This window comes from Bos indicus x Bos taurus, chromosome 26, assembly GCF_003369695.1.
Source record: "Bos indicus x Bos taurus breed Angus x Brahman F1 hybrid chromosome 26, Bos_hybrid_MaternalHap_v2.0, whole genome shotgun sequence".
Taxonomy (NCBI): domain Eukaryota; kingdom Metazoa; phylum Chordata; class Mammalia; order Artiodactyla; family Bovidae; genus Bos; species Bos indicus x Bos taurus.
Window position 1 is genome coordinate 34,945,983 of NC_040101.1, and position 55,578 is coordinate 35,001,560.

At 38.0% G+C, this 55,578-nt stretch overlaps 1 protein-coding gene across 1 annotated transcript; it reads left to right on the forward strand.

Annotated features, from left to right (window-relative positions):
* The first annotated feature begins 7,345 nt into the window (after positions 1 to 7,345).
* On the forward strand, positions 7,346 to 54,923 carry LOC113884506 (cytochrome P450 2C31). The gene is made up of 9 exons (XM_027529126.1): positions 7,346 to 7,548; positions 14,639 to 14,801; positions 15,481 to 15,630; positions 22,801 to 22,961; positions 27,299 to 27,475; positions 28,471 to 28,612; positions 29,197 to 29,384; positions 51,921 to 52,062; positions 54,293 to 54,923. The coding sequence occupies exons 1-9, from the start codon at positions 7,381 to 7,383 to the stop codon at positions 54,472 to 54,474; spliced, it is 1,473 nt and encodes a 490-aa protein (XP_027384927.1). The 5' UTR covers positions 7,346 to 7,380; the 3' UTR covers positions 54,475 to 54,923.
* The last annotated feature ends 655 nt before the right edge of the window (positions 54,924 to 55,578 follow it).

Below are 55,578 nucleotides of genomic sequence, written 5' to 3' on the forward strand. Positions count from 1 at the left end.
TATTTTTGTAGTTTCATGGCTGCAGTTACCATGTGCACTGATTTTGGAACCCAAGAAAACAAAATCTGTCACTGTTTCCACTTTTTCCTCTTCTCTGCCATGAAGCGACAGGACAATACGCCATGATCTCAAATTTTTGAAAGTTGAGTTTTAAGCCAAAATTTCCCACTCTCTTTTTTCACTTTCATCAAGAGGCTCTTGAATTCCTCTTCACTTTCTGCCGTAAGGGCGGTGTCATTGGCTTATCTGAGGTTGTTGCTATTTCTCCTGGCAATCTTGATTCTAACTTGTGATTCATCCGGCCTGGTATTTTGCATGATGTACCCAGCATAGAAGTTAAATAAACAGGGTGACAATACACAACCTTTTTGTACTCCTTTCCCAAGTTTGAACTAGTAAGTTGTTTAACTGTTGCTTCTTGACTGTATATAGGTTTCTCAGGACATAGGTAATGTGGTCTGGGATTCCCATCTCCTTAAGCATTCCACAGTCTGTTGTGATCCACACAGTCAAAGGCTTTAGGGTAGTCAATGAAGCAGAAGTAGATATTTTTCTGGAATTTCCTTGCTTTCACCATGATCCAAAAATTGTTGACAATTTAACCTCTGGTTCCTCTGCATTTTCTAAACCCAACTTTTACATCTGAAAGTTCTCAGTTCACATACTGCTGAAGCCAGGTTTGAAGGATTTTGGGCATAACCTTACTAGCATGAGAAATGAGTGCAATTGTTCAGTAGTTTGAACATTCTTTGACACTCTTCTTCTTTGAGATTGGAATAAAAACTGACCTTTTCCAGTCCTGTGGCCACTGGTGAGTTTTCCAAATTTTCTGACATATTGGGTGCTACACTATAACAGCTTCATCTTTTAGGATTTGAAATAGTTCAGCAGGAATTTCATCACCTCCACTAACTTTGTTTGTACTAATGTTTCCTAAGGCCAACTTGACTTCACATTCCAGGATGTTTGCCTCTAGATTGGTGACCACATCATCATGGTTATCTAGGTCATTAACCTTTTCTTGTGTAGTTCTTCTGTGTATTCTTGCCACTTCTTAATCTCTTCTTCCTCTGTTAGGTCTTTACAGTTTCTGTTCTTTATTGTGCCTATCCTTGCACTAAATGTTCCTTTGATATCTCCAATTTTCTTGAAGAGATCTCAAGTCTTTCCCATTCTATTGTTTTCATTTACTTCCCTTCATTATTCATTGAAGAAAGCTTTCTTATCTCTCCTTGCTATTCTCTGAAACACTGCATTCATTTGGGTATATATTTCCCTTTCGCCCTTGCTTTTTCACTTCTCTTCTGTCCTCAGCTACTTGTAAGTCTTCCTCAGATAACCACTTTGCCTTCTTGTTTTCCATTTCCTTGGGATGGTTTTGGTCACTGCCCCTTGTACAATGTTACAAACCTCTGTCCATTCCTCAGGCACTCTGTCTACCAGATCTAACCCCTTGAATCTATTTGTCTCCTCCTCTGTATAGTTATTTTGGAGAAGGAAATGGCAACCCACTCCAGTGTTCTTGCCTGGAGAATCCCAGGGACGGGTGAGCCTGGTGGGCTGCTGTCTATGGGGTCGCACAGAGTTGGTCACGACTGAAGCGACTTAGCAGCAGCAGCAGCAGCAGCAGCTGTATAGTTATAAGGGATTTGATTTAGGTCACACCTGAATGTCCTACTGATTTTCCCTACTGTCTCCAATTTAAGCATGAATTTTTGCAATAAGCAGCAATTTTGCAATAAGGATGATCTGAGCCACAATCAGCTCCAGGTCTTTATTGACTGCATAGAGCTTCTCCATCTTGAGCTGCAAAGAATATAATCAATCTTATTTCAGTATTGACCATTTGGTATTGTCCATATGTAGACATCCCTTGTGTTGTTGGAAAGGGGTTTTTGCTATGACCAATCTGTTCTCTTGTCAAAACTCTGTTAGCCTTTGCCCTGTTTCATTTTGTATTTTAAGGCCAAACTTGCCTGATACTCCAGGTATCTCTTGACCTCCTACTTTTCCATTCCAATCCCCTATCATGAAAAGGACATCTTCTTTTGGTGTTTGTTCTATCTTATAAGTCTTCATAGAACTGGTCAACTTCAGCCTCATTGGCATCAGTGGTTTGGGCATAGATTTGGATTACTGTGATGTTGAATGGTTTGCCTTGGAAACGAATGTAGATAATTTTATCATTTAAGATTGCATCCATGTACTACATTTCAGACTCTTTTATTGATTGTGAGGGCTACTACATTTCTTCTAAGGGATTCTTAGAGCAATTGCCCACAATAGTGGATATAATGGTCATCTGAATCCCACAAGAATAACAACAAAAACAACTCTTCTTCCAGTCAAGAATTTCCTCAGGCAGTGCACAGTAGGTATGGGGTTTCACACCTAATAAGTGCTTTTCTTTGAAATCAAATTCTTTGAATCTGTGATTCTGGCTTCCTGAGGTTCTAAAGATTTCAAAGGGACAAACTTTTCTGAACTCTTATTTTTATTTATTCATGATGAAATTACTGACTCAGTAACTTTTTAATCCTAAATGGATTTTCATGCCAAAATGAGGCTGCAAGATACATAACATTTACTCAGCAAATGTAGAATGTATTTGACTTGAAACACTTTCCAATGCAGAGTTCACAAGTTACAAAACCAGAGTTGAAGTCTTGTACTATGCCTTCAGTCAGTTCAGTTCAGTTCAGTCACTCAATCGTGTCTGATCCTTTGTGACCCCGTGAATCACAGCACGCCAGGCCTCCCTGTCCATCACCAGCTCCCGGAGTTCATTCAGACTCATGTCCATCGAGTCATTGATGCCATCCAGCCATCTCATCCTTTGTCGTCCCCTTCTCCTCCTGCTCCTAGTCCCTCCCAGCATCAGAGTCTTTTCCAATGAGTCAACTCTTTGCATGAGGTGGCCAAAGTACTGGAGTTTCAGTTTTAGGCATCATTCCTTCCAAAGAAATCCCAGGGCTGATCTCCTTCACAATGGACTGGTTGGATCTCCTTGCAGTCCAAGGGACTCTCAAGAGCCTTCTCCAACTATGCCTTAAAAATAGTAATTTAAATGCATCCCTTCAGTTCTGGTTCTCATTCTCCTCATCTGTAAAATGGATTGAAAGATATCTATTTTATGAGTTGATTATGAGAGTCAAATAATAAGGCAGCCACAAAAGTGCTTTGTAAACTTTCTGCAAATAAAAATAATTATTTTTTAGTTAAGGGAAGCCACTTATTTTCTTTTAAAAAAAGCACTTTAGAATCCTAGGCACATTTTTTAAAAATCTAATAGTGGCTTTAAAGAAGACTGCTTTTAAATTTGGTTCTTTTGATTTTTTAAAATATAAATTTATTTATTTTAATTGGAGGCTAATTACTTTACAATATTGTATTGGTTTTGCCATACATCAACATGAATCCGCCACTGGTGTACACGTGTTCCCCATTCTGAACACCCCTCCCACCTCCGTCCCTGTACCATCCCTCTGGGTCATCCCAGTGCACCAGCGCCAAGCATTCTGTATCATGCATCGAACCTGGACTGGGGATTCATTTCATATATGACATTATACATGTTTCAATGCCATTCTCCCAAATCATCCCACCCTCTCTCTCTCCCACAGAGTCCAAAAGACTGTTCTATACATCTGTGTCTCTTTTGCTGTCTCGCATACAGGGTTATCATTACCATCTTTCTAAATTCCATATATATGCGTTAGTATACTATATTGATGTTTTTCTTTATTACATTTAGATGCTAATTTAAACGTGTTGTGTTCTTATCCATGGAATATGGATATGGTGGTTTTTACAGACTGGGTGTATGTGGTTAGTTCCCCAGCCTCCACCCTGAGCCGTGCTCCTCTGCTGCTGCAGAAGCTTTGGAGGGAAGCTCTCGTCTCTGAGAACCTTCTTGCTGACTTCCATGTTGAAAACTAAGTAAAACTGGCTGTTTTGATTGAGTTTTATACATGCACAGCTCTTAAGAGGGGGACTTCTCTCCAGCCCACTCTTGTTGTGGAACACTAGTTTCTTTTTTAAAGTTATACTTGGCATATGTGGTGTGGCAGATGTCTTAGGTTCACATTCCATCTCTACCCTTTATTAACTGGGCAGGGAGGTATCAGGTAATTCAGCTGAAACATTTCTGTTCAAAGCATCTTATGAAGATCAAGTGAGCTAACTGGGTGGGAAATATCTGGCACAGAAGAGCCAGTAAAATAATTCCTCAATCAATCTTATCTTGTTGGTTATATGCTAGTTGTATTTTATTATTAAATTTGGCTTCTTAAATATTAGAAAGTATTTATTAACTACATTGAGCTTCCCAGGTAGTGCTAATGGTAAGGAACCCACCTGCCAATGCAGGAGATATAAGAGAGGTGGTTTCAATCCCTGGGTTGGGCAGATTTCCTGGAGGAGGGCATGGCAACCCACTCCAGTATTCTTGCTTGGAGAATCCCATGGACAGAGGAGCCTGGCCGGCTATAGTCCATGGGATCACAAAGAGTCAGACACGACTGAAGTGACTTAGCATGCATGTATTACCTAAACCAATTAATTAAATGTTATTCAAAATAAGTATCCAGATATACCTGAAATAAATGTTACTGATGTACTTGCTAGCAATGAAGGACATTCTAGAACTATTTTCCATACAACTTTTTGGTAATTTTCATCATTGTTATTGTTTGCACTTGATTTTTGTACACAGAATTCACTTTTAGTCTTCATATTAATTCGATCCATACTGGTCTTGGGCAGTATATTCAGGAGGTGCTTCTGATAAAAACCCAACAGTCTTTGCAGGAAATGAGAAGTCACAGTGCCTCACTTGATGATTTTTACCTCATGCTTAACAGACTTCATTCTTTCATATTGTCCTTAGCTGGACTGATCAAGCTTTTTTCATTTCATTTTGCTTTTCTTCTATTAAAAGGAAAGATATTTCATTTTAGGTGTATTTTAAACTTTCAGGCAAAATTTTGGTATTGTAATTGCTTGTATCTGTCTATATAATTAAAAATTAGAATTACTATTGATAGCCTTACTAGAATAATACAGACCAGTGTCTAAATGCTGACAACTTCCTACCCTCTATATCAGCTTGCATATTTTGTTAGAAACATCTAGAATTTTAGCCCTATTTTCCTTATGAAAAATAACTTGATAATTTCTTTAAGCTTTGCTACCACATTCTCAGTCATTATTTAGACTCAAAAGTTTTGCTTGCCTTTTGTACATCATTAATTTTGTGTCCCACTTTCTCCCCTTTTGGGGATACATTTTTATTTTATTTTATTTTTTTGGAGTTTTTCCTCAGGTAATTATTTCAGAAATGATTTCAAGATTATAAAAAAGTCTGAATGTTCGCATGTCCAAAAATGTCTATATGTTTCTTACTGATTTTATTTTGGGCTCTACCACACAGTACAAAGGACCTTAGTGCCCTGACCAGGGATTGAACCTGCGCTCCCTGCAGTGGAAGCATGGAGTCTTAACCAGTAGTCCACCAGGGAAGGCCCCCAAATGTCTATACTTTGACCTTATGGTTGAATTGAGTTTATCAGGTGTAGAATAACAATTTTGAAAGTCATTTCCTATTGAGCTTTTGAAGATTTTACTTGACTGTTTTTAATCATTTATAAGCATTGTGTAAGGAAAGATTTATTCTAAATTGAGTCTCATTCTTTGTAACTTCCTTTTTCTCTTTAAAACTTTTCAGGGTTTTATTTACCCTTGTTATTCCCATGTTTCACAAGATTTTAGGAGTGTGGATTTTTTCTCTGTAATCCTGTTTAGAATTTGGTGGATTCTTTGGATTTTTCATCATTGTAGGAAAAATATATTCAATTTCCTTTGTTTATTATTATTTGCTTATTTTTCTCTCTCCTTAAAACTCCTGTGATAAAGTCACTAGGATTTCTATTAATAGAACTATTTCCCATACTACTTAATTTGTTTAATGTTCTCATCATTACTATTTTGTATTCTATCCTTGTGGAAACCCATGTTACTGCTAAATCTTACTATTGTTTAAAATAAGTGAAAATGGAACTAAATCTATTTTATTACTCAGCATATCCATTTATTGAAAAATATTTTTTGCCACCACATACTTAATTACCAAGAACTTCTCAGTTTTCTAATAACTTTTTCTTTTTCATGGCTAAATTTAGCTGATGATTTTAACTTTTCTGTTTTCACTAAGTTAAGTCCTTCAAGGATTAGTTTTCTGACTTTTAAGTTTGATACTTATTATGCAATTGGAGGTCCTCAAATATCTTTTGAGTCTTGAAATTTTGTTCATGTCTATGAGTTTCTAGACACTTTCAAATATTTATAGTATTGAATGCTGGAGTGTATTTTTTCACCTAGGTGTGAACATACAAGGTTTGCTCTGGCTCTGTGAACCTTATCGGAAATGGGTATGCAGAGAAGCCAGGTGGGTGATATGCAGCCAAGGGACCTTCCACTAACATCTTTGAGTGATTTCTTTCCTTGACTTGTTATTCCTGTTTTCTGTCTAGTGTGTGCTGACCAGCATCTCCTCTGGAAGTAAGTGGTGTCAGAACTCCTGGCACAAAAAAATAAAAAAGAACTCTGTGAGACTAGTGGGATTCTCTTTTCTAAGATAAGACCAGCTCCGTATTCCTTTCTTTATTTGTCCTGCCTCCTTCTGTCTTCACCTGGCGTTATCATGGATTTTATGAGAAAAAGCTCTAAGAGAGTGCTTCTTTTTCTGCTCATATGATGAGCAGAGACGCTTTCATCAATTGCTGTGGTTGTGAATTCCAGTCCTTTGAAACTCTGGATACCTTCAATTTTATTACTAAAATATGGCCATCTCTGAGAAAGTGAATTGTTTTTTAGTTGAGATTTCCATTGAAACTTACATCCTTGAAGGACTTAACTTAGTGAAAACAGAAAAGTTAAAACCATCAGCTAAATTTAGCCATGAAAAAGAAAAAGTTATTAGAAAACTGAGAAGTTCTTGGTAATTCAGTATATGGTGACAAAAAATATTTTTTAACAAATGGATATGCTGAGTAATAAAATAGATTTAGTTCCATTTTCACTTATTTTAAACAGCAGTAAGATTTAGCAATAACATGGGTTTCCACAAGGATAGAGTACAAAATAGTAATGATGAGAACGTTAAACAAATTTAGTAGTTTATCAATACTAATTTAACCTTTCATTTAAATATATGTTGACAAGCCAAAGTGCACTGATGATAAAGTCTTATTTATTTAAAAGTTCAAGACTTATTGCATGTTTGGTGATAAGCTTGCACTTTGTTTGTTTTTTTCTTTGCACTTAGTTTTTATAAAGTGTTTGGATTCTAAGCTTTCAGTTGCCCTCACGCAAAGCACACCAATGGATCTCTTTGTAGTTCTAGTGATCTGTCTTTCTATTTTGATTTTCCTTTTTCTATGGAATCAGAGGCATGCCAAAGGGAAGCTGCCACCTGGGCCCACTCCTCTCCCAATTGTTGGAAATATTCTGCAGATAAATATTAAGAATATCAGCAAATCCATAAGCAAGGCAAGTATGATTACTTTTCTTCCAGTTGTTTGTAATGAGTAAATAAGATAGCCCTATGTCTTGTCCCAGACTCGTGTTTGTTAAAAGTGGTTTTAAAGGGGAGTTCCCATTGGACACCTGGACGTGGTTTTATTTATATATTTATTCATTGTTATTTATTTTTATTCATTTATTTAAAAATATTTATTTTTGGCTGTGCTGGGTCATTGGGCTGTGCTGGGACGTGGTTTTATTTATATATTTATTCATTGTTATTTATTTTTATTCATTTATTTAAAAATATTTATTTTTGGCTGTGCTGGGTCTTCACATGCACAGGCTTTCTTTAGCTGCGGAAAGCAGAAAATGCACTATAGGTGTAGTGTGTGGAATTCTCCTGCCATGACTTCTCTGAGAAGTCTCTGTGGCTCTTGGGTTCAGTAGTTGCCCCTCACAGTCTCCAGAGTGTCGGCTCAGTAGCTGTGGCACTCAGGCTTTTTCCTTGCAGCGTGTGGGGTCTTCCCAGACCAGGGATCAAACCAGTGTCCCTTGCATTGTGAGGCAGATTACTGCTGGATTACCAGCGGAGCCCTATTAATTTATTTTCAATTGATCTAGAGTTGATTTACAATATTATGTTAGTTTCAAGTGAGAATATATAAAATTTTGTAGATTATGTTCCTTTGAAATTTATTATAAAATACAGGCTGTATTCCCTGTGCTGAACAATTTATCCTTGTAGTTTATTTGTTTTATACATCGTAGTCTATAGTTTTTAATCTCTTACCCCTCTTTTCCCCCTCTATTCTTCTTGTTTCCCACTGGTAACCACTAGTTTGTTCTCTATGTATATGAGTCTGTTTGTATTCTGTTCAATTCATCAATTTTATTTTTTTTAATATTCCACATATAAATGATAACATAGAGTATTTTTCTTTCTCAGTCTGACTTACTTCACTAAGTGTAATGCCCTCCAGATTAGTCTACGTTATTGCAATTGCAAAATTTCATTCTTTTTTGTGGTAAAGATGGTAAAGAATCTGCCCAAAATGTGGGAGACCTGGGTTTGATTCCTGGGTTCAGAAAGATTCCCTGGAGAAGAGAATGGCTACCCACTTCAGTATTTTTGCCTGGAGAATTCCATGGACAGAGGAGCCTGGTGGGCTACAGTCTGAAAGTGAAGTTGCTCAGTCATGCCCGACTTTTTGCGACCCCATGGACAGTAGCCTGCACCAAGCTCCTCAGTCCATGGGATTTTCCAGGCAAGAGTACTGGACTGGCTTGCCATTTCCTTCTCCAGGGAATCTTCCTGACCCAGGGATCGGACCCAGGTCTCCCGCATTGTACACAGACACTTTACCATCTGAGCCACCAGGGAAGTCCTGGGCTACAGTCTAGGGGGTCGCAAAGAATTGGATACAGCCTAGTGACTAACACTTTCACTTCACTAGGAGGCAGATCCAAAAATATATGCTATGATACACGTCAAAGAGTATACTGCCTATGTTTTCTTCTAGAGTTTTATGGTTTCTGGTCTTACATTTAAGTCCTCAACACTTTTTGAGTTAAGATTTGTATATAGTATGAGAAAATGTTTTGTTTCTGTGTTGTTTGTCACTGAGTCATGTCTGACTTTTTGCGACCCATGGACTGCAGCATCCCAGGCTACTTTGTCCTGCACTATCTCTTGGAGTTTGCTCAAACTCATGTCCGTTGAGTCAGTGATGTTATCTAACCGTCTCACCCTCTGCCACCCTCTTCTCCTTTGTCTTCAGTCATTCCCAGTATGAAGGTCTTTTCCAATGAGTTGGCTCTTTCTGTCAGGTTGCCAAAGTATTGGAGCTTCAGCTTGATCAACAGTCCTTCCAATGAATATTCAGGACTGATTTCCTTTAGGATGGACCAGTTGGATTTCCTTGCAGTCCCAGGGACTCTCAAGAGCCTTCTCCAACACCACAATTCAAAAGCATCAGTTCTTCAGTGCTCATCCTTCTTTATGGTTCACCTCTCACATCCGTACATGACTACTAGAAAAACCATAGCTTTGACTATATCGACCTTTGTCAGCAAAGTGATGTCTCTGCTTTTTGATATGCTGTCTAGATTTGTCATAGCTTTTCTTCCAAGGAGGAAAGATTTTTTAATTTCATGGCTGTAGTTACTGTCCACAGTAATTTTGGAACCCAAGAAAATAAAATATGTCACTGCTTCTACTTTTTCCCTTCTATTTGCCATGAAATAATGGGACCGGATGCCATGATCTGAGTTTTTTGAATGCTGATTTAAGTCAGCTTTCCCACTCTCCTCTCTCACCCTCCTCAAGAGGTTCTTTAGTTCCTCTTTGCTTTCTGCCATTAGATTGGTATCATCTGCATATCTGAGGTTGTCAATATTTCTGCTGGTAATCTTGATGCCAGCTTTTGATTCATCCAGCCCAGCATTTCATACGATGTACTCTGCATATAAGTTAAGATATACTCTGCATATAAGCAGGGTGACAATATACAGCCTTGTTGTACTCCTTTCACAATTTTGAACCAGTCAATTGTTCTATGTCCAGTTCTAACTGTTGCTTCTTTACCCGCATACAGGTTTCACAGGGACAGGTAAGGTGGTCTGGTACTCCCACCTCTTTAATAATTTTTCACAGATTTTGTGATCCATACTGTAAAAGGATTTAGTGTAGTCAATGAAGCAGAAGTAGATTTTTTCTGGAATTTCCTTGTTTTCTCTTAGAAGAGGATGAGATGATTGGATGGCATCACTGACTCAATGGACAAGAGTTTGAGTATACTTTAGGAGTTGGTGATGGACAGGGAGGCCTGGTGTACTGCAGTCTATGAGGTTGCAAAGAGTCAGACATGACTGAGCAACTGACCTGAACTGATCTTGTTTCTCTATGATCTAATGAATGTTGGCAATTAGATCTCTGGTTCTTCTGCCTTTTCTAAACCCAGCTTTTTCATCTGGAAGGTCTTGATTCATGTACTGCTGAAGCCTATCTTAAGATTTTGAGCATAACCTTACTAGCATGTGAAATATTTTAATTTAATTCTTTATGTGTAGCTGTCTAGTTTTCCTCATACCACTTATTGAAGAACTTGCCTTTTCCCTACTGTATATTTTTGTGTCCCTTTTCACGGATTTGTTGTTCATGTAAGTGTGGATTATTTTCTGGGCTATATGCTCTGCTCCATAGACCTGTGTCCATTTTTGTGCCAGTACAATTCTGTTTTGGTTACTGTAACTTTGTACTGTAGTCTGACATCAGGGAGTATGATACTTTCAGTTCTGTTCTTTCTTTGGATATCTTTGTCTACTTGAGTTACTTTGTGTTTCCATACAAACTTTAGAATTACTTGTTTTAGCATTTTGAATATTACACTGGTATTTTGATAGGATTTGCTTTGAATCTGTTGATTTCCTTGGGTAATATGTAATATGTTCGTTTTAACAATATTAACTTTCCCTGTCCATGAGCATGTTATGTTTTTCCATCTATTTGTATTGTCTTTTTTTTTTTAAAATCAGCATCTTATAGTTTTCTGAGTACATGTCTTTTACTTCCTTGGTTAATTAGATTTATTGCTTGGAATTTTATTCTCTTCTATGTGGTGATAAGTGGGATTGTTTTAATAATTTCTCTTTCTGATAGTTTGTTCTTATTGTTTAGAAATGGAATAGATTTCTGTATGTTAATTTTTTTTATCCTACAACTTTTCCAAATTCACTGATGAGCTCTAGGAGCTTTTTGTTGGGATTTTTAGAATTTTGGACAGCAAGGAGATGCAACCAGTCCATCCTAAAAGAAATCAGTCCTGAGTATTTATTGGAAGGACTGATGCTGAAGCTGAAACTCCAATATTTTGGCCACCTGATGTGAAGAACTGACTCATTGGAAAAGACCCTGATGCTGGGAAAGATTGAAGGTGGGAGGAGAAGGGGACAACAGAGGATGAGATGGTCAGATGGCATCATTGACTCAATGGATATGAGTTTAAGTAAACTCCAGGAGTTGGTGATCGACAGAGAGGCCTGGCCTGCTGCGGTCCATGGGATCACAAAGAGTTGGACACGACTGAGTGACTGAACTAAACTTAGAATTTTATAAGCATAGTATTGTATCTTCTACAAATAAGGACAGTTTTTCTTCATTCTTTTCAATTCCTTTTATTTCTCTTTTTTTGATTGCTATGGCTTTGATTTCCAATATGATATTTTGAGTAAAAGTGGCAAGAGTGGGCATCCTTATCTTTTTCTTGATTTAAGAGAAAATGCTTTCAGTTTTTCACTGTCAAGTATGATAATGTTAGCTGTGGACTTATTATATATGTGATTTTTAAATTATGTTGAAGTATGTTGCCTCTATACCTACTTTGTGGAGAATTTTTAATCTTAAATGGATATTGGATTTTATAAAAAAAAACTTTCCTACATCTATTGAACAATCATATGATTTTATTTTTCCATTTGTTAATGTAGGGTATAACATTGATTAATTTGAGAATATTGAACCATACTTGCATCCCTGGGATTAATCTCACTTGTCCATGATGTATGACACCCAGACATGATTTTAGATGGTATACAGCTAAAGGTTGCCAGAAGGGAGTGAGATCAATGAGATCATTGTTGAAATTGTCAAAAGTAGGAATTCTCTGTCCATGTTGTGACCTATGTGTCCTTTATAGCACTTATTTTTGGTGAATTCTAATGGCAAAGAAATTGCTTTAATTTTTTAAAACTGCATAGTTACAGAGTGATAACCCCAAAATTTTCCTGAAAGAATAATACATTGATTTGAAATCAAGGAAATAACCAAGTTTCAAGAAATTTCATAGTTTCTGTTGTGTTTGCTCAATTAATGAATTACTATTCTATAGGTTGGAGAAGGCATTGGCACCCCACTCCAGTACTCTTGCCTGGAAAATCCCATGGATGGAGGAGCCTGGTAGGCTGCAGTCCATGGGGTCTCTAAGAGTCGCATATGACTGAGTGACTTCACTTTCACTTTTCACTTTCATGCATTGGAAAAGGAAATGGCAACCCACCCCAATGTTCTTGCCTGGAGAATCCCAGGGACAAGGGAGCCTAGTGGGCTGCCGTCTATGGGGTTGCACAGAGTCGGACACGACTGAAATGACTTAGCATTAGCATTCTATAGGTCTTTAAATCTTGAAGGAATTATCGGAAATCTGACTTCTCTGGGAAAGGTAGTCATGAGAGCACTGCCCCTGGAAGCTCCTCCTTCTGTGTATCAGACTCTGGTTTTGAAGTGACTATGTCAGCACCCCAGCTCATACACTTGTTAACTCACAGGCTTGGTCAAATTATAAAATCTCTCTGAGCTTTAATTTCTATTTCTTTAAAAGGTGAATAATAATTATTATGCACAAATATTAATACCTGAGCTTAACAAGTTGTTGAATGCCTACTTTCAGTCCCAGGTGTGTCAGATGCTGGGAATTTTCAAAGTGAAAGAAAGTGAAAAATTTAGTCACTCAGTCATGTCTGACTCTTTGTGACCCCATGGACTGTAGCCCGCCAGCCAGGCTCTTCTGTCCATGGAATTCTCCAAGCAAGAATACTGGAGTGGGTAGCTCTTCCATTCTCCAGGGGATCTTCCCAACCCAGGGACTGAACCGAGGTCTCCCACATTGCAAGCAGGTTCTTTAATTATCTGAGCAGTGAATTAAAAAAAAAAAAAAAAAAAAGGTCAGCAGTATGGAATTTACAGTCTAGATGGTAAGCGTGTATTTATGAAACAGTTATCCAAATAAGTGCATGATTACAAACCATATAATAGGAACACAGTGATGTAGTTTAAAAAGGTGATGTAGTTTAAAGGATTACAGGTAGGAGGCACAGTTAGTAAGGGTTCTCTGTGGAAGTGAAATTGGAGATGAGATCTGAAAAATAATTAAACATTAACTGGATAAAATACAGGTATATGTTTGTTCCATTTTTTTTTCAGCCTGGAGCAGACTTAGTTATTGAAATGTCTGAAAGAGGACCAATTGTTTGTCACCCAGAGAGTAGGTAAAAGCATGGTGTGAGATGAGATTAGGCAGGTAAGCAGAGAGCAGAGTATGTAGATCTTACAGGGATTTTAAGAATATTGGTCTTTACCATAAAAACAATATGATATTCTTTAACATTGGCTTTGTGAAATGGCTTGCTGTATGGAGAATGGATTATAAGGTGGCAAAAGGACTCAAACATTGGACAAGTTGAAAGAGTGAAAGTCTGTACACTAAATAAGCTGTCATGATAGAAAGACCGCAATAATGCAGTGACTTAAGGAAGACAGTTTATTTCTGCCTTCCACATAGCAGGCGTAGAGTTAAGTGCTGCTGAGCTGCCTCTCCTCCATGAGTTCTTTCAGAGAACCAGATCTTCTCAGTCTTGTAGTTTACCATCGCATGCTCTAAGGCTTTTGTTCTCATTTGCAGCCACAGAGGGGTCATCTCCATGCTGTCATTTCAACCTATGGATAGGAGGAGAAATGAAAGATGTGTTGTCATCCATTTATGCCAGTGTAGAATTTGTGCACATCCCTTTTGCTTATCTCAGTTCATGAAAACTTACTTGCATCATCTCACTGGGAAGATGGAAAATGTCTATGGCTAGGTCCTTATGTATTTTGAATGCTTAGAGGTCTCTGGTGCTAAAGATGTGAAGAATGGATGATGAGGGGATGATTATCAGTCTGCATGTGTGAGAGATGGAGCACCTTCCCTTAAACAGAGGAAACATATCATTTATTGCCACTATAGGAAGGAAGGAGCAATTACAGGTTTGGCAGAAAAAAGTTTAATAGAATAATACTAATAAAATTCATACTATGGCCTTTGTCACATTGTAGGAGCTGAATAAAGAATAACTATTGATGTTGATGATAATAATAACAGTATTCCTAATACTATAATGATAATTATCATTGTAGTAAAGTGATATCATATTAAATTACTGGTTCTAGAAATTGAAACCTTTTATAATGGGTGAATCTTAAGATTAAAAATATTTCCCACATTATCTACATTTTCCTATATTATCTACATTTTCAGTTTTGAAATGCTCACTGTTCTTGCATCTCCTGTTCCTTTTCCAGCTAGCAGAAGATTATGGTCCTGTGTTCACTCTGTATTTTGGCATGAAGCCCACTGTGGTGTTGCATGGATATGAAGCAGTGAAGCAAGTCCTGATTGATCAGAGTGAGGAATTTTCTGGCAGAGGTAGTTTACCAGTGGCAGACAACATCAACCAGGGATTAGGTATGTTTCTATTTGAGGAGTGTGTGGGAATTGTAAGTTGGAAAGATTCAAATAGGCTAAGGAATTGAGAAATTATAGGTAATACAGGGGTTTATGAAAGCATCATAAATAAACAGTTTTCTATGGATCATTAATCCATATTTAAAATTATGAAGATGACACAGTCTGAATGAAACATTAAGTGCAGTGAAAGCAAATCTTCTAACAACTAATGTTCTATTAATAAATTATGACCAGGTAAGAAAATGAGAAGAGACAGAGAGAAAAATAAGGGAGGAAAATGACAACAAATTATCCTAATTATTGAATATTTTGCTTTCTGGCCTGAGTCATGGTTGCTAAGAGACTAGTTTTGGAAGCTTGCATGATATATACATGGAACCAACAAAGGTTTGAAGTATGTACATTGCATTCAATTTTCTATTCTTCTTAGAAAAAAAAGCAAAAGAAACTTTTTTATCCAATAGAATATAATACAAAGCATAAAGCACAAATATGCTCTGAAAAGAGGGTCATGGGGAAACAATAATGATGAAAGGCCTGATAGGAATTCCTGAGGCTGTCACTCCTATATTTAATCCCTGCTTAGGTATCCTTGTCATTTCCTGGTTTAAAGACTCTCAGCTAAAATTCATGGCAATGGATTATTCTTCTCTGTTTTTGGTTTTCGTCCTGATAGGAATTGTTTTCAGCAATGGAGAAATATGGAAGCAAACTCGGCGTTTCTCCCTCATGGTTTTGAGGAATATGGGGATGGGGAAGAGGACAATTGAACACAGAATTCAAGAGGAAGCCTTATGTTTGGTGGAAGCATTAAAAAAAACCAATGGTGGGTATTTCTTTATGTAATTAGCAGTAACTGCTTGGGCAGACTAAATGCTATTACAAGTAGACTACAGAGAGATAATGGCTCAAATCCAACAGAAGTTGACTTCCTGCTCACATGACAGTGGTAGGAGGGGAAGTTGCTGGCATAATGGCCTTTTCAAGCACCTGGTTTCCAGGGCCTTTGATGCCTTCAGCACATGGTTGCCTTCCTGTGGCTCCCAGAGTTCATCTCCTTGAATGGTAGTGAGGGTGAAGGAAAGAATAAAAAAAAGTGTGATACTCTTCTTAATAGGTCAGGTATGGCAGGCACACAAAAGTTCTTTCATATTCCACGGGCTGTAAACTCAGTCACAAGAGTTGGGAAATGTGCTTATCTATAAGAGGAGCTGGGAAATGTGCTTATACATGTGCACAGGAAAAAGAAACAAGTGTTAATTTTGGCAATCTTCTAGTAACTTGGTGAAAATAATTTGAAAGACTAAGTTCTCAGGTAGCTTCTTGAGAAGTATTGCAAATTTTTTTGCAACACATGTATGTCACGTCATTATGCAGTACACCTTAAACTTGTACATTCTTGTCTATCTGTGATATCTCAACAAAACTGAGATAAAATTAGTGGTTCAGGTATAGATTTTGCACCAAGTACTTCTCTGCGCATAAGGTTGTATTATAGCTCCCCTTGAGTGTGAAGGGAGGGAGCTGCAGCAGCACACATCTGCTCGGTGTACATGTGTGTGGATGCCCATGCAGGACCGAAGAGGGGGTAGGAGAGAAAGGCGTGAATAGGAGACTTGACAGGGAAGGAGCAAGATCAGAATCATAAGACATATGTGGTTTTTAACCTCAATATTTCATTTTTAAAGAACATTATTAACTTACTAATGCTATATTCTAACTTGTAACTCGGTATTGTGGTTTTTTACCACTGATATATAGTCATCTATATAGGTTTCTCTCCCTCATTTTTTGGTGCTACTGATATAAACAATGCAATAATTACAGATATATGCATGATTCTGGTTTCTTCTTTGAGTAAGTTTCTCAAATAGCGTGTCAATGAACATCATTTGGACTTTTGGTGCATATTACCTAGGAATGGGTGGGAGATTTGGCAGAAGCAGTGATAAGAACACAAGGTTCATCTGAATAGATTCTTCTCTATCCTTATGTTAAAATTTAACATATTAAATATGTTTGCATGTTCTTTTATCAAGAACATTATTAATAGTATAGTAGCTTATTATTTTGCAGGTACCATAGTTTATTTGACCAAGCTTTATTTATTTGTCCAGATAAACTGTTTTCAATACTTTGTTGATAATAATATAAAAAACATATTAATCATTGAATATTTCTGATTACTTTCTAGAATAAAATTTCTGAAATGGAATTAGTAAATCAATAAATAATGAAATTTGATACACATTATTTGTAAGTGGTTTTGTCCACCTGATTTGTATTTCAAGCAGAAATTATTGTTAGCTGTTTCCGTTTTCCCATAATTAGTATGGCCTTCTCTCAGCTTCCTTACTGATGACCACCCAGACGCTGCTTGATTCCACCTAACTATGGAGACCTCATACTCATGGGGTAGCCCAGTTTGACTACAGAGTTCCAAAGAATAGCAAGGATGGATAAGAAAGTGTTCCTTAGTGAATAATGCAAAGAAATAGAGGAAAAAAATAGAGTGGGAAAGACTAGGGATCTCTTCAAGAAAATTAGAGATACCAAGGGAACATTTCATGCAAAGATGTGCACAATAAAACAGAAATGGTATAGACCTAACAGAAGCAGAAGATATTAAGAAGAGGTGGCAAGAATACACAGAAGAACTACACAAAAAAGATCTTCATGACCCAGATAATCAGAATGGTGTGATCACTCACCTAGAGCCAGACATCCTGGAATGTGAAGTCAAGTGGGCCTTAGGAAGCCTCACTACGACCAAAGCTAGTGGAGGTGATGGAATTCCAGTTGAGCTTTTTCAAATACTGAAAGATGATGCTGTGAAAGTGCTGCACTCAATATGTCAGCAAATTTGGAAAACTCAGCAGTGGCCACAGGACTGGAAAATTTTCATTCCAATCCCAAAGAAAGACAATGCCAAAGAATGCTCAAACTACCGCACAATTCCACTCATCTCACACAATAGTAAAGTAATGCTCAAAATTCTCCAAGACAGGCTTCAGCCATACGTGAACCGTGAACTTCTAGATGTTCAAGCTGGTTTTAGAAAAGGCAGAGGAACCAGAGATCTAATGGCAAAATCTGCTGGATCATGGAAAAAGCAAGACAGTTCCAGAAAAACATATATTTTTGCTTTATTGACTATGCCAAAGCCTTTGACTGTGTGGATCACAGTAAACTGTGGAAAATTCTTCAAGAGATGGGAATACCAGACCACCTGACCTGCCTCTTGAGTAACCTGTATGCAGGTCAGGAGGCAACAGTTAGAACTGGACATGGAACAACAGACTGGTTCCAAATAGGGAAAGGAGTACATCAAAGCTGTATATTGTCACCCTGCTTATTTAACTTACATGCAGGGTACATCATGAGAAACGCTGGGCTGGAGGAAGCACAAACTGGAATCAAGATTACCAGGAGAAATATCAATAACCTCAGATATGCAGATGACACCACCCTTATGGCAGAAAGTGAAGAGAACTAAAGAGCCTCTTGATGAAAGTGAAAGAGGAGAGTGAAAAAGTTGGCTTAAAGCTCAATGTTCAGAAAACTAAGATCATGGCATCCAGTCCCACCACTTAATGGCAAATAGATGGGGAAACAGTGGAAACTGTGGCAGGCTTTATTTTTCTGGACTCCAAAATCACTGCAGATGGTGATTACAGCCATGAAATTAAAAGACGCTTACTCCTTGGAAGGAAAGTTATGACCAATCTAGACAGCATATTAAAAAGCAGAGACATTACTTTGCTAACAAAGGTCCATCTAGTTAAGGCTAAGGTTTTTCCAGTAGTCTTGTATGGATGTGAGAATTGGACTATAAAGAATGCTGAGTGCTGAAGAACTGATGCTGTTGAGCTGTGGTGTTGGAGAAGACTCTTGAGAGTCCCTTGGAATGCAAGGAGATCCAACCAGTCCATCCTAAAGGAGATAAGTTCTGGCTGTTCATTGGAAGGACTGATGTTGAAGCTGAAACTCCAACACTTTGGCCACCTGATGCGAAGAGCTGACTCATTTGAAAAGACCCTGATGCTGGGAAAGATTGAGGGCAGGAGGAGAAGGGGATGACAGAGGATGAGATGGTTGGATGGCATCACCATCTCGATGGACATGGGTTTGGGTAGACTCCAGGAGTTGATGATGGACAGGGAGGCCTGGTGTGCTGCGGTTCATGGGATTGCAAAGAGTTGGCCACGACTGAGCGACTGAACTGCACTGAACACGTGCTGGCAAAGTAATGCTCAAAATTCCCCAAGCCAGGCTTCAACAGCATGTGAACTGTGAATTTCCAGATGTTCAATCTGGATCTAGAGAAGGCAGAGGAAATTGCCAGAAATCAAATTGCCAAAATCCGTTGGATCATCAAAAAACTGACAGAGTTCTAGAAAAATATCTACTTCTGCTTTACTGACTACGCCAAAGCCTTTGACTGTGTTCATCACAACAAATTGGAAAATTCTGAAAGAGATGGGAATACCAGACAACCTGACCTGCCTCCTGAGAAATCTGTAGGCAGGTTAGGAAGCAGCAGTTAGAACCAGACATGGAACAACAGACTGGTTCCAAATTAGGAAAGGAGTACATTGAGGCTGTGTATTGTCACCCTGCTTATTTAACTTATATGCAGAGTATATCATATGAAATGCTGGGCTGGATGAAGCACAAGCTGGAATCATGATTGCCAGGAAAATATCAATAACCTCAAATACACAGATGCTGCTGCTGCTAAGTCACTTCAATCGTGTCCAACTCTGTGCGACCCCATAGATGGCAACCCACCAGGCTCCCCTATCTCTGGGGTTCTCCAGGCAAGAACACTGGAGTGGGCTGCCATTTCCTTCTCCAATGCATGAAAGTGAAAAGGGAAAGTGAAGTCACTCAGTTGTGTCTTACTCTTCACAACCCCATGGATTGTAGCCCACCAGGCTCCTCTATCCATGGGATTCTCCAGGCAAGAGTACTGGAGTGGGTTGCCATTTCCTTCTCCACAAATACACAGATGATACCACCCTTATAGCAGAAAGTGAAGAAGAACTAAAGAGCCTATTGATGAAAGTGAAAGAGGAGAGTGAAAAAGTTATGAAAATGTTGGCTTAAAACTGAACATTCAGAAAGCTAATATCATGGTATCCAGTCCCATCCCTTCATGGCAAATAGATGGGCAAACAATGGAAACAGTGAGAGACTTTACTTTTTTGGGCTCCAAAATCACTACAGATGGTGACTGCAGCCATGAAATTAAGAGGCACTTGCTCCTTGGAAGAAAAGCTATGACCAACCTATTATTTAATATGACCAGCATATTAAAAAGTAGAGACATGACTTTGCCAACAAAGGTCCATCTAGTCAAACCTGTGGTTTTTCCAGCAGTCATGTATGGATGTGAGAGTTGGATTATAAAGAAAGCTGAGCACTGAAGAATTTATGCTTTTGAACTGTGGTATTGGAGAACACTCTCGAGATTCCCTTGTACTGCAAAGAGATCCAACTAGTCAATTCCAAGGAAATCAGTCCTGAATATTCATTGAAGAGATTGATGTTGAAGCTGAAACTCCATTACTTTGGCTACCTGATGGGAAGAGCTGACTCATTGGAAAAGACCCTGATGCTGGGAAGGATTGAAGGCAGGAGTAGAAGGGGATGACAGGATGAGATGATTGGATGGCATCACCAACTCGATGGACATGAGTTTGAGCAAGCTCCGCAAATTGGCGATGGACAGCAAAGCCCCGTGTGCTGCTGTACATGGGGTTGCAGAGAGTCAGATATGAATGATTGACTGAACTGAACTGAACTGAGTTTGTCACTGGTTAACTGACTGTTGGAAGCTTATTTCACATGTTGGGCAGAACCTTTTTCCTTGTAACTTCTACTTTTTAATCCCTGCTAGACTTTTTCCTTTTGGAGTATAGTGTTGTGGTAGTAACCAGGCTGGAGAAGGCAATGGCACCCCACTCCAGTACTCTTGCCTGGAAAATCCCATGGATGGAGGACCCTGGAAGGCTGCAGTCCATGGGGTTGCTGAGGTCGGACACGACTGAGCAACTTCACTTTCACTTTTCACTTTAATGCATTGGGGAAGGAAATGGCAACCCACTCCAGTGTTCTTGCCTGGAGAATCCCAGGGACGGGGGAGCCTGGTGGGCTGCCATCTATGGGGTCGCACAGAGTTGGACACAACTGAAGCAACTTAGCAGCAGTAGCAGCAGCAGTAACCAGGCAGAAGCAGGATGGACCTCCCATAGAAAATTTAGTTTAGCTGTTAAGATTGGTAGTGATACACACATCTCAATAGGATATGAAAAGGTCTATTACACACATAATGAGGCTTTCTGTGGAAGGCAGGTGGCTAGAAACCAGATCCAAAAATGGCTTGAGAGAGCAGAGGAAGGATGCAGGCTTGAGATTTTTATGGGCTTTTGGGGATAGATTGCAGATGAAGGTTCTCAGTGAAAAAGCAGACCCTGTGTGCTTTAAATTTTGTTCTTCTTGCAAAGTATCACTTGAGCTTTCTTTAAAGTCACCTAGTCCAGATGTCAGTAGAAGAAGAAAAGACGAGGTTTACAAATTTTCATCAAACAGGAATAAAGCTAGTCATATTCTTTATTTTGGTTGGGAGGCCTGTTTCTAATACTATAACATATTTTCAAAATATCTGAATGTAACTCTAATTTCTGTCACTGTTCTTTTCTTCTATAGAAAAAGCACACTCCAATTTTTTTCTTTAAAAAATTATTTGTTTTTAATTGAAGGATAATTGTTTTACAATATTGTGTTGGTTTCTGCCATACATCAACATGAATCAGTCATAGGTATACATATGTCCTTTCCCTCTTGCACCTCCCTTCTACCTCCCACGCCTTTCTACCCCTCTAGGTTGTCACCCTGGTTTGAGGTCCCTGATTCATACAGCAAATTCCCTTTGGTATCTATTTTACATATGTTAGTGTATATGTTTCCATGCTATTCTCTCCATTCATCCCACTTTCTCCTTCCTCCCACCCACCTGTGTCCATAAGTCTGTTCTCTATGTCTGCATCTCCATTTCTACCCTGCAAGTAGTTTCATCAGTACTGTCTTTCTAGATACCATATATATGAGTTAATATACAACAGTTACTTTTCTCTTTCTGACTTATTTCACTCTGTAATAGGCTCTAGGTTTGTCCACCTCATCAGAACTGACTCAAATGCATTCCTTTTTATGCCTGAGTAATATTCATTGTATATATGTACCACAGCTTCTTTATCCATTCATCTATTGATGGACATCTAGGTTGCTTTCATGTCCTAGTTATTGCAAATATTACTTTAGTGAACATTGGGGTACATGTGTCTTTTTCAATTTTGGTTTCCTCAGGGTAATGCCTAGTAGTGGGACTGATGGGTCCTATGGCATTTTATTCCTAGTTTTTAAAGGAATCTCCATACTGTCTTCCATAGAGGCTGCATCAGTTTACATTCCTACCAACTGTACAGGAGGGTTCCCTTTTCTCCACATCCTCTCCAGTATTCATTGTTTGTGGATTTTTTGATGATGACCATTCTGACCAGTCCAATTTTTTCAACTGCATTGTTGAAATATTATTTCAAGTCTCCCCAGTTTCTTGATTTTCTCATGACATTGCTGTTTCCTGTAGGCATGATGAAGAAGTATCGACAGTGAGGGCTAAATCTGGCAACATTAAAGACATTTTAAAATAACCTTTTTCTTGTGAGTTACCTTTTAGATGTTATTTGGATAATGACATAAATAGGAGAACACTTGGAGGGAAAATAAATACATCACACTGGATTAGATAATTTTGCTTGGGAAAACACAATAAATTTTATTTTAGGCATGTTGAATAGTGATGATTGCATGCCCAGGTTGTTTCTATAATTAAAAAAAAAATCTTGGAAGTCAACCCTTCTTACTTACTTTAAACAGTAAATGTAAGATTTGTATACTAGAATATTTTCTAACATTTATATTGACTTTTTAGGATCTCCTTGTGATCCTACTTTACTTCTGAGCTGTGCTCCCTGCAATGTGATCTGCTCCATTATTTTCCGGAATCGTTTTGAGTACAGTGATGAGAGATTGCTAACCTTGATAAAATATTTTAATGAAAATTCAAGGCTTGTAAGCACCCCCTGGGTAGAGGTAAGGTCAAGATTCTCTTTAAATGGTAAACAAATGTCTAGCTAATTGATTGTTCATCCTTCCACATCCCTTTGTGTTCTATCAAAATGGATAATGTTAATCAAACTATCACCTGTAACTGATTAGTGAGTTATCAATTCAATTTAGCTAATGAATTGAGTTTTAAAATGTGAAATATTGTAATAAAAAGAAAAATATAATATTTAGTGTATCCATTATAGCAAAATATTTTTTTCAGAAACCTTTTTAACCCTCTGATTTATATAGCTATAGATAAAGAGAGTGGTATATAAAATACATTTTTTATGATAGTACATGTCAGGAAAAATTAATAACGTATGTGGTACATCCTTTATAACTAAGATTCTATGTGAAATGTAAGGTTATGATGTTTTCCATTTGGGAAGGACCATAGAGGACAAATATTCTATTCCTCATTTTTTGGAACATGAAAATTCACCCAGAGATATTAAACATATTTTCCAAAGTAGCCTAACCAAGAAAAAGAATGAGCTAGACTTAGAAGCTAGATTTCTCAATTCTCTAGCTAGTTTGATACAAGCTACCAGCCTTAATAAATTTCTTCAGTGTCTAGCAAAGGTATTAAGTCATGAAGGTACTATTTAAAAAGGATCCAATAACCTTTAGGATTAGAAATATCCAGGTGAATAAGGGCAACGCGTATATTTCTCAGGGCTTTCCAGGTGGTGCTATTTGTAAAAAAGGCATCTGCCAATGTAGGAGGTGTAAGAGATGCAGGTTCCATTCCCTGAGTGAGGAAGATCTCCTGGAAGAGGGCATGGCAACCCACTCTAGTATTCTTGCCTGGGAAATCACATGGAGAGAGGAGCCTGGCAGGCTACAGTCCATACGGTCACAAAAAGTTGAACATGACTGAAGAGATTTAACACGTATATTTCTCAAGGTATAAAATGCCTAAATAAAAATAAGCTACATAATTTAGGCATTAACTTAATAGTTCTGGTGAGTTTATTCATTACCAAAAAAGGGTGTGAATATTATAGACATAAAGGGAATTGTTGATCATAATATAATAATGAATGGTATGGGACTTTAACATACCATTTATACCAATGAACAAATCATGCAGATCTGAACTTAATAAGGAAAAATTGGTGTTAAGCAACACATTAGATCAGATTTATATAGAACATTCCATCCAAATGCAGTCAAATACACATTCTCTTCAAGTGTACATGAAACATTCTCCAGGATAGATTGTGTTATGTCACAAAACAAATTAATTATGTCAATAAATTCAAAAAATTGAAATAATATCAAGCATCTCTTCTAACCACAACTGTGTGAAACTAGAAATCAATCACAAGAAAAAAATAACTGGAAAAATACAAACATGAGGGGATTGGATAATAGGTCAATAAAGAAATCAAAGAGGAAATGAAAATATTTTGAGATAATTGAAAATGGAAATAGAACATTTTAAAATCCTTGTGACAAACAAAAATAGTTCTGTGAGGGAATTTTGTAGCAAACAGGCCTACCACCCCAGGAAACTAAAAAAAAAAATAAAAACTCAAACAAACAAACAAACAAACAAAACAAAACCACCAATCTGACCTTACACATAAAATAACAAGAAAAAGAAGAACAAACAATGCTCAAAGTTAGTAGGAGGAAGGAAATAATAAAGGTCAGAGATTAAATAAATGAAACATTAACTGCAGACAATAGAAAAGATCAATGAAACTAAAAGCTGGTTCTTGAAGAGATAAACAAAAATTGATAAACCTTAGCCAGACTCATCAAGATAAAAAGAGAGATGATCCAAATAGATAAAATCAGAAATGAAAGAGAAAAGCATTACAACTGATATCACAACACTTCAAAGGATCATGATCACCACTATAAACAATTACATACCAGTGAACTGGATACCTAGAAAAAAAGTGTACATTCACGGAAACACATAACATATCAAGACTAAATCAGGAAGAAACAGAAAATCTAATCAGACTTATCATTAGTAATCAAATTGAATTAATCATCAAAACACCTCCATCATTGAAAATATAGGACCAGATAGCCTCACAGGTGAATTATATTAAAAATTTAGAGATGAGTTAATACATATCTTTCTCAAACTTTGGCAAAAAATTGAAGAGAAAGGAACACTTCCTCAAAAATTCTCAATAAAATATTTGAAAACAGAATTCACCAATACATTAAAAGGGCCATAAGCCAAATGATTGTGAAATGAAAGTCGCTGAATTGCGTCTGACTCTTTGCAACCCCCATGGACTATACAGTCCATGGAATTTTCCGGGCTAGAATACCAGAGTGGGTAGCCATTCCCTTCTCCAGAGGATCTTCCAAACCCAGGGATCAAACCCACGTCTCCTGCACTGCAGGCGGATTCTTTACCAGCTGAGCCACAAGGGAAGCCCAAGAATACTGGAGTGGGTAGGCTATCCCTTCTCCAACGGATCTTCCTGACCCAGGAATTGAACAAGGGTCTCCTACGTTGCAGGCGGATTCTTTACCAGCTGAGCTATCAGGAAAGCCCAAACCATGATTAAGTTAAATTTATCCCAGTGATGCAAGAGTGGTTCCATATCTGCAAATCATTCAATCTGATACATTAAATTAACAAAATGAAGAAAAAAATTTATGATCACAAATTATGTTAAAAAAGACTTTAAAAAATTGAACATCCATTTATGACAAAAGCTCTTCATGAGTGAGTATTGAAGGAATACACCACAAAATGTAATAAAGGCCATAATGACAAGCCCATAGCTAACATCATACTCAACAGTGAAAATCTGAAAACATTTTTTAAGATTAGCAAAAAGACAAGGATGCCAGGGGAACAAAATGGTTACCTATTAAATGGGAAAAGACATTTCCAAACAATATATATCTGACAAGGGGTTAATATAAAAAATTCACACAGAACACATGCAATTCAAAATAAAAAGCAAAAAAGCAAACTCAAAATAAATAAAAGTGTCTAAAGGACTTGAATAAGCATTTTTCCAAAGAGGATATATAGATGTCCAATAAGCATATGGAAATATATTCAGCATCACAAGTCATCAGGGAAATGCAGATTAAAACCACAGTGAGATATCACCTCATACCAGTCAGAATGGCTCTTGTCAAAAAGAAATAACAAGTGTTGGGGGGAATGTGGAGAAAAAGGAACCCTCATGAACTGTTGGTGGGAATGTAAATTGGTGTAGGCACTATGGAAAACAATATGGGAGCTCATCAAAAAATTGAAAATAGAACTTATGTACAATTCAGCAATTCCAGTCCTGGGTATTTATCCAAAGAAAATAAAAACACTAATTTGAAAATGTATATGTACCCCTATGTTCACTGTACCTTTGTTTACAATAGTCAAGATATAGAAGCAACCTTAGTATCTATCAAAGAATGAATAGATAAGGAAAATATGGTTTGTATATATACAATGGAAATTTATTCAGCCATATAACATTGAATAGTGCTGTTTATGACAGTATGGATGGGCCTAGAAGATATTATGCTAAAGGGAAAATGTCAGGCAGAGAAAGACAAATACCATATGATTTACTTCATACTTGGAATTTAAAAATGAAAACAAACAAAACAAAATAGTGACTCATAGACCCAGAGAATAAACTAGTGGTCACTTGAGGGCAGGGAATGTGGGCATGAATGAAATAGATGAAGGAGATTAAGAAGTCTGAACTTCTGGTTATAAAATAAAGTCACAGGGATATAATATACAGCACAAGGAATAGTCAATAACATTTCAATAGCTGTATGGTGACAGAGGGTCCCTAAAGTAACCATGGTAAAAAATTTGTAATGCATATAAATGTCACAACACAATTTTGTACACCTGAAACTAATAAATATTGCACATCAGCTATACTTTCATAAAAACTATAACAAAAAGGGTGTGATCCCTGCACATTTTTTAGGTGACTCTCTGTAGACATGCGTGTAGGGTACACTGGAGTGAACACTGGGTTCTACCTCTATCACTAGTTTTGTGTTTTAAACTGGTTGATGAACCTTTCTGGATCTCAGTACCCTCATTTGGAAAGATGGTAGTATGATCCTGAATTTCTTTAGAGGGTTATGGTTAGAAATGAATTTGAATGGTTTTGAAATTAGTTGGTAACCTGTGCATGCTGTTACTCCAGCTAATTTATCAGTTCCCTCTCAATCTCAAATGTATTCTAGTGCAAGATGCATGTTTTATTCATCTTAATCTACTCATTTTATAGCAATGTGTTTGATCCATAATATGGGCCTGTAAACGTTTGCTGAATGAATTAATGAATGATTCTTTCATCTTTCAGCTCTACAATACTTTCCCCTCTTTACTACGTTATTTCCCAGGAAGTCATAATACAATATTTAAAAACATGACTGAGCAAAGAAAGTTTATTTTGGAGGAAGTAAAGAAACACCAAGAATCCCTGGACCTCAATAACCCTCAAGATTTTATTGATTACTTTCTGATTAAAATGGAAAAGGTAAAATGGAACCCAGATTTGCTACTTTATCTTTGTGGGTGCAGTGATGTGACACATGGAATAGCTTTGTTCTTCTCAGTGAAATTGGTTTATTAGAACAAATGCTCCTTCTTAAATATGTGTTCACTGCTTGCACACACAAGACTGAATATTGCTTGTACAAACCATAGTGGATGTCTTGAGATATTTATAAATTGTCACTGAAAATTATTCGGAAGTTTTAATATTTACCATGTTAAAGCTGGTTCTTTATTTGGGGACAGGTTGGAGCACTCACACACAGACAAATAGGCACATTCAAGATTATTGATAAGACAGCATATTCTTTTTTCATCATATAAATTCCATGAATGAATGATGTAACAAATGAGAGAAAGTAGGAATTGGTGGGAATCAAGAAAGGCTCACTGTTGGAAAGATAGTAGGAAACAGCTGAGGTAAGTTTTGAGAAAACTCTGGCTTAGATTAACAGAGATGACAAAATTGGTTCAGGGAATGATAAGTACAGAGATGAAATGTGTGGAATTTTTAGAGATTATCTTGATTATAACTGAGAAACTGTCATGGGTGTAATGACTGATGATTTTGGGAATAGTGTTGCAGTTTGAGGGTAGGTGATTCTGAATACTTGAGTGAGAACTTCAGATATGATGAAATAAACAATAGATGCTTGAATTGACAGTGAGTAGCAGTGATGACTTGATAAGAGAGAAGTTAGAAATTACTGAAGCACTGATTTGCTCTAGTGAGTATCAAAATTGAAGAATCAGAAAGGACTTGGAAGTTTAACTCTATGTTTTAACGGAAGTAATTCTAACAACTCATCTAACTTTACCTTCATCTATAACACTCTGTAATGTTTGGCTTAATTTGTCAGATAATTAAATTTTTAAAAAATTATGATGTTAAAAAAAATTATGATGTTATATGAAATTATTTTATGTTATTTATAAGGTTCTTTTATTTATCAAGTACTCCTAATACATCATTGCTAGGAAAAACACAATAAACATTCTGAATTTACCATGGACAACTTGATCACCACCATATGGGACGTGTTTAGTGCTGGAACAGAGACAACAAGCCTCACTCTGAGATATGGACTCCTGCTCCTGCTGAAGCACCCAGAGGTCACAGGTAGGATCACAGATGATGAACAGGATGAAATTCTGGGTAGAAATTGGCAGGCAACATTGATGACTATTCCATTCTTCATCTGCCTAGATATTGTACAAGAAGAAAAATTCATTATTAGTAGATCTTCCTATAATTGGATGAATTAAATTCAAATTAAAACTCATAATAAAATATTTAATCAGCAGCAGAGGTTTCAAGGGCTGAGGTCACTGTTGTTTTCTGTGGTGGAGTATCATTGATCTGCATCATGTCAAATGTAGTAAAGAGAGTTATCCTAGGATCTGGAAAGCATTAGCCTTCCTCTCTCTCTAAAAGGGCATTGCTTGATAAAGCCTTCTAAGTCCAGATAGATATATTTTTGTCAAAAGATAATTCTACTCAAATGCATTTGTAGTGAAAGGATTGATTCAGCAAAATCACAATCTTTTGTCAAAAAGATTCACTCTACAAAAATTATATACAAATTAAAAATTCTTTTCAATTATATCCTTTTTGGCAAACAAATTTTCCAATGGAACAATGATTAAGAAGATAAGAAAATGTCTTTTTATCTTATACCTAAATACTGATTCCTATCTTGCCAGCTAAAGTTCAGGAAGAAATTGATCGTGTGGTTGGCAGAAACCGAAGCCCCTGCATGCAGGACAAGAGCTGCATGCCCTACACAGATGCTGTGCTGCATGAGATCCAGAGATACATTGACCTTGTCCCCAGCAGTATGCCCCATGCAGCAACTCAGGATGTTAAGTTCAGAGAATACCTCATTCCCAAGGTAAGAGGTATTTCATCTATACTCAAGACTCTTGAAAGTGAAAGTCGCTCAGTCATGTCCGACTCTTTGTGATCCCATGGACTACACAGTCCATGGAATTCTCCAGGCCATTATACTGAAGTGGGTAGACTTTCCCTTCTCCAGGGGATCTTCCCAACCCAAGGATTGAACCCAGGTCTCCCGCATTGTAGACAGATTCTTTACCGTCTGAACCACGGGGAAGCCAGTAGACAGTTAGGCACTGTATAATTCTACTGCTGTAATGGTTGATAACCTGACTCTTAAAGTGGCTCAGCTAGTAAAGAATCTTCCTGCAATGCAGAAGACCTGGATTCTATCCCTGGGTTGGGAAGATCTCCTGGAGGAGGCATGGCAACCCACTCCAATATTCTAGCCTGGAAAATCCCTATGGACAGAGGAGCTGGGTGGGCTACAGTCCATGGGATCACAAAGAGTTGGACACGGCTGGGTGACTAAGCATGCACACAACTGTTTACAGGTACTACACAGTCATGTCATACATATTTTACCCTCTGACCACATGCTCCTTTCCTGTTTTGTTTATTAATACAATTTAATAAATATAATAGTACTTAGGCTTCCACAGGGTTCTCAGTACACTGATAACTCCACACTCTGCCTGTTCATTAGCCTACTCTTCTGTCTACTTATTTTCCAGTGTATGTTTTACTATTATGAGCACTTAACCAGTATCCTCTATTCTCATATGTCTCACACCATGCTGCCCCCACCTGAGTATCTATCAGATAGTTAGTCACCTCCCTAACTATCTGTTTCACGTACTTATCCAAAATCCAATGCAACAATCTTCTGCCTTTCTGCTTGTGCTTGAGCTAATGACTCCTTCTGAAAAAGACCATGCAGCCCAGCAGGTTTTATTATTATCACCAACCTTAAATGAATCCTCAATCTTATCCAACATTCTTGCTTGGTAACCCAACTCAATTTTCTCCAACAAGCACGACATGGGCTTTCAGCCCTGAATTCTTCCCTTCCAGTTCTCTGCTGAGGACTTCTCCCCAAGTGAGTTAGTCTTCCACAAAGAAACTAAGAGCCATTGTAGGAAACTCCCTCAATGCCCATCCTCAAGGTTTTACAAATGTAGCTACATCCAAATCCTTTGTTTTCTCTTTCGTTTTGTTGTAGAAGAAGGGCTCTCTTTTTATCAAAAGTAAATCTTTCTGCCTTTCTCATGGATCCCTTTCCTGTCAGTTTTTCAGGAACCATTTCTTCTTTTTTCTTTATCTGTATTCTCTCTCTGCTTGCTGGCTCCTTTCCATTAGCATTTAAACATACTTAATCCTTTTGCATTTTAAGAAAAATTTTCCCAAATCCTGATCCCTTCTGTTCAGTAAAAGTGGTGACAGTGGTTATCCTTGTCTTATTCCTGATATTAGAGGAAAAGCTTTCCCCTTTTCACTGTTGAATATGATATTGGCTGTGGGGTTGTTATATATAGTCGGTGTTAGGTTGAGGTATGTTCCCTCCATACCTACTTTGTTCAGTTTTATTTTTTTAAATCATGAATTAATGTTGACATTCATAGATACTTTTTCTGACTCTCTTGAGATGGTCATATGATTTTTATCCCTCATTTTCTTACTGAGTTGTATCACATTGATTGATTTACACATATTGAACCATCCTTGAATCATTGAAATGAATCCAGCTTGTTCATAGTCTATGGCCCTTTTTACTGTATTTAGTTTGCTAATATTTTGTTGAGGATTTTTGCATCTATGTTTATCAAGTGTATTGGCCTTTAATTTTCATTTTTTTTGTAATGTTCTTCTCTGGTTGTGATAGCAGAGTAATGTTGACCTTGCAAAATAAATTTGGAAGTGTTCCTTCCTTTTGTATTTTTTGGAAGAGTTTGTATTCATTTATCTTTAAATGTTGTATTTGGTAGAATTCATTATCAAAACTATCTGTGTGCTGTGCTTTGTTGCTCAGTCATGTCTGACTCTGTGACCCCATGGACTGTATCCAACTGGGCTTCTCTGTCCATGGGGATTCTCCAGGCATGAATACTGGAGTGTGTTGCCATGCCCTCCTCCAGGGGATCTCCCCAACCCAGAGATAGAACCCAGGTCTCCCCCACTGCAGGTCAATTCTTTACTATCTGAGCCACCAGGAAAACCCAAAACTATCTTTGTTTTTTTTTGATTGTTTATTGGGATATGACCACCAATTCAATCTCCTTACTAGTTATTGCTGTGTTCAAATTTTCTGTTTGTTCATGATTTTGTCTTTATAGGTTGCATGTTTTTTAAGAATTTATCTATTTTTTCCAGGTTGTCCAATTTGTTCATGTATTGTTGTTCATTATCATCTGTCATCATCCTCTGTATTTCTGTGGTATCAATTTTAATGTTTCCTCTTTTATTTCTGATTTGTTTATTTGAGTTGTACCTCTTTTCTTCTTGGTGAATCTAAAGGTTTGCCACTTTGTTTATCATTAAAAAAAAATACAGGTCTTATTCATATTGTCTTATTTGTCTCTCTCTATTTTTTCCGCTCTTTGTTATTTCTTTTCTACCACATTTTAACTTTGCTTTTTATTCTTTTTCTAGTTCTTTGAGGTATCAAGTTAGGTTTTTTGTTTGGGATCTTTCTTATTTCTCGATGTAGGCATTTATCACTATGAACTTTAAAAAAGATTTATTTATTTTAAATTGGATGCTAATTACTTTACAATATTGTAGTGTTTTTGCCATACATTGACATGAATCAGCCATGGGTGTACATGTGTTCCCCATCCTGAACCCCCTTCCCACCTCGCTCCCCATCCCATCTCTCAGGGTTGTCCCAGTGCACCAGCCCTGAGCACCCTGCCTCATGCATCCAGCCTGGACTAGCGATCTATTTCACATATGATAATATACATGTTTCAATGCTATTCTTTCAAATCACCTCACCCTTGACTTCTCCCACAGAGTCCAACAGTCTATTCTTTACATCTGTGTCTTTTTGCTGTCTTGCATTTAGGGTCATCATTGCCACCTTTCTAAATTGCATATATATGGATTAATATACTGTATTGGTGTTTTTCTTTTTGACTTACTTCACTCTGTATAATAGGCTCTAATTTCATCCACCTCATTAGAACTGATTCAAATGTATTCTTTTTAATGGCTGAGTAATATTCCATTGTGGATATGTACTACAGCTTTCTTATCCATTCATCTGCCGAGGGACATCTAGGTTGCTTCCATGCCCTGGCTATTATAAACAGTGCTGGCATGAACATTATGGTACACGTGTCTCTTTCAATTCTGGTTTCCTTGGTGTGTATGCCCAGCAGTGGGATTGCTGGGTCATATGACAGTTCTATTTCCCGTTTTTAAAGGAATCTCCACACTGTTCTCCATAGTGGCTGTACTAGTTTGCATTCCCACCAACAGTGTAAGAGGGTTCCCTTTTCTCCACACCCTCTCCAGCATTTATTTTGGATAGCAGCCATTATGATAGGCATGAGATGGTACCTCATTGTGGTTTTGATTTGCATTTCTCTGATAATGAGTGATGTTGAGCACCTGTTCATGTGTTTGTTAGCCATCTGTATGTGTTCTTTGGAGAAATGTCTGTTTAGTCCTTTGGCCCATTTTTTGATTGGGTCACTTATTTTTCTGTAATTGAGCTGCATGACCTGCTTGCATATTTTTGAGATTAATTCTTTGTCTGTTGCTTCATTTGCTATTATTTTCTCCCATTCTGAAGGCTGTATTTTCACCTTGCTTATAGTTTCCTTTGTTGTGCAAAAGCATTTAAGTTTAATTAGGTCCCATTTGTTTATTTTTGCTTTTATTTCCATTACTCTGGAAAGTGGGTCATAGAGGATCCTGCTGTGATTTATGTTGGAGAGTGTTTTGCCTATGTTTTCCTCTAGGAGTTTTACAGTTTCTGGTCTTACGTTTAGATCTTTAATCCATTTTGAGTTTATTTTTGTGTATGGTGTTAGAAAGTGTTCTAGTTTCATTCTTTTACAAGTGGTTGACCAGTTTTCCCAGCACCACTTGTTAAGGAGACAATGTTTTCTCCATTGTATATTCTTTCCTCCTTTGTCAAAGATAAGGTGTCCATAGGTGCATGGATTTATCTCTGGGCTTTCTATTTTATTCCATTGATCTATATTTCTGTCTTTGTGCCAGTACCATACTGTCTTGATGACTGTAGCTTTGTAGGATAGCCTGAAGTCAGGCAGGTTGATTCCTCCAGTTCCATTCTTCTTTTTCAAGATTGCTTTGGCTATACGAATTTTTTTGTAGTTTCATACAAATTGTAAAATTATTCATTCTAGCTCTGTGAAAAATACCGTTGCTTGCTTGATAGGAATTGCATTGAATCTATAGATTGCTTTGGGTAGTATACTCATTTTCACTATATTGATTCTTCTGATCCATGAACATGGTATATTTTTCCATCTATTTGTGTCCTCTTTGATTTCCTTCACCAGTGTTTTATAGTTTTCTCTATATAGGTCTTTTGTTTCTTTAGGTAGATTTATTCCTAAGTATATTATTCTTTTCGTTGCAATGGTGAATGGAATTGTTTCTTAATTTCTCTTTGAGTTTTCTCATTGTCAGTGTGTAGGAATGCAAGAGATTTCTGTGTGTTAATTTTATATCCTGCCAGTTTACTATATTCATTGATTAGCTCTAGTAATTTTCTGGTAGAGTCTTTGGGGTTTTCTATGTAAAGGATCATGTCATCTGCAAACAGTGAGAGTTTTACTTCTTCTTTTTAAATCTGGATTCTTTTTATTTCTTTTTCTGCTCTGATTGCTGTGGCCAAAACTTTCAAAACTATGTTGAATAGTTAGTGGTGGTAATAGTGGTAAGTACTGAATAAGTGGTAAGTGGTGAATAGTAGCAGTAAGATTGGGTACCCTTGTCTTGTTCCTGAGTTTAGGGCAAGTGGTTTAAACTTTTAACCATTGGGGATAATGTTTTCTGTGGGTTTGTAATATATAGCTTTTATTATGTTGAGGTATGTTCCTTCTATTTCTGCTTTCTGGAGGGCTTTTTTTTTTTTTTTATCATAAATGGATGTTGCATTTTGTCAAAGGCTTTCTCTGCATCTATTGAGATAATCATATGGTTTTTATCTTTCAATTTGTTAATGTGGTGTATTACACTGATTGATTGTGGATATTAAAGAATCCTTGCATCCCTGGGATAAAGCCCACTTGGTCATGATGTATGATCTTTTTAATATGTTGTTGGATTCTGTTTGCTAGAATTTTGTTAAGGATTTTTGCATCTCTTTTGATCAGTGATATTGGCCTGTAGTTTTCTTTTTTTGTGGCATCTTTGTCAGGTTTTGGTATTAGGGTGGTGGTGGCCTCATAGAATGAGTTTCGAAGTTTACCTTCTTCTGCAATTTTCTGGAAGAGTTTTAGTAGAATAAGTGTTAGTCCTCTCTTAATTTTTGGTAGAATTCAGCTGTGAAGCCATCTGGACCTGGGCTTTTGTTTGCTGGAAGATTTCTGTTTATACTTTCTATTTCCATGCTTGTGATGGGTCTGTTAAGATTTTCCATTTTTTCCTGGTTCAGTTTTGGAAAGTTATACTTTCCTAATAATTTGTCCATTTCTTCCAAGTTGTCCGTTTTATTGGCATATAGTTGCTGATAGTAGTCTCTTATGATCCTTTGTATTTCTGTGTTGTCTGTTGTGATCTCTCCATTTTCATTTCTAATTTTATTGATTTGATTTTTCTCCCTTTGTTTCCTCATGAGTCTGGCTAATGGTTTGTCAATTTTATTTATCCTCTCAAAGAACCAGCTTTTAGCTTTGTTGATTTTTGCTATGGTCTCTATTGTTTCTTTTGCATTTATTTCTACTTTAATTTTTATGATTTCTTTCCTTCAAGTAACCCTGGGTTTCTTCATTTCTTCCTTTTCTAGTTGGTTTAGGTGTAGAATTAGGTTATTTATTTGACTTTTTTCTTATTTCTTGAGGTAAGCCTGTATTCTTATGAACCTTCCCCTTAGCACTGCTTTTACAGTGTCCCATAGGTTTTGGGTTGTTGTGTTTTCATTTTCATTCACTTCTATGCATATTTTGATTTCTTTTTTGATTTCTTCTGTGATTTGTTGGTTATTCCGAAGCGTGTTATTCAGCCTCCATATGTTGGAACTTTTAATAGTTTTTTCTCTGTTCAGTTCAGTTCAGTTGCTCAGTCGTGTCCGACTCTGCGACCCCATGAATCACAGCATGCCAGGCCTCCCTGTCCATTACCAACTCCCGGAGTTCACTCAAACTCATCTCCATCGAGTTGGTGATGCCATCCAGCCATCTCATTCTCTGTTGTCCCCTTCTCCTCCTGCCCCCAATCCCTCCCAGCAGCAGAGTCTTTTCCAATGAGTCAACTCTTTTCATGAGGTGGCCAAAGTATCGGAGTTTCAGCTTCAGCATCAGTCCTTCCAATGAACACCCAGGACTGATTTCCTTTAGAATGAACTGGTTGGATCTCCATGACATCCAAGGGACTCTCAAGAGTCTTCTCCAACACCACAGTTCAAAAGCATCAATTCTTCGGTGCTCAGCTTTCTTCACAGTCTAACTCTCACATCCATACATGACCACTGGAAAAACCATAGCCTTGACTAGACGGACCTTTCTTGGCAAAGTAATTTCTATGCTTTTTAATATACTATTTAGGTTGGTCATAACTTTCCTGCCAAGAAGTAAGCGTCTTTTAATTTCATGGCTGCATTCACCATCTCCAGTGATTTTGGAGCCCAGAAAAATAAAGTCTGACACTGTTTCCACTGTTTCCCCATCTATTTCCCATGAAGTGATGGGGCCAGATGCCATGATGTTAGTTTTCTGAATGTAGTTGACATCTAATCTTAATGCATTGTGATCAAAAAAGATGCTTGGAATGATTTCAAGTTTTTTGAATTTACCAAAGCTAGATTTATGGCCCAGGACGTGATCTATCCTGGAGAAGGCTCCATGTGCACTTGAGAAAAAGGTGGAATTCATTGTTGTGGGGTGAAATGTCCTATAGATATCAAATAGCTCTTACTGGTCCATTGTATCATTTAAAGTTTCTGTTTCCTTGCTAATTTTCTGTCTAGTTGATCTATGCATAGGTGTGAGTGGGGTATTAAAGTCTCCTGCTACTATTTTGTTATTGTTAATTTCCCCTCTACTTGTTAGCATTTGCCTTACATATTGCGGTGCTCCTATGTTGGGTGCATATATATTTATAATTGTTATATCTTCTTCTTGGATTGATCCCTTGATCATTATGTAGTGTCCTTCTTTGTCTCTTTTCACAGCCTTTATTTCAAAGTCTATTTTATCTGATGTGAGTATTGCTACTCCTGCTTTCTTTGGGTCTCCAGTTGCATGAAGTATCTTTTTCAAGTCCTTCACTTTCAGTCTGTAGGTGTCCCTTGTTTTGAGGTGGGTCTCTTGTAGACAGCATATATAGCGATCTTGTTTTTGTATGCATTCAGCCAGTCTTTGTCTTTTGGTTGGTACATTCAATTCATTTACATTTAAGGTAATTATTGATAAGTATGATCCCATTGCCATTTATATTGTTGTTTGGGGTTTGAGTTTGTACACCTTTTCTCTGTTTCCTGTCTAGAGAAGATCCTTTAGCATTTGTTGAAGAGCTGGTTTGGTGGTGCTAAATTCTCTCAGCTTTTGCTTGTCTGTAAAGCTTTTGATTTCTCCTTCATATTTGAAGGAGAGCCATGCTGGGTATGGTAATCTGGGTTGTAGGTTTTTCTCTTTCATCAGTTTAAATATGTCCTGCCATTCCCTTCTGGCCTGAAGAGTTTCTATTGAAAGATCAGCTGTTATCCTTATGGGAGCCCCCTTGTGTGTTGTTTGTGTTTTTTTCCCTTGCTGCTTTTAATATTTGATCTTTGTTTGATTTTTTAAAATTTGATTAATATGTGTCTTGGGGCGTTTTGCCTTGGGTTATCCTGTTGAGACTCTCTGGGTTTCTTGGACTTGGGTGTCAACTTCCTTCCCCATTTTAGGGAAGTTTTCAATTATCATGTCCTCAAGTATTTTCTCATGGCCTTTCTTTTGTCTTGTTCTTCTGGGACTCATGATTTGAATGTTGGGACATTTGACATTGTCCCAGAGATCTCTGAGGTTGTCCTCTTTTCTTTTAATTTTTTTTTTTTTTTCCTCTCAGCTTCATTTATTTCCACCGTTCCATCTTCCATGTCACTTATCCTATTTTCTGACTCCCTTATTCTACTGTTGGTTCCCTCCAGAGTGTTTTGATCTCAGTTATTCCATTATTCATTATCGATTGACTCTTTTTTATTTCTTCAAGGTGCTTGTTAAACATTTCTTGCATCTTCTCAACCATTGTCTCCAGGCGATTTATCTGTAACTCCATTTTGTTTTCAAGATTTTGGATCACTATTACTATCATTTTTCTGAAGTCTCCTAGATAGGTAGAATCCCTATCGCCTCCTTTTTTGTTTGGTTTGGTGGGCATTTATAATGTTCTTTTCATTCAGTTCAGTCACTCAGTCGTGTCCGACTCTTTGAGACCCCATGAATTGCAGCACTCCTGGCCTCCCTGTACATCATCACCTCCCAGAGTCCACCCAAACCCATGTCCATTGTGTCAGTAATGCCATCCAACCATCTCATCCTCTGTCATCCCCTTCTTCTCCTGCCCTCAATCTTTCCCAGTATCAGAGTCTTTTCCAATGAGTCAGGTCTCCGCATCAAGTGGCCAAAGTATTGGAGTTTCAGCTTCAACATCAGTCCCTCCAATGAACACCCAGGACTAATGTCCTTTAGGATGGACTTTTTGGATCTCTTTGCAGTCCAAGGGACTCTTAAGAGTCTTCTCCAACACCATAGTTCAAAATCATCAATTCGTCAGTGCTCAGCTTTCTTTATATTCCAACTCTCACATCCATACATGACTACTGGAAAAACCATAGCCTTGACTAGGTGGACCTTTGTTGACAAAGTAATGTCTCTGCTTTTTAATATGCTGTCTAGGTTGGTCATAACTTTCCTTCCAAGCAGCAAGCGTCTTTTAATTTCATGGCTGCAATCACCATCTGCAGTGATTTTGGAGCCCAGAAAATAGAGTCAGCCACTGTTTCCCCATCTATTTGACATGAAGTGATGGGACCAGATGCCATGATCTTCGTTTTCTGAATGTTGAGCTTTTTTTTTTTTTTTTAATTTTATTTTATTTTTAAACTTTACATAATTGTATTAGTTTTGCCAAATATCAAAATGAATCCGCCACAGGTATACATGTGTTCCCCATCCTGAACCCTCCTCCCTCCTCCCTCCCCATACCATCCCTCTGGGTCGTCCCAGTGCACTGGCCCCAAGCATCCAGTATCGTGCATCGAACCTGGACTGGTAACTCGTTTCTTACATGATATTTTACATGTTTCAATGTCATTCTCCCAAATCTTCCCACCGTCTCCCTCTCCCACAGAGTCCGTAAGATTGTTCTATACATCAGTGTCTCTTTTGCTGTCTCGTACACCGGGTTATTGTTAACATCTTTCTAAATTCCATATATATGTGTTAGTATACTGTATTTATGTTTTTCTTCTGGCTTACTTCACTCAGTATAATAGGCTCCAGTTTCATCCACCTCATTAGAACTGATTCAAATGTATTCTTTTTAATGGCTGAGTAATACTCCATTGTGTATATGTACCACAGCTTTCTTATCCATTCATCTGCTGATGGACATCTAGGTTGCTTCCATGTCCTGGCTATTATAAACAGTGCTGCGATGAACATTGGGGTACACGTGTCTCTTTCCCTTCTGGTTTCCTCAGTGTGTATGCCCAGCAGTGGGATTGCTGGATCATAAGGCAGTTCTATTTCCAGTTTTTAAAGGAATCTCCACACTGTTCTCCATAGTGGCTGTACTAGTTTGCATTCCCACCAACAGTATAAGAAGGTTCCCTTTTCTCCACACCCTCTCCAGCATTTATTATTTGTATACTTTTGGATCGCAGCCATTCTGACTGGTGTGAAATGGTACCTCAGAGTGCTTTTGATTTGCATTTCTCTGATAATGAGTGATGTTGAGCATCTTTTCATGTGTTTGTTAGCCATCTGTATGTCTTCTTTGGAGAAATGTCTATTTAGTTCTTTGGCCCATTTTTTGATTGGGTCGTTTATTTTTCTGGAGTTGAGCTGTAGGAGTTGCTTGTATATTTTTGAGATTAGTTGTTTGTCCGTTGCTTCATTTGCTATTATTTTCTCCCATTCTGAAGGCTGTCTTTTCACCTTGTTAATAGTTTCCTTTGATGTGCAGAAGCTTTTAAGGTTAATTAGGTCCCATTTGTTTATTTTTGCTTTTATTTCCAATATTCTGGGAGGTGGGTCATAGAGGATCCTGCTGTGATGTATGTCAGAGAGTGTTTTGCCTATGTTCTCCTCTAGGAGTTTTATAGTTTCTGGTCTTATGTTTAGATCTTTAATCCATTTTGAGTTTATTTTTGTGTATGGTGTTAGAAAGTGTTCTAGTTTCATTCTTTTACAAGTGGTTGACCAGATTTCCCAGCACCACTTGTTAAATAGATTGTCTTTAATCCATTGTATATTCTTGCCTCCTTTGTCAAAGATAAGGTGTCCATATGTGCATGGATTTATCTCTGGGCTTTCTATTTTATTCCATTGATCTATATTTCTGTCTTTGTGCCAGTACCATACTGTCTTGATGACTGTGGCTTTGTAGTAGAGCCTGAAGTCAGGTAGGTTGATTCCTCCAGTTCCATTCTTCTTTCTCAAGATTGTTTTGGCTATTCGAGGTTTTTTGTATTTCCATACAAATTGTGAAATTATTTGTTCTAGCTCTGTGAAGAATACTGTTGGTAGCTTGATAGGGATTGCGTTGAATCTATAAATTGCTTTGGGTAGTATACTCATTTTCACTATATTGATTCTTCCAATCCATGAACATGGTATATTTCTCCATCTATTAGTGTCCTCTTTGATTTCTTTCACCAGTGTTTTATAGTTTTCTATATATAGGTCTTTAGTTTCTTTAGGTAGATATATTCCTAAGTATTTTATTCTTTCCGTTGCAATGGTGAATGGAATTGTTTCCTTAATTTCTCTTTCTGTTTTCTCATTATTAGTGTATAGGAATGCAAGGGATTTCTGTGTGTTGATTTTATATCCTGCAACTTTACTATAGTCATTGATTATTTCTAGTAATTTTCTGGTGGAATCTTTAGGGTTTTCTATGTAGAGGATCATGTCATCTGCAAATAGTGAGAGTTTTACTTCTTCTTTTCCAATTTGGATTCCTTTTATTTCTTTTTCTGCTCTGATTGCTGTGGCCAAAACTTCCAAAACTATGTTGAATAGTAATGGTGAAAGTGGGCACCCTTGTCTTGTTCCTGACTTTAGAGGAAATGCTTTCAATTTTTCACCATTGAGGATAATGTTTGCTGTGGGTTTGTCATATATAGCTTTTATTATGTTGAGATATGTTCCTTCTATTCCTGCTTTCTGGAGAGTTTTTATCATAAATGGATGTTGAATTTTGTCAAAGGCTTTCTCTGCATCTATTGAGATAATCATATGGTTTTTAGTTTTCAATTTGTTAATGTGGTGTATTACATTGATTGATTTGCAGATATTGAAGAATCCTTGCATCCCTGGGATAAAGCCCACTTGATCATGGTGTATGATCTTTTTAATGTGTTGTTGGATTCTGATTGCTAGAATTTTGTTAAGGATTTTTGCATCTATTTTCATCAGGGATATTGCCCTGTAGTTTTCTTTTTTTGTGGGATCTTTGTCAGGTTTTGGTATTAGGGTGATGGTGGCCTCATAGAATGAGTTTGGAAGTTTACCTTCCTCTGCAATTTTTTGGAAGAGTTTGAGCAGGATAGGTGTTAGCTCTTCTCTAAATTTTTGGTAGAATTCAGCTGTGAAGCCGTCTGGACCGGGGCTTTTGTTTGCTGGAAGATTTTTGATTACAGTTTCAATTTCCGTGCTTGTGATGGGCCTGTTAAGATTTTCTATTTCTTCCTGGTCGAGTTTTGGAAAGTTGTACTTTTCTAAGAATTTGTCCATTTCTTCCACGTTGTCCATTTTATTGGCATATAATTATTGATAGTAGTCTCTTATGATCCTTTGTATTTCTGTATTGTCTGTTGTGATCTCTCCATTTTCGTTTCTAATTTTGTTGATTTGATTTTTCTCCCTTTGTTTCTTGATGAGTCTGGCCAATGGTTTGTCAATTTTATTTATCCTTTCAAAGAACCAGCTTTTGGTTTTGTTGATTTTTGCTATGGTCTCTTTTGTTTCTTTTGCATTTATTTCTGCTCTAATTTTTAAGATTTCTTTCCTTCTACTAACCCTGGGGTTCTTCATTTCTTCCTTTTCTAGTTGCTTTAGGTGTAGAGTTAGGTTATTTATTTGACTTTTTTCTTGTTTCTTGAGGTGTGCCTGTATTGCTATGAACTTCCCCCTTAGGACTGCTTTTACCGTGTCCCACAGGTTTTGGGTTGTTGTGTTTTCATTTTCATTCATTTCTATGCAAATTTTGATTTCTTTTTTGATTTCTTCTGTGATTTGTTGGTTATTCAGCAGCGTGTTGTTCAGCCTCCATATGTTGGAATTTTTAATAGTTTTTCTCCTGTAATTGAGATCTAATCTTACTGCATTATGGTCAGAAAAAATGCTTGGAATGATTTCTATTTTTTTGAATTTACCAAGGCTAGCTTTATGGCCCAGGATGTGATCTATCCTGGAGAAGGTTCCATGTGCGCTTGAGAAAAAGGTGAAATTCATTGTTTTGGGATGAAATGTCCTATAGATATCAATTAGGTCTAACTGGTCTATTGTATCGTTTAAAGTTTGTGTTTCCTTGTTAATTTTCTGTTTAGTTGACCTATCCATAGGTGTAAGTGGGGTATTAAAGTCTCCCACTATTATTGTGTTATTGTTAATTTCTCCTTTCATACTTGTTAGCATTTGTCTTACGTACTGTGGTGCTCCCGTGTTGGGTGCATATATATTTATAATTGTTTTATCTTCTTCTTGGATTGATCCTTTGATCATTATGTAGTGACCTTCTTTGTCTCTTTTCACAGCCTTTGTTTTAAAGTCTATTTTATCTGATATGAGTATTGCTACTCCTGCTTTCTTTTGGTCCCTATTTGCATGGAAAATCTTTTTCCAGCCCTTCACTTTCAGTCTGTATGTGTCCCCTGTTTTGAGGTGGGTCTCTTGTAGACAACATATGTAGGGGTCTTGTTTTTGTATCCATTCAGCCAGTCTTTGTCTTTTGGTTGGGGCATTCAACCCATTTACGCTTAAGGTAATTACTGATAAGTATGATCCCGTTGCCAGTTACTTTATTGTTTTGGGTTCGAGTTTATACACCGTTTTTGTGTTTCCTGTCTAGAGAATATCCTTTAGTATTTGTTGGAGAGCTGGTTTGGTGGTGCAGAATTCTCTCAGCTTTTGCTTGTCTGAAAAGCTTTTGATTTCTCCTTCATACTTGAATGAGATCCTTGCTGGGTACAATAATCTGGGCTGTAGGTTATTTTCTTTCATCATTTTAAGTATGTCTTGCCATTCCCTCCTGGCTTGAAGAGTTTCTATTGAAAGATCAGCTGTTATCCTTATGGGAATTCCCTTGTGTGTTATTTGTTGTTTTTCCCTTGCTGCTTTTAATATTTGTTCTTTGTGTTTGATCTTTGTTATTTTGATTAATATGTGTCTTGGGGTGTTTCTCCTTGGGTTTATCCTGTTTGGGACTCTCTGGGTTTCTTGGACTTGGGTGATTATTTCCTTCCCCATTTTAGGGAAGTTTTCCACTATTATCTCCTCATGGTCTTTCTTTTTGTCTTCTTCTTCTGGAACCCCTATGATTCGAATGTTGTAGCGTTTAATATTGTCCTGGAGGTCTCTGAGATTGTCCTCATTTCTTTTAATTCGTTTTTCTTTTATTCTCTCTGATTCATTTATTTCTACCATTCTATCTTCTAATTCACTAATCCTATCGTCTGCCTCTGTTATTCTACTATTTGTTGCCTCCAGAGTGTTTTTAATTTCATTTATTGCATTATTCATTATATATTGACTCTTTTTTATTTCTTCTAGGTCCTTGTTAAACCTTTCTTGCATCCTCTCAATCCTTGCCTCCAGGCTATTTATCTGTGATTCCATTTTAGTTTCAAGATTTTGGATCAATTTCACTATCATTATTCGGAATTCTTTATCAGGTAGATTCCCTATCTCTTCCTCTTTTGTTTTGTTTGGTGGGCATTTATCCTGTTCCTTTATCTGTTGAGTATTCCTCTGTCTCTTCATCTTGTTTAAATTGCTGAGTTTGGGGTGTCCTTTCTGTATTCTGGCAGTTTGTGGAGTTCTCTTTATTGTGGCGTTTCCTCACTGTGTGTGTGTTTGTACAGGTGGCTTGTCAAGGTTTCCTGGTTAGGGAAGCTTGTGTCGGTGTTCTGGTGGGTGGAGCTGTATTTCTTCTCTCTCCTTTCGAAGAGTTCGGTTGCTTTTCTGGGTGCCTGATGTCCTCTGCCGGCATTCAGAAGTTGTTTTGTGGAATTTACTCGACGTTTAAATGCTCTTTTGATGAATTTGTGGGGGAGAAAGTGTTCTCCCCGTCCTACTCCTCCGCCATCTTCGAATGTTGAGCTTTAAGCCAACTTTTTCACTCTCCTTTTTCACTTTCATCAAGAGGCTCTTTAGTTCTTCACTTTCTGCCGTAAGGGTGGTGTCATCTGCATATATGAGGTTATTGATATTTCTCCTGGCAATCTTGATTCCAGCTTGTGATTCCTTCAGCCCAGCATTTCTCATGATTACTCTGCATATAAGTTAAATAAGCAGAGTGACAATATACAGCCTTGATGTACTCCTTTTCCTATTTGGAACCAGTCTGTTGTTCCATGTCCAGTTCTAACTGTTGCTTCCTGACGTGTACACAGGTTTCTCAAGAGGCAGTTCAGGTGGTCTGGTATTCCCATCTCTTTCAGAATTTTCCACAGTTTATTGTGATCCACACAGTCAAAGGCTTTGGCGTAGTCAATAAAGCAGAAATAGATGTTTTTCTGGAACTCTCTTGGTTTTTCAAAGATCCAGTGAATGTTGGCAATTTGATCTCTGGTTCCTCTGCCTTTTCTAAAACCAGCTTGAACATCTGGAAGTTCATGGTTCACATATTGCTGAAGCTTGGCTTGCAGAATTTTGAGCATTACTTTACTAGTGTGTGCTGCTGCTGCTGCTAAGTCACTTTAGTCATGTCCGACTCTGTGTGACCCCAGAGACGGCAGCTCTACAGGCTCCCCTGTCCCTGGGATTCTCCAGGCAAGAACACTGGAGTGGGTTGCCATTTCCTTCTCCAATGCATGAAAGTGAAAAGGGAAAGTGAAGTTGCTCAGTCGTGTCCGACTCTTAGCGACCCCATGGACTGCAGCCTACCAGGCTCCTCCGTCCATGGGATTTTCTAGGCAAGAGTATTGGAGTGGGGTGCCATTGCCTTCTCCAACTAGTGTGTGAGATGAGTGCAATTGTGCATTAGTTTGAGCATTCTTTGGAATTACCTTTCTTTGGGGTTGGAATGAAAACCGACTTTTTCCAGTCCTCTGGCCACTGCTGATTTTTCCAAGTTTGCTGACATGAAAAGTGCAGCACTTTCACAGCATCATCTTTTAAAATTTGAAAGAGCTCAACCCGAATTCCATAGCCTCCATTAGGTTTGTTCATAGTGATGCTTCCTACGGCCGACCTGAGTTCACATTCGAGGATGTCCAGCCCTAGGTGAGTGTGAGTGATCACACCATGGTGATTATCTTGGTCGTGAAGATCTTTTTTGTACAGTTCTTCTGTGTATTCTTGCCACCTTTTCTTAATATCTTCTGCTTCTGTTAGGTCCATACCATTTCTGTCCTTGATTGAGCTCATCTTTGCATGAAATATTCCCTTGGTATCTCTAATTTTCTTGAAGAGATCTCTAGTCTTTCCCATTCTATTGCCTTCCTCTATATTTTTGCATTGATCACTGAGGAAGGCTTTCTTATCTCTCCTTGCTATTCTTTGGAACTCTGCATTCAAATGGGTATGTCTTTCCTGTTCTCCTTTGCTTTTTGCTCCTCTTCTTTTCACAGCTATTTGTAAGGCCTCTTCAGACAGCCATTTTGCTGTTTTGTATTTCTTTCTCTTGGGAATGGTCTTGATCCCCATCTCCTGTTCAATGTCACAAATCTTTGTCCATAGTTCATCAGGCACTCTGTCTATCACATCTAGTCCCTTAAATCTATTTCTCACTTCCACTGTATAGTCATAAGGGATTTGATATAGGTCATACCTGAATGGTCTAGTGGTTTTCCCCACTTTCTTCAATTTAAGTCTGAATTTGCCAGTAAGGAGTTCATGATCTGAGCCACAGTCAGCCCCTGGTCTTGTTTTTTCTGACTGTATAGAGATTCTCTGTCTTTGGCTGCAAAGGAGATAATCAATCTGATTTCAGTGTTGACCATCTGGTGATATCTATGTATAGAGTCTTCTCCTGTGTTTTTGGAAGAGGGTGTTTGCTATCACCACCGCTTTCTCTTGGCAGAGCTCTGTTAGCCTTTGTCCTGCTTCATTCTGTACTCCAAGGCAAAATTTGCCTGTTACTCCAGGAGTTTCTTGACTTCCTACTTTTGCATTCCTGTCCCTTATAATGAAAAGGACATCTTTTTGGGGTGTTAGTTCTAGCAGATCTTGTAGGTCTTCATAGAACCATTCAACTTCAGCTTCTTCAGCATTACTTGTCAGGGCATAGACTTGGATTACTGTGATATTGAACGGTTTGCCTTGGAAATGAACAGAGATCATGCTGTCGTTTTTGAGATTCCATCCAAGTACTGCATTTTGGACTCTTTTGTTGACCATGATGGCTACTCCATTTATTCTAAGGGATTCTTGCCCACAGTAGTAGATATAATGGTCATCTGAGTCAAATTCACCCATTCCAGTCCATCTTAGTTTGCTGATTCCTAGAATTTCGATGTTCACTCTTGCCGTCTCCTGTTTGACCACTTCCAATTTGCCCTGATTCGTGGACCTAGCATTCCAGGTTCCTATGCAATATTGCTCTTTACAGCGTTGAATCTTGCTTCTATTACCAGTCCCATCCACAACTGGGTATTGTTTTTCCTTTGGCTCCATCCCTTCATTCTTTCTGGAGTTATTTCTCCATTGATCTCCAGTAGCTTTCTCATGTTCCTTTACCTGCTAAATAGTTCTCTGCCTTTTCATTTTGTTTAGATTGCTGTGTTTGGGGTGGCCTTTCTGTATTCTTGCCATTTGTGGCTCCTCTTTATTGTAGAGGTTCCTCCCTGAGGATGGGGTTGGACGAGTGGCTTGTCAAGGTTTCCTGTTTAGGGAAGCTTGCGTCTGGTGTTCTGGTGGGTGGAGCTGAATTTCTTCTCTCTGGAGTGCAGTGATGTGTTCTGTAGTGAGTTTTGAGATGTGTGTGGGTTTGGTGTGGCTTTGGACAGCCTGTATATTACAGCTCAGGTCTATGTTCCTGCTTTGTTGAAGAATTAGCTTGGTGTGTCTTGCTCTGAAAATTGTTGGCTCTTGGGCAGAGCTTGGTTTCAGTGTAGGTATAGAGGCTTTTGGCTGAGCTCTTATCAATTAATGTTCCCTGGAGTCAGGAGTTCTCTGGTGTTCTCAGGTTTTGGATTTAAGCCTCCTGCCTCTGGTTTTCAGTCTTATCTTGAAGTAGTCTCAAGACTTCTCCATCCATACAGCACCAATGATAAAACATCTAGGTTAATGGTAAAAGGTTCTCCACAGTGAGGGACACCCAGAAAGGTTCGCTGATTTACATGGAGCAGAGAAGAGGGAGGAGGGAGATAAAGGTGACTAGGAGGAGAAGAGGGGGAATCAAAAGGGGAGAGAGCAATCTAGCCAGTAATCAAATTCCTATGTGCTCTCCACAGCCTGGAACACCCAGAGAGGTTCACGGAGTTACATGGAGAAGAGAAGAGAAGAGGGAGGAAGGAGATAGAGTTGCTAGAAGGAGAAGGGTGGTGGGGGGGTGGTCAAAAGGATAGAGGCAAATTTAGCCAGTTATCAGTTTCCTAAGTGTTCACCACATCCTGGAATACCCAAAGAGATTAACAGAGTTTGGTAGAGAAGAGATGGGGGAGGGAGGAGATAGAGGTGACCTAGGGGAGAAAAAGGAGAGTCAAAAGGGGGAGAGGGCAATCAAGCCAGTAATCACACTCCTAGGTAAAAATGGGTACTGAAGATTGGATTCTTAAAGGTACAAAATTAATAACAAATACCAAAAAGCAAAGATTAAAAATCTAGAGTAGAGTTTAGACTCTCAAAAATACAATATTAAAAAAACAAAAACACACAACCACAAAAATTATAAAAATATATATGAAATTTACTTTAAAAATAGGGTCTTTCTTTTGCAAGGCAGGTTATAAAAATGAAAATTAAAGCAGTAATAAAGGACTTAAAAATTAAAAAATTTAAAAATATTAATAGTAAAAATATATCTAGGAATTTCTCTGGAGCTGTTGTGGGCAGTGTGGAGTCAGTTCAGTTTCAGATACTTCCTTGTTACAGCTTATACTTCTCAAGGTCTGTAGGCCCCTTCCAAAGTAGTTGGTGCCAACTACAGGATTTTAAATGACTGTTGCACCTGTCACTTCCAAAGACGTTCCCTCTGTTTATTTTGGCTTCTTCTGTTTGCAAGTCTCTTCAGTGTCTAATTTCTGCCCTGACACAAGGGGGCGAAGGTGGTCACGTATTTAGGCTCACTTGTTCAGTCGTGCTGTGGGGAGGGAGGAAAACTGCAAACAAATATGCCTGGCGTGTGTGGCGAGTGCTCACAGTGTCTATGACACACTGGGTTTGCCCCTGCTCAGGTTGTGTGTGTTTTCCCAGTCTACACTGCTCAGGCTCCAGGTTGCTCTACAGGGGAATTATCTAAAGCAGGCCCTGCGTTGCGTGCACCTCCCAGGTCTAAGCCACTCAGGTTCAGCTTCTCGGGTATTCCATAAAGATGCAGACTCGATTGGGCCTGTGTTTTGTGTCCTTCCCAGGTCCAAGTGGTTCAGGTGACCAGGTGCTTGGCAAGTGCACTCTCCTCAGGTGGAGTGGTGCATTGTATCACCTTCCTGGTCCCAGCTGCTCGGTTTCCTGGGTGCGCAGTGGGAGTGCCATCTCAGGTGTGCCTAGTGTCTCCTCTGGGGAGCTGATCTCTGGTTGCGACCCTCCTGATGGATGTCAACTATCCAGGATCCCAGGTAGACTTGGTTAGCAACCGGGAGCCTGCTCGCAGTTTTGTCGCAGATGCCATCTCTGGAACCAAGACTGCCCCTTTCCAGCTCTGGTTGTCGCCCACCTGCCTCTCTGTCTCCGGCAGGGGATGGGCCAGCCTACAGCTGGCTAGCTCTCCTCTGGTATTTGCTCAGTCCTTTGTTCTGTGAGCGGGCTGGCAGTGCCTTAGTTTAGAGCTTTTTTCAGGAAAGTTCTCTCTCTCTCTCTCTTTTTTTTCTCTCTCTGGCTATCCCACTGTTTGGATTGCTATCTCATTTAGCTCCCTCAGATTGTCCTCAGGGCATTCAGACCTGGTCCCTACCCTAAGCAATGCCGCCTGCACCTCCCTGTTCATCCCCTGCTTGCTGCTGGTGGACGCTAGCATCTGGGCTACTTCTCCACTGTGAGTTGCTGTCAGGTGTGTAATCTGTGGGTTTTATTTATTCATTTATTTATTTATTTTTCCTCCCAGTTATGTTGCCCTCTGAGATTCCAAAACTCCCCACAGACCCGCCGGTGAGAGGGTTTCCTGGTGTTTGGAAACTTCTCCTCTTTTATGCCTCCCTCTCCGGGATGGGTCTCCATCCCTAACTCTTTTGTCTCTCTTTTAATCTTTTATATTTTGTCCTACCTCCTTTAAAAGATAATGGGCTGCCTTTCTGGGTGCCTGGTGTCCTCTGCGAGTGTTCAGAAGTTGTTTTGTGGAACTTGCTCAGCATTCAAATAATCTTTTGATGAATTTGTGGGGGAGAAAGTGGTCTCCTGGTCCTATTCCTCTGCCATCTTAGGACTGCCCCTCACTATGAACTTTTATCTTAAAACTGTTTTTTCCTGAATCTCATGAGTTTTAATATGCTGTGCTTGCATTTTTGTTTGTCTCAACGTACTTTTTGATTCTCTTCTTTGAATCATCAATTGTTCAATAGCACATTGTTTAATCTCCATATCTTTGTGCATTTTCCAGTTTTCTTCTTGTAATTGATTTCTTGATTTGTACCATTTTGGTTGGAAAAGATAGTTGATATGATTTTAATCTTCTTAATTTATTAATACCTTTTTTGTACTCTATCATATGATCTATTCTGGAGAATCTTTCATCTGTGCTTAGAAGAACATATTCTGTTGCTTTTGGATGGAGTCTTCCTTATATGTCTGTTAAGTGCATTCTGACTTTTAAGTGGGAATGCCTAGCTCATTAAAAAATATTTTTAAATTTATTTTTTAATGTAAATTTATTTATTTTAATTGGAGGCTAATTACTTTACAATATTGTATTGGTTTTGCCATACATCAACATGAATCCACCACGGGTGTACACAAATTTAATATAGTTATCAATAGGTGTTTTATTTCTATAAATCTATCATTTTTGTTCCACTTGTTCACTCAATTTATATTCCACTCTTCCTCCTTCATTGTTTTATTATTCTTGGAATAATTATATATTAAAATAATTATTTTTGTTTGTCCTTCTCCTTTCAGTTCAGTTCAGTCGCTCAGTCGTGTCCGACTCTTTGCGACCCCAGGAATTGCAGCACGCCAGGCCTCCCTGTCCATCACCAACTCCCGGAGTTCACCCAAACTCATATCCATTGAGTCGGTGATGCCATCCAGCCATCTCATCCTCTGTTGTCCCCTTCTTTATATTCCTTTATTTCTCCTTTTCTTCCTTCTTCTGGAATAGTTTAAGTTTTTGTGCTACTGTAAATTTCTATTGGCATCAAACTATTTTTTTCTTTTTTAGTGTTTTTTCTTGAGATTACAGTGCATTTGCATGTGTTAAGTCGCTTCTGTGGCCCTATGGACTGTAGCCTGCCAGGCTTCTCTGTCCATGGAATTCTCCAGGCAAGAATACCAGAGTGGATTGCCCTCCTCCATTGCAATCCATGCCCTCCTCCAGGAGATCTTCCTGACCCAGTGATTGAACCCACGTCTTCTGTGTCTTTTGCATTGGCAGGCAGGTTCTTTACCACTAGCACCACCTGAGAAGCCCCTGAGGTTACAATTTGCATCCTTATATATTTACAGTCTTAAAATTAATACTATTAAATTTTGTTTAAAATACAAGGACACTGAAATTGTGTATGGCTATTTAACTTGTTCCACTTCCTTTATGTTAAAGTTATCACATGTATATTTTGTATATTATGAACATATCATTAATATTATAAATTTTGCTTTAAAGCAAGGTTGGCAAAACTTTTGTAAAGGGCATGGAAAAGCTAAACAAATTACCTATGGTCATAAACCTTAATTTAAGAGAGAAATACTTGATTGATGATAAAAACTAAACTGCAAATCATTATGTACTATATCTCTGAGTTTATGAAAACCTTACTAGAACCCAGAAATTCCTTCTTGTTTCCACAAGTGCATGCAACAATTACATTGAAAAAACATAGCAGCAAGAGGGATACATATCAGTTTCTCATCTTAGAGGGAAACTGAATAGTTTTCAAGAATATGGCCAGTCCAGGTTCGATGCACGATACTGGATGCTTGGGGCTGGTGCACTGGGACGACCCAGAGGGAGGGTATGGGGAGGGAGGAGGGAGAAGGGCTCAGGATGGGGAACACAGGTATACCTGTGGCGGATTCATTTTGATATTTGGCAAAACTAATACAATATTGTAAAGTTTAAAAATAAAATAAAATTAAAAAAAAATGAGTAAGATAAAAGTAAAATTCTTAGCTTCACTTATGCAGCTTACTGTTATTGAGTAAGCTATAGTGAAACATTTCCAATCACCCCATTAAAAAAAAAAAAAAAAAAGAATATGGCCAATCAGGTCATGTTTGGAGAGGACCCTATATTAAGTTCCAAAGAGAATGAGCTGAATTTTTAGTGACATCAGCACTTTTAATCAACACTCCAATTTATTTGTCAAGAACAAAGCACCTGCCTTAATTTTCTGAAGAGCAAGTGCTGTTAGTAGGCTACAAGCTGAAGATGATTAGCCTTGGAGTCACTTAACTGGCACTGTTGATTTATATGATTGAATCAACTGGCACTGTTGATTTATATGATTGAATCATAAATCATTTATATGATTTATATGGCATCATATGACTTAAGACCTGTTAGGCTTGGTCATTAATTTGTTCTTTGACATGGAGAGAATAAAATATGTTTGTGCCTCAGCCACCTCACTTATAAAATAAAAGGATTAGATAAGGCATTTTTTTCAAACTCCATGACTTTCTTTATAATCTAGTTATTGTGTTTTTCCTTATCTCAGGGCACAGTCATATTAACATCTCTGACTTCTGTTCTGCATGATGATAACGAGTTTTCCAACCCAGGGCAGTTTGATCCTGGTCACTTCCTGGATGAAAGTGGCAACTTTAAGAAGACTGACCACTTCATGGCTTTTTCAGCAGGCAAGCATGCTTCATTTTTGTCTGTACATTAGAGGTCAAATGAGAGGAGGAAGAGCTTTGTATGGAGGCAACTCTGAGCTGGACAAATTGTCATTTTCATGAGTCCAGAGGCACCACTCCCAAGGTGCAGATAATTTCTGATTGGATTGGAGGCTGCACTCACTGAGTTCTGCCCTCTCACCCACCTCTGACAATCTTAAGGGCTCCTTGTAGAAGTCTAGTTCCACTGAGACTTTTCTCCCCCGTCCAGAGATGCCATTCACTCAATAAATGTCTCTGAGGACCTTATATGTAGTAGACCCATGCTCACTCAGATCCAGGGATAGAAATGTGAATAAGGGACAGCTCTCCTTTAAGAAAGAGGAATGTGAGTTAACAGATGATGATACTCCAGAGAGACAAGTGCTATTCAAAAGGCTTCTGTGGAAACCCAGAGAGAGGAGCTCCTGAATCTTACATTTTGGGAGCAGGGCAGAGGACAGAGTAGTTGGAACAAAAGAGAAATTTTCTTGCAGGAAGAAATATTTTAGTATCTTCCTTTAATTTGGGGAGGTCCTTGAAAGAAAGAGGCAGGGTACTCAAAAAGTTTCATTAAAGGCAGTTTAATGAAGAGACTCTTTTCAGAGGTGTGGACATGATTAACTGAAGTATCAAGGAATGGTCAAGTACTCAGGGATGAGCATCAACAGGACAATGTCATCATCCTATGTCAGAAGGACTGGGAGAAGGAGGGTGTTGCTGGAACCCAAGCAGATCTTTAGCAAAGAGAGAATGGATGCCTCAGCAGGAGATGGGTCTATAGGCTGGAGAATACAGCCACTGCTGAAATTGTGGCCTGACAGGCCGGGACTGAGGGAGGGCATACTCTAACCTTCTCAATGTCTAATCCTGAGTTTATTCACGGTGAAGAAGGGAACTAACTAGTGGGGTTATGCAGTCCATAGAAATCAACTTCCTAAATACACAGTAGGTGTAAAAGAAAAACAAACACAGTATGGATCTGGAAAAATGGAGAAATGGAGAGTGTTCAGCACAGTCCAAAGGATAAGGGTAGAAAGTAGAGGGTGAAGGGCCTTTCCTACAGAAGGAACTGAAATAGGGATAGAAATAGGAGGTTCACTCCTCATTGAACATCCAGGAAAATAGGTTTGAAGGAATGCTTGATGCTTGGTCCCAAGATTATGAACAATGCCCAGAATTTGATCTCAAAATGAGATCCTGCTAATCTTTTCCTTATCTACTTCCTGAATTTTGGGTCCATTGTTTCATAACAAACTGGCTTAAGATTTCTGCCCAGTTTGTGGGGTTTGCAGGATTGCTTTGTCTTGGCACTGTAGTATCATTATAAGACCTAAGGCTTTACTTTCTTGTTGCTGTTCAGTTGCTAAGTCATGTTCGACTCTTTGCAACCCCATGGATGGCAGCACACCAGGCCCTCTGTCCTCCACTGTCTCCCGGAGTTTGCTCAAATTCATGTCCATTGAGTTGGTGATACTATCTAACCATCTCATCCTCTGTCACATCCCTTCTCCTTTTGCCTTTACTTTATGAGCTTATATTCCAGGGTGTGGGACACAGGATAATTATAATTTCATGTGAAACATTTTGTATTAGAAGTATTTATGAGTCTTGTGGAAAACCAGCAAAAGAATGAATTATATCCCCCTGGATAGATCAAAGAACTCTGTATAGAGCAGGTGACACCTGTGGTGGATCTAGAAGGATGTAGATAATCTCAGCAGGAAGAGCTGAGGGAAACAATATTTCAGTTGGAGGAATGACTGGATACTCATAACACTTGAAATAGCTAGTGTGTCTGGGGGTTAGAGAATGGTTAATAATATTTGTGTCAAGTTTGTGACATTTCTTTTTATACTTGGCAATGGTAAACTGTCGAATTGGAAGTAGATGGAAAAATATAGTGTGGAGCTCATGTTATTTGGGATGGGTGAGTGTGTATGTAGAAAGATATTACTGGCAAGCCTCAGTAAAGCAATATTGACATGGGTGTACAGAACAGACTCCGTTTAATAGAGAATGTACACTGAAATCTGTTCTGAGGAAATGAAGCAAACCGGATTTTGGTGTAAATAGAAGAAGCCATAGGTTAATTTGTCTTTTATTAATTTGTTTGTTTATGTATTTACTCATTCCATATTTATTTATGCTCCCCTTTGTGATATGTTAGAAATAGAATTGAACAACTATTTAATTTATGTGTCATTTTTAGGAAAAAGAGTTTGTGTTGGAGAAGGCCTGGCCCGCATGGAGCTGTTTTTACTCCTGGTCAGCATTTTACAGCATTTTACCTTGAAATCTGTGGTTGATCCAAAGCACATTGATACTGCACCAAGTTTCAAAGGGTTAATCTCTATTCCACCCTTCTGTGAGATGTGTTTCATTCCAGTCTGAAGAAAGGGCTGACTGCCAGGTTGCAGAGTGAGCCTCTCCAGCTCCATCTACACAAGCTGATGCTCTCTGTCCTGGCTGTTACCCATTGTCCAACTCTCCCTTACCTTTAGGAGTGACATTCTTGAGCCCTGCCTGTTCTAATTTTCTTTAAGATTCAGTTCAAGTTTTTTTTGCATGAAATAAAACAGTTTTGTCCCCAATAATTTTTTTTTAAATTACAGTCCTGAGATCTTAAGCTACATCCCATTTATTGTGTATACCAAATGGAGGGCACCTTATAAATGTCATATTTTATTAAAAATTAAAATTGGCAATTATCCCATGTGATAAAATTTTTAAAAATGTATTCATCTCTTACTCCTATTTAGCTCTCTGGGGGAATGATCTCTTGATAGTTTGGATGTACAATTTTGCCTTTTCCCAATGTTTATTAAAAATATAATTATGTGTTTGATGGGTATGTTTGTGTATATATGTATATACATGCAAAAGAAATCAGGTGAAGATGACTCCAGCTAGAGGGAATAGTATGAGATAAAACTTGAATTTATTAGTCTTTCCAGAGATGTTCTTCCTCTTTCCCCTAGTGATTAAACACACACACACACACACACACACACACAGACATACAGACATATAAAGGCAAAGAAGAGGGGAAGGTAATTAATATACATGTGGGTTATATTTGAACATACACAGAGAAATCTATGTGTGTGTTTAGTGTTCATGTGTGTATGTATTGCTTATAGCTATGGTTTTTTGGTGACATTATATAATAGCATAAAGTTGATATTTTCACAAGCAGTGTAAGTTAATGTATCTCATAATACTCTGTTAATAGATATGATAATTTTTTAAAATTATCTTCCTATTCAAGGATATTTATATTATTTTTGAAAGCTTGTTAATATAAAAATGCTACTATTAATACATGCACACATCTTCTATTATTCCTTTACTGTCTCTTCAGGATAGTTTCTTAGAAGTGGTGTGGCTGCACATATATATGCACTTTAATTTTTCATAGATACAGAAGCATAATGCCCTAAAAATTACACATCTGCTTCAGTTCAGTTCAGTTCAGTCGCTCAGTCGTGTCTGACT

Excerpts from the sequence above, each read along its gene's own strand:
- LOC113884506 (XM_027529126.1), top strand. The coding sequence starts at position 7,381 with ATGGATCTCTTTGTAGTTCTAGTGATCTGTCTTTCTATTTTGATTTTC. Across the intron at positions 14,802-15,480 it reads CAACATCAACCAGGGATTAG|GAATTGTTTTCAGCAATGGA; the intron begins GTATGTTTCTAT and ends TCGTCCTGATAG. Across the intron at positions 22,962-27,298 it reads TAAGCACCCCCTGGGTAGAG|CTCTACAATACTTTCCCCTC; the intron begins GTAAGGTCAAGA and ends TTCATCTTTCAG.